The sequence below is a fragment of the Tamandua tetradactyla genome, chromosome 4 (genome assembly GCF_023851605.1).
Source record: "Tamandua tetradactyla isolate mTamTet1 chromosome 4, mTamTet1.pri, whole genome shotgun sequence".
Lineage (NCBI taxonomy): Eukaryota > Metazoa > Chordata > Mammalia > Pilosa > Myrmecophagidae > Tamandua > Tamandua tetradactyla.
In genome coordinates, this window is record NC_135330.1 from 13,846,918 (window position 1) to 13,900,277 (window position 53,360).

General features: G+C 39.3%; 1 protein-coding gene across 1 annotated transcript; it reads right to left on the reverse strand.

Annotated features, from left to right (window-relative positions):
* Positions 1–21,964: 21,964 nt before the first annotated feature.
* CD48 (CD48 molecule) lies at positions 21,965–50,079 on the reverse strand. Its single transcript, XM_077156635.1, has 4 exons — positions 49,843–50,079; positions 30,668–30,970; positions 26,114–26,380; positions 21,965–24,291 (listed from the first exon to the last, which is right to left on the reverse strand). Exons 1-4 carry the CDS (start codon positions 49,925–49,927, stop codon positions 24,206–24,208), a joined length of 741 nt encoding a protein of 246 aa, XP_077012750.1. The 5' UTR covers positions 49,928–50,079; the 3' UTR covers positions 21,965–24,205.
* Between the last annotated feature and the right edge of the window lie 3,281 nt (positions 50,080–53,360).

Here is a 53,360-nt window from a genome sequence, read left to right on the forward strand (position 1 = left end):
ATAAAAGTAATAATAGTAAAAACAAAACAAAACAAAAACCTATAGCTCGGATGCAGCTTCATTCAGTGTTTTAACATGATTACTTTACAATTAGGTATTATTGTGCTGTCCATTTTTGAGTTTTTGTATCTAGTCCTGTTGCACAGTCTGTATCCCTTCAGCTCCAATTACCCATTATCTTACCCTGTTTCTAACTCCTGCTGAACTCTGTTACCAATGACATATTCCAAGTTTATTCTCGAATGTCGATTCACATCATTGGGACCATACAGTATTTGTCTTTTAGTTTTTGGCTAGACTCACTCAGCATAATGTTCTCTAGGTCCATCCATGTTATTACATGCTTCAAAAGTTTATCCTGTCTTAAAGCTGCATAATATTCCATCGTATGTATATACCACAGTTTGTTTAGCCACTCATCTGTTGATGGACATTTTGGCTGTTTCCATCTCTTTGCAATTGTAAATAACGCTGCTATAAAACATTGGTTGTGCAAATGTCCATTTGAGTTTTTGCCCTTAATTCCTTTGAGTAGATTCCCAGCAATGGTATTGCTGGGTCGTATGGCAATTCTATATTCAGCTTTTTGAGGAACCGCCAAACTGCCTTCCACAGTGGTTGCACCCTTTGACATTCCCACCAACAGTGGATAAGTGTGCCTCTTTCTCCGCATCCTCTCCAGCACTTGTCATTTTCTGTTTTGTTGATAATGGCCATTCTGGTGGGTGTGAGATGATATCTCATTGTGGTTTTGATTTGCATTTCTCTAATGCCCAGGGACATTGAGCATCTCTTCATGTGCCTTTTGGCCATTTGTATTTCCTCTTCTGAGAGGTGTCTGTTCAAGTCTTTTTCCCATTTTGTAATTGGGTTGGCTGTCTTTTTGTTGTTGAATTGAACAATCTCTTTATAAATTCTGGATACTAGACCTTTATCTGATATATCATTTCCAAATATTGTCTCCCATTGTGTAGGCTGTCTTTCTACTTTCTTGATGAAGTTCTTTGATGCACAAAATTGTTTAATTTTGAGGAGCTCCCATTTATTTATTTCCTTCTTCAGTGCTCTTGTTTTAGGTTTAAGGTCCTCAAAATTAAACACTTTTGTGCATCAAAGAACTTCATCAAGAAAGTAGAAAGACAGCCTTCACAATGGGAGACAATATTTGGAAATGATATATCAGATAAAGGTCTAGTATCCAGAATTTATAAAGAGATTGTTCATCTCAACAACAAAAAGACAGCCAACCCAATTACAAAATGGGAAAAAGACTTGAACAGACACCTCTCAGAAGAGGAAATACGGATGGCCAAGAGGCACATGAAGAGATGCTCAATGTCCCTGGTCATTAGAGAAATGCAAATCAAAACCACAATGAGATATCATCTCACACCCACCAGAATGGCCATTATCAACAAAACAGAAAATGACAAGTGCTGGAGAGGATGCGGAGAAAGAGGCACACTTATCCACTGTTGGTGGGAATGTCAAAGGGTGCAACCACTGTGGAAGGCAGTTTGGCGGTTCCTCAAAAAGCTGAATATAGAATTGCCATACGACCCAGCAATACCATTGCTAGGTATCTACTCAAAGGACTTAAGGGCAAAGACACAAACGGACATTTGCACACCAATGTTTATAGCAGCATTATTTACAATTGCAAAGAGATGGAAACAGCCAAAATCTCCATCAACAGAAGAGTGGCTAAACAAACTGTGGTATATACATACGATGGAATATTATGCAGCTTTAAGACAAGATAAACTTATGAACCATGTAATAACATGGATGGACCTAGAGAATATTATGCTGAGTGAATCCAGCCGAAAACTAAAGGACAAATACTGTATGGTCCCACTGATGTGAACGGACATTCGAGAATAAACTTGAAATATGTCATTGGTAACAGAGTTCAGCAGGAGTTAGAAACAGGGTAAGACAATGGGTAATTGAAGCTGAAGGGATACAGACTGTGCAACAGGACTAGATACAAAAACTCAAAAATGGACAGCACAATAATACCTAATTGTAAATTAATCATGTTAAAACACTGAATGAAGCTGCATCTGAGCTATAGGTTTTTGTTTTGTTTTGTTTTGTTTTGATTTGATTTTACTATTATTACTTTTATTTTTTTCTCTATATTAACATTCTATATCTTTTTCGGTTATGTTGCTAGTTCTTCTAAACCAATGCAAATGTACTAAGAAATGATGATCATGCATCTATGTGATGATGTTAAGAATTAATGATTGCATGTGTAGAATGGTATGATCTCTAAATGTTGGGTTAATTTCTTTTTTTCCGTTAATTAAAAAAAAAAAAAAAAGAGAAGGGATAATTGGAGATGAAGGGATACAGACTGTACAACGGGACTGGATATAAAAACTCAGAAATGGACAGCACAATACTACCCAATTGTAATGCAATTATGTTAAAACACTGAATGAAGCTGCATGTGAGGTATAGGTTTTTTGTTTTTGTTTTTTTTGTTTTTTTTTCTTTCTATTATTGTTTTAATTCTTATTCTGTTGTCTTTTTATTTCTTTTTCTAAATCGATGCAAATGTACTAAGAAATGATGAATATGCAACTATGTGATGTTATTAAGAATTACTGATTGTACATGTAGATTGGAATGATTTCTAATTGTTTTGTTAATTCTTTTTTTAATTAATAAAAAAAAAGATAATTCACTTGCCATAAAATTCATCCTTTTACAGTGTACAATTGTGTAGTTTTTTAGTGTGTACTCAAGATTGTACAACCTCTACCATAATCTCATTCCAGAATATTTTCTCACACACCCCTAAAAGAAATCCCATACTCATTAGCAACCACTCCCCATTTCTCCTTCCCCTGAGACCTTGGAAACCACTATTATACTTTCTGTCTCTATGGATTTGCCTATTCTGAATGTTTCATGTAAATGGAATCATTCAAGATTTGGCTTTTTTGTGTCTGGCTTATTTTGCTTAACATAATATTTTTAAGATTCATCCATGTTGTGTCCTTCACTCTGTTTTATGGCTGAATAATAATTTGCTTGTATGCGTATACCAGTTGATGGACATTTGGGTTTTTCCACATTTTGGTTATTATGAATAATGCTGCTATGAACGTTTGTTTATAAGTTTTATGTAAACATAAGTTTTCAATGCTCTTGGTAGATACCTCATAGTGGAATTTGCTGCATCATATGGTAATTGTATATTTAACTTTTTAAGGAACTGTAAAACTGTTTTCCATAGTATCTTCACCATTATTTTTACATTCCTGCCAGCAATGTATGAAGAGTCCATCATCTCCACAGCCTCACCTATGCTTTTTGATCATGGTCATCCTAGTGGGTGTGAAGTGTTATCTCATGATTTTGTTTTACATTTTCCTAATGACCAGTGATGTTGAACATCTTTTCTTGTAATTGCTTGCTATTTGTATATCTTCCATGGAGAACTGTTTATTCAGATCCTTAGTTGATTTTTAATTAGGTTATTTGCCATTTTATTGTTGAGTTATGAGTTCTTTACATATTCTGGATTTTAGATCCTTACCAGATATATGATTTGCAAATAATGTATCTCATTCTGTAGGTTGCCTTTTTATTTTCTTGTTAGTGATAAACATAGATAATGTTTTAATTTTGATCAAGTCACATTTATCTGCTTTTGGGGGATTACTTGTGCTTTATGTGTCATCTAAGAAATCATTTTTATCCAAAATTATAGGAATTTACACCTATGTTTTCTTCTAAGAATTTTATGATTTTTAGCTCTTGCATTTAAGTTTTTGATCCATTTTTAGTTAATTTTTGTATACGGTGTGTGTTAGGGGTCCAACTTCATTCTTTGTATGCAGATATCCAGTTGTTAAAGCACCATTCGCTAAAAGACCATTCCTTCACCCATTAAATTGTTTTGGCATCCATCATTCTTCATTGTTAGAAATATGATTGATTTCTGTGTGCTGATCTTGTATCTTACAATCGTGATGAACTTGTTTATCAGCTCTAATTTTTTGGTAAGTTCCTTAGGGTTTCCTATACGCAAGATCATATAATCTCCAAATATATAGAGTTTTACTTCTTTGTTTTCAATCTGGAGTTCATGTATTTCTTTTTCTTGCTTAGTTGCCTGGACTAGAACCTCCAGCACAATGTTGAATAGAAGAGATGAGAGGACATCTTTGTCTTGCTCCTGATTTGGGGCAGAAAGCTTTCAGTCTTTCCCCATTAGGTATGATGTTATTTGTGGGTTTCTTGTAAATGGCCATTTTGAGATTGAGGAAGTTCCCTTCTATTCTTAGTTTGTTGACTGTTTTTTTTTTTTTGGTTGTTTTTTTTTTTTTTCATAATTGGGTGTTGGATTTTGGGAAATTTTTTACTGTGTCCACTAAGATGATGAGGTGATTTTTGTCCTTTGTCTTATTAACATTGTGCCTTACATTGATTTATTTTCATTGGTTGATCCACCGTTTTATTTGGAGTTAAATTCCACTCGGCCATGATGTAATACTCATTTTTATGTCACTAGGTTGACTTGCTAGGATTTTTTAAAGTTATTCATCTATATTCAATTTTCTTTTGTTGTGATGGCTTTGTCTGATTTTGATATCAGAATAAAACTGGTAGAATATGTTGGGAAGTGTTCCTTCCCCTTCTGCTTTTTGGAAGCGTTTGTGAAGAATTGGTGTTAATTCTTATTTAAATGATTGATAGAGTTTGCTAATCATTGGTAGAAGCCATCTGATCCTGGGCACCTCTTTGCATATTTTTGACTATTGATTCAATACATTTAATTGTTATAGATCCAGTCAGATTTTCTATTTCTTCTTGAGTCAGTTTTGATAATTTGTGTTTTTCTAGAAATTTGTTCATTTCATCAGGTTCTCTAATTTGTTGGCATATACTTTTTCATCTTATAATTTTTTTTTAATTTCTGTAGGGTCAGAAGTCCACTTTTTCATTTTTTATTTTAATCATTTGAGTCTTCTCTCTCTTTTTTGCATGGTCATTCTGGATAAAGTTTTATCTAATTTATCGATTGTTTCAAAGAACCAATTTTTGGATTTGTTATTTTTCTCTATTGTTTTCCTAGTCTCTATTTTATTTATTTCTGCTCTTATATTTATTATTTCCTTTCTTCTTTTTACATTGGGTTTAGTTTGCTTTTTTTTTCTGTCTTCTTGAATAAAAGGTTGGGTTATTGATTTGAGGTCATTCTTTTTTAAATCTAAGCATTTAATTTTCTTCTAAGCACTGCTTTGATGCATTCGATAAGTTTTTTTGTTTGTTTCTGTTTTGTTTTCTTGGGCAGACACCGGGAATCGAACCCAGTTCTCTGGTATGGCAGGTGAGAACTCTGCCTGCTGAGCCACTGTGGCCCACCCTCCCATAAGTTTTGATATGTTGTGTTTTCATTTTCATAATTTTGAAGACTTTTCTGATTTCCCTTGCAATTTTTTTCTTTGAACCATTGGTTGTTTAGGAATGTGTTACTTAATTTCCACATATGTGTGCATTTCTCAAATATCTTTCTGCTATCAATTTCTAATTTCACTCCATTGTGAACAGAACAATCATACAATGCTTGTATGATTTCAATTCCTTTACATTTATTGAGACTTGTCTTATGACCTAGTATATGATCTATCCTGGATAATGTTCCATGTGCATGTAAGAAGAATGCAAATTCTGCATTTGTTAGGTGGAATGTTCTATAGATTCTCTTAGGTCTAATTGGTTTATAGTGTTGTTCAGGTATTCTGTTTCCTTGAAATTTTCTGTTTAATTGCTCTAGACATTATTGAAAGTCAGGTATGAAGTCCCTAGTCATTATTGTTGACTTATCTATTTCCCCTAAGTTTTAAAAAATTTAATAATTAAAATTATCATTAGAACAGTTGCAGGTTTACAGGAAGTACAGTTCCCATTATACATCCTATGCAAACAGTTTTCCCTATTATTAAAATTTTGCATTAGTGTGATACCTTTGTTATAATTGATAAAACAATATTACTATGCTATTAACTGTAGTATATAATTTGCATTAGAGTTCAGTCTCCATGTTGTGGAGTTCAATGGGTTTTTTTTAAAGTTTTATTCTGATAACATATGTACTACTTAAACTGTCCCATTTTAACTATTTTCAAACATGCAATTCAGTGGTGTTAGCTACAGTCACAATGTTGTGTTTTATCAACCCCATCCATAACCAAAACTTTTCCATCACCCAACATAGAAACTCTGTTCAATTTTGTAAATGTTTGCTTTATGTATTTTGGGGCTGTGATGTTGAGTACATACATGTTCACAATTACTCTATCTTTTTAATGGGTTCACCCTTTTAGGATTACAAAATGTCCCTCTTTAATAAAATTTTTTGTGTCTTGAATCTTGAAATCTATTTGCCTGACATTAGTATAGTCACTCAAGCTCTCTTTTTTGTTGCTCTTTGAATGGCATACCTTTTTACATTCTTTTTTTTTTATTTTTTTTAATTGATCAAAAAAAAGAAAATAAATTAACACATTTAGAAATCATTCCATTCTACACATGCACTCAGTAATTCTTAGTATCATCATGTAGATGTATGATCATCATTTCTTAGTACATTTGCATCGATTTAGGAAAAGAACTAGCAAAACAGCAGAAAAAGATATAGAATGTTAATATAGAGAAGAGAATTAAAATAATAATACTAATAAAAAATATATATATAAAAAAAGGAAAAAGAAAAAAAACAAAAACAAAAGATACAAACAAACAAACAAAAAACTATATTTCAGGTGCAGCTTCATTCAGTGTTCCAACATAGTTACATTACACTTAGGTATTATTGTGCTGTCCATTTTTGAGTTTTTGTATCTATTCCTGTTGCACAGTCTGTATCCCTTCAGCTCCAGTTACCCATTATCTTACCCTGTTTCTAACTCCTGCTGGTCTCTGTTACCAATGATATATTCCAAGCTGATTCTCAAATGTCGGTTCACATCAGTGGGACCATACAGTATTTGTCCTTTAGTTTTTGGCTAGACTCACTCAGCATAATGTTCTCTAGGTCCATCCATGTTATTACATGCTTCATAAGTTTAGTCTGTCTTAAAGCTGCATAATATTCCATCGTAGGTATACGCCACAGTTTGTTTAGCCACTCGTCTGTTGATGGACATTTTGGCTGTTTCCATCCATTTGCAATTGTAGATAATGCTGCTATAAACACTGGTGTGCAAATGTCCGTCTGTGTCTTTGCCCTTAAGTCCTTTGAGTAGATACCTAGCAGTGGTATTGCTGGGTCGTAATCCATTCTGCCATTCTATGTCTTTTGATTGGGAAATTCAGTCCATTAACTTTTAGTGTTATTACTGTTTGAATAATATTTTCCTCTACCATTTTGGCTTTTGTATTATATATATCATATCTGATTTTCCTTCTTTCTATACTTTAGTCCATACCTCTCTCTTCTGTCTTTTCGTATCTGACTCTAGTGCTCCCTTTAGTATTTCTTGCAGAGCTGGTCTCTTGGTCACAAATTCTCTCAGTGACTTTTTGTCTATAAATGTTTTAATTTCTCCTTCATTTTTGAAGAACAATTTTGCTGGATATAGAAGTCTTGGTTGGCAGTTTTTCTCTTTTAGTAATTTAAATATATCATCCCACTGTCTTCTAGCTTCCATGGTTTCTGCTGAGAAATCTACACATAGTCTTATTGGGTTTCCTTTGTATGTGACAGATTGTTTTTCTCTTGCTGCTTTCAAGATCCTCTCTTTCTCTTTGACCTCTGACATTCTAACTAGTAAGTGTCTTGGAGAACACCTATTTGGGTCTATTCTCTTTGGGGTGCGCTGCACTTCTTGGATCTGCAAATTTAGGTCTTTCATAAGAGTTGGGAAATTTTCAGTGATAATTTCTTCCATTAGTTTTTCTCCTCCTTTTCCCTTCTCTTCTCCTTCTGGGACACCCACAACACGTATATTTGTGCGCTTCATATTGTCATTCAGTTCCTTGATCCCCTGCTCAAGTTTTTCCATTCTTTTCTCTATAGTTTCTGTTTCTTTTTGGAATTCAGATGTTCCATCCTCCAGTTCACTAATTGTAGCTTCTGTCTCTTTAGATCTACCATTGTAGGTATCCATTGTTTTTTCCATTTTTTCTTCTTTGTCCTTCACTCCCATAAGTTCTGTGATTTGTTTTTTCAGATTTTCTATTTCTTCTTTTTGTTCAGCCCATGTCTTCTTCATGTCCTCCCTCAATTTATTGATTTGGTTTTTGAAGAGTTTTTCCATTTCTGTTCATATATTCAGCATTAGTTGTCTCAGTTCCTGTATCTCATTTGAACTATTGGTTTGTTCCTTTGACTGGGCCATATCTTCAATTTTCCAAGCGTCATCCATTATTTTCTGCTGGTGTCTGGGCATTTGATCAGATTTCCCTGGGTGTGGGATCCGGCTGGTTGAAAGGTTTTTCTGTGAAATCTCTGGGCTCTGTTTTTCTTTTCCTGCCCAGTAGGTGGCGCTTGTGGCACTCGTCTGTCTGCGGAGCCCACCAGTAAAAGATGCTGTGGCTCCTTTAACTTGCCAATCCGAATCCCGCAGTCGGCCCGGGAAACCGCGCGTGGGGGGGGTCGCCGGCCGCCGCGGCTTGGGGAAGTGCCGGTCCAAATTGCCCAGCTGGCCCGAGACGCCAAGCGTGGCGGGAGGGCCCTGCTATCCAACGTTCCCAGTCAGACCGGGGAGCCACATGTGTGGAGGGGACCCCAGTCGCCAGCTGCCCCGGCCGGGAAAAAACGCGCCCCTTGGGTATCTCACCGCAGCGAATTCTCCCTGCCCGTTCAGCCGTTCCAGAATGGGGTATGCTGTCTTTTTGGTCTCTGTCATGGCTCTGGGAGCTGTTTCGTATTGTTTCTGTTTCTTTAGTTGCTTTTCTGGAGGAGCAACTAAGACCCGCACGTCTTACTAAGCCGCCATCTTCTCCGGCCTTTTTACATTCTTTACCTTCAACCTGTTAGTGTCTTTGACTCTAAATAAGGCTGTGTGTGCATGTGTGTGTGTGTGTGTGTGTGTGTGTGTGTGTGTGTGTATTCAAATACAGCTGGAATATTTTGAAATCCATCCTGCTAATCTGTGCCTTTTAATTAGAGCACTTAACCCTATTAATACAATTACTTATAAGATAGGATTTACACATGCCATTTTGCTATTTGTTATCCCTATATTTTGTTATTTATATTTATATACCTACTTTTCTGTTAAATAGATACTTTATAGTGTGTCATTTTAATTCCTTTGTAGTTCTTTGGAATCATTTTCTTAGTGGTTTCTCTGGAGGTTATAATTAACATATTAATCATAAAAATTTACTTCTGATTAATAACAACTTAATTTCACTAATATGCAAATGCTTTGCTCCTACATAGCTTCATATTGTTATTGTCATACAAATTTACTTTTTGAACTGGATGGGCTCTAATCAGATCCAATAAGAACAGTCTTGCAAGTTGAGTCTTCTAGGGAACCACAGACAAGTAAAATAATGACAACTCTCTGGGAATGAGGCTTTGTAGAAGCTCCAAGTCACTCTTGGCCTCTCCCATGGCTGCCACGCTGATGATTTTCACCATGTTATAGGCTATTGTTTTAAAAGTTGTTTTAAAAGTAGAGAGGGTGAGATTGGAATAGGGCAAATTCAAGTGCCACAAAACTCACTGTTCTTCAAGAGATTGAGTCATTTTTCTTGAATAAGCACCCTTAGGATTGCTGAAAACCTTTGATAAATTTCTAGAATTCTGGAAAAGTTGATTCTGATCATTTTTGCTTGTTTTCCCATTGACTTTTATGGAGGAGTGAGTTTTCAGAAGTCCCTACTCTGCCATTTTTGTTAACATCTGTTATAGATTTTTGGTGAAATTCTCTTTATCAGGTTGAGAGTTCTCGTGTAGTAGGTAGATAAGAAAATTGTTGGCCATAAGTTTTTTATAACTTCCTTTATTTATTGAAGCAAATGCATGCTTTCCCCATTTAATTAATTAATGTGGTTATTCCATAAATAATCTTGTTAAAGTTAACCTATCATTGCACTCCTGAGATGTTCTATTTATGTTGATGAATTCAGTTTGGTAATATTTTATTTAGGATAAATAAAATTCACAAGTGAAATTGATCTATAATACATAGTAGAACTAAAAGAATAATAGCCATCATCTGGAGAACTGAACTCAGAAAAGACTGTATCTATGGCACTGCTTTTATATGCAATAGATAATTTATATTTTTGAGTTGATTCCTATTAGGGAGGTTAATCCACTTAAGGCTACATATGACAAATCATTTAAGGTTAGGATTAGGTAAATTTCAGAGACCTGAAACAGAGTGGCTCAAACAAGATACATGTTTATTATTCCCTCAACTAAAAGAAGACAAGGCAAAAAGTTTAGAGTTGGCATGGTAATTCCTCGGATATTTCCATCCTGGATATGTCTAGAATTTAGTGATTTAGCCACTCTTAGATCATGACCCTTGTCCTCATGGTCCAAAATGGTTATTGAAGCTCTGCCCAACCATTTTTGTGCCAGACAGCAAGATAGAGGAAGTCTCACTTCCCAGAAATCCCATACAATTTTTGCTTCTATAGCATTGGCTAAAACTTAGCTATATGGTCACACAAAGTTGTAAAAGAGTTAGGAAATGCAGCCTTTATATGAATTGCAATGTGTCCAACAAAATATAAGGGTTCATCCATTTGAGAAACAAAAGGAAATATTAATATTTATTTACTAAACAACTAGGAGTCTTTGTCATTCTGGGAATGGTTTGATCATGTCAGAAGGAGCATCCCTGTAATCAGAGGTCTGGGAAGAAGATGTGGATAAATGAGTGTGTTGCATGCACATGTGCTTACCAGTCAAAAGGAATGAGGAGGACATCTATCAACTTATGTGTTCATCCTCTTTTCTCTGAGAACAGTGTCATAAAAGAATTCCTTCACACCCATGAAAAGTTAACCGTAAACTCACTTTATAAAGCCAACATCACTGCAATACCAAAGCCAGACAAAGATACTGCAAGATAAGAAAATTACAGATGAATCTTTTTAATGAATATAGATGCAAAGATCCTCTACAAAATACTTGCAAACCTAATCCAGCAGCACAGTAAACGAATTATATACCATGACCAAGTGGGATTTATTCCAGATATGCAAGGATGGTTCCACATAAGGAAATCAATTGATATAATACACCATATCAATAAGTCAAAGTGGAAAAACCTCATGATCATCTCAATTGAAGCAGAAAAGGCATTTGAAAAAATTCAACAGCCTTCCTTGATAAGAATACTTTAAAGGATAGGAATAGAAGGGAACTTCTTCAACATGATAAAGGGAATATATAGAAAACCCACAGGTAACATCATCCTCAATGGAGAAAGACTAAAAGCTTTCCCTCTAGGGTCAGGAACAAGACAAGGATTCCCACTGTCACCATGGTTATGCCACATTGTGCTGGAAGTTCTAGCCAGAGCAATTAGACAAGAAAAAGAAATAAAGGGTATCCAAATTGGAAAGGAAGAAGTAAAATTATCACTGTTTGCAGATGATATGATGCTACATGTTGAAAATCCTGAAAAATTCTACAGCAAAGCTGCTAGAGCTGATAAAGGGTACAGTAAAGTGGCAGGGTACAAGATCAATACCCTAAAATCAGTAGTGTTTCTATACACTAATAAAGAGCAATCTGAGGAGGAAATCAAGAAAAAAAATCCATTTACAATAACAACCAAAAAAGTCAAATATTTAAGAATAAATTTAACTAAGGATACAAAAGACCTATGCGTAGAAAACTACAAGAAATTGTAAAAGAAATCATGAAAAACCTAAATAAATGGAAGGGCATATCGTGCTCATGGATTAGAAGACTAAATATAATTAAGATGTCAACTCTATGCAAATTTATTTATAGATTCAATACAATACCAATTAAAATCCCAACAACTTGCTTTGCAGAAATAAAAAAAAACTAATAACCAAATTTATTTGGAGGGGCAGCATGCCCCAAATAGCTAAAAATATCTTGAGAAAGAAAAGTGAAGTGGAAGGTCTCATGCTACCTGACTTTGAAGCATATTCTAAAGCGATAGTGGTCAAAAGAGCATGGTACTTACATATAGATATACTGACCAATGGAATCAAATAGAATTTTCAGAAATAGACCCTCTCATCTATGGACAATTGATCTTGACAAGGCAGTCAAGCCAACCTACCAGGGACAGAGCAGCCTCTTCAATAAACAGTGCTTTGAGAACTGGATATCCATATGAAAAATAATGAAAGACAGTCCATATCTCACACCCTATAAAGGATGAACTCAAAATGGATGAAGGGACTATACATTAAAGCTAAGACCATAAAACTTTTAGAGGAAAATATCTTATAAATCTTGTGATAAGAGGTAGTTTTCTAGACCTTACACCCAAAACATGAGATTGAAAAAAGAAATAGATAAATGGGATCTTCTCAAAATTAAACACTTTTATGCAACCAAGCACTTTGTCAGGAAAATAAAAAGGTAGCCTATGCAATGGGAGACAATATTTGGAAACCACCTATCAGATAAAGTTTTAATATCTAGAATATATAAAGAGATTCTACAACTCAACAACAAAAAAGATGAACAACTCAATTTAAAAAGACACTTCTCAGAAGGGGAAATACAAATGACTAAAAGGCACATGAAAAGATGCTCAATTTCACTGGTTATTAGGGAAATGGAAACCAAAACCACAATGAGATATCAATTCACACCCACTAGAATGGTCATTATCAAAAAAAAAAATGGAAAATGACAAGTGCTGGTGAGGATATGGAGAAAAAGGCATGCTTATCCACTATTGGTGAGAATGTAAAATGATCCAATCACTCTGGAAGGCAGTTTAGTGGTTCCTCAGAAAGCTAAGTATAGAATTGCCATATAATCCAGCAATCTCATTACTAGATGTGCTAGTTTGAATTTGATGTGAACCTCTGAAAAGCCAAGTTCTTTTATCCTCATTAAACTAAAGTGAAGGACACAATGGACATTTGCAATATTATTTACGATTGCTAAAAGATGGAAACAGCCCAAATGTCCATCAACAGATGAGTGGCTAAACAAGCTGTGGTATATGCATACAACGGAATATTACACAACTGTAAAACAGAATAAAGTCATGAAGCATGTAATAATGTGGATGAACCTTGAGGACATTATGCTGACTAAAATTAGCCAGAAACAAAAGGACAAATACTGTGTGGTCTCAATAATATGAACTAACATTAACGAGTGAACTTTGAGAATTAAAGTTGAGAACACAGAGTATCAGGAGATAGATAGAGGGTAGAGATTGGGCGTTTGATGCTAACGGAATATAAAATGTTCAATAAGGTTGATTTCTATAGATCCAGAAATGAATAGCACAATACTACTTCATGGTAGCACAGTATTATAAGTTCACTGAACGAAGATGAATTTGAGTATGGCTGAAAGAGGAAGGTTAAGGGCATGTATGACACCAGAAAGATGGAAGATAAAGGCTTGACTGTATAACTTTGCAAAATCTAGAGTGATCGATGATGTGATTAAGTGTACAAATAGAAAAACATTTTTGCATGAGGAAGAACAAATGAATGTCAACATTGCAAGGTTGTTGAAAATGGGATGGTATAGTGGGTAAAAATAGAATCAGTGCAAGCTAGGGTCTGTAGTCAACAGTAACATTGTAATGTTTCCACTGAATGTAGCAAAGGCATTATGCCAAAACTAAATATCAACAAACTGGGGATATGGGGAAGGGGTACCGATTCTTAGTGGAAGAAAAGGAAATGTCTTCATATAGATTATGGTGGCAAAGGCATGGCTATTTACTTAGATTGGATTGTATGATGTGCACATAAAGCTGCTTAAAAATGAACAAGAGAGAAAATAAAAAGAAATTCGAGAGGTTATCCTGGAGGTTATTCTTACGCATTAAGTAGATATCACCTTGTTGTTTGAGATGTAGTGGAGAGGCTGGAGGGAATTGCCTGAAAATGTAGTGCTGTGTTCCAGTAGCCATGTTTCTTGATGATGACTGAACAATGATATAGCTTTCACAATGAGACTCTGTGAATGTGAAAACCTTATGTCTGATACTCCTTTTAGCTACTATATCAACAGAAGAGTAGAACATACAGAATAAAAATAAATAATAGGGGGAACAAATGTTAAAATAAATTCAGTTTGAAATAGTGGTAAATGAAAGCGAGGGGTAAGGGGTATGGTACATATAGTTTTTTTTTCTCTATTATCATTTTATTTCTTTTTCTGTTGTCCTTTTATTTCTTTTTCTAAATCGATGCAAATGTACTAAGAAATGATGAATATGCAACTATGTGATGATATTAAGAATTACTGATTATATATGTAGAATGGAATGATATCTAAATGTTTTGTTTGTTAATTTTTTAATTAATAAAAATGTTTTTAAAAAAATAAAATAAAATAAAATACAAATGAACAGAGAGAAACAAGTATTAGAGAAAATGTGGAGAAAGAGATGTACCTATTCATTGTTGGTAGGGAAACTGAGTGCTGCAGCCCCTCAGCTTCAGTGCGGTATTTCCCCAGGAGGCTAGGGGTGGGGTTGCCATATGATCCTGCAATCCTACTGCTAGGAGGAACTTAGAGTCGGGACATGAATGGACATTTGCACACTGGTGTTTATGGCAGCAGTGTTCACTGATTTGCAATGGGTGGAGGTGGTCTAAGAGTACATGGACTGAGGAATGGAAGGGGAAACTGTGATGTTTACCTACAATGGACTACTGAGCAACTGCAAGGAGGAATGAAGTTATGAGGCATGCAACTAGGTGATTGAACCTTAAGAACTGTATGTTGATTGAGATATCAGGAATGAAAAGACAAATATTATCATGCCTCAATCATATGGACTAACGATAGTAAACAAACTCAGAGAACTGAAGTCAAGAACACGGGTTATCAGGTTGGAGCCTATTGTAATCTGTCTTTGATTGTAAACTTACAGCAGTAACATACATTCAGGAGTTGTAACTGTTATTTCTTAATGCTGAGACACCGAACACTTTGTATATAACCTGGTCTTTCCCTGAAATTTCAGATATTATGTAATACTTGAGACTCTAAAGCCTCTCAGTATTGTGTTACATTAGTTTTCCCCATCCAGAAAAAAAATCATAAAATAAAGCTAAATTCATTTCTAGAATTTTTCAATGAGCTGTTTCAAATTTCACAATTTGAGAACTGCCCTCATCACCCTGCAGAAAGTTTACATACAGCCACTTTTCTCAATATATGTAATGTCCTCGGAAGTTTCCATAAATCAGTGAGAGCAATGTTTCCGAACACTGGTCTGCCCATGCACCTCCCTGCTTAAATGGCTTTAAAATTCTTAAAACCCACAACATAAGTACATGGAACCTTGGGTAGGACATGAGATTTTGTTGGTTTGTCCAGAGCGATGCCCTGATGAATCCCAGAGTGATTTGATCAGTGAGTGGAAAAGTATTCGCAAAGTCCCCTTCGGCAAATGGTGAGAATGGGGGAAAATTCAACCTCCCCAAGTTGAATTCTTGATATTCTCACAAGCAGTGTGGACAACAAAATCTATAGGCTGAGCCCCCAGTCTTGGGGTTTGTTCATATGAAACTTAACACCACAAAGGATAGGTCAAGTCTACTTAAAATTAGGCCTAAGAGTCACCCCCAAGAGAGCCTCTTTTGTTGCTCAGATGTGGCCTGTCTCTCCAGCCAACACAACAAGCAAACTCACCACCGTCCCCCTGTCTACATGGGACATGAGTCCCAGGGGTGTGGACCTTCCTGGCAACATGGGACAGAAATCCTAGAATGAGCTGAGACTCAGCATCAAGGGGTTAAGAAAAAAACCAGAATGAACTGAGATTCAGCATCAAGGGATTGAGAAAACCTTCTAGACCAAAAGGGGGAGGAGTGAAATGAGACAACGTGTCAGTGGCTGAGAGATTCCAAACAGAGTCAAGAGGTTATCCTGGAGGTTATTCTTACTCATTAAGTAGATATCACCTTGTTATCCAATATGTAATGGAGAGGCTGGAGGGAACTGCCTGAAAATGTAGAGCTGTGTTCCAGTAGCCATGTTTCTTGATGATGATTGTATAATGATATAGTTTTCACAATATGACTGTGTGATTGTGAAAAGCTTGTGTCTGATGCTCCTTTTATCTACCTTGTCAACAGACGAGTAGAACATATGGAATAAAAATAAATAATAGGGGGAACAAATGTTAAAATAAATTTAGTTTGAAAAACTAGTGATCAATGAAAAGAAGGGGTAAGGGGTATGGTATGTATAATTTTTTTTCTCTGTTTATATTTTTCTGTTGTCTTTTTATTTTTTCTGAATTGATGCAAATATTCTAAGAAATTATCATGATGATGAATATGCAACTATGTGATGATATTGTGAATTACTGATTATATGTGTAGAACGGAATGAGCATAAGTTAAAAATGTTTGTGTTTCTTTCTTGTAATATATTTTTAAAAATTAATAAAAAAAAGTAAAAAAAAAATTCTTAAAACCCTGCATGATGTGGCCCCTGTCACCTCGCCAGCTCATCTCATTCATGCTTTCCCCAGGCTCTCCCAGACATACTGGTCTTCTCTCAGTCTGAAACTCAGGAGTGTCAGGCCTTCTTTTCCTGAATGAAGGCTTCATTTTTTGTCTTTGGTACTGGTGCATGGCAGGATGAGGTGGGACGTGGGGAATAGGACATGGCTCAGTAGGCACTGGTCCGTGGAGCTGTCTGACACTATGAATAAACAGCTGCGATTCTGCCTGGGAATTTATAAGGCTCTGGGGCGTATTCCCTTCCAGCCTCATTTCCCCAGAACCCTCTCAAGAGATGGGAAGGGGGGAAGGGGCGGGGGGAGCTATACATGGTCTGGGAATTGAACACTACTGGCCCTTTTTAATGCACTTGCCTTCCCAGTTTTTCTCAGACCAAACATACCCCACAAGACCCTGGGCACATATAAAATTCTTTATTGAATTATCCAGTAGATCTCAAAAGCACAGAGAACTTTAGAAGGAGCAGAAGTTATAGAAATGTGCTTATTTAGCAGAGTGTCACAAGTCTGGAAAACCGTTCCAGTTGATTCGTCTTGATGGAGAACCAAAAAGAATTGCCCATTAACCTTGTACCTAGAACCCAAGATTTAGCTTTTCTGTTTATTCATCAAGTTATTCTAAAATCTTTCAGTAAAATTTTCCTCCATCTTTTTTGTTTTGGTATCTTGCGTAACACAGCTGATGTACTGCAGGAAGTACAGTTTCTTTTCCTTTTGATTCTTTCTCAACCATCCCAAATACAAATGCCTCAAAATCAGCCAGATGCTAATTGACATTCTCCTTTGCTAAATCGAACTTGAGATTGCAGCATGCAAAGGTCAGTTCTAATCTAAAAAAACAAGATGGGTTCTTCTCATCCCTTCCAGTGAAATTTTGCAAATGATTTTCTTACTAGTTTTCCGAAGAGTAAAGCAGCCTTCAATCATATTTGGAAAGAAGCTTTCTCTCATTACATGACTCTGACTTTATGAAATTATAAGCCCCAGAATTATAATGCTACGAGACATTTTATTCCTTAAGAACTTTGCTTTTCAAGAGCCACCACCCAAGATGGGAAAATCCCTTATTTACCATTTAGAAATATGGCAGCAGATTTATTTAAATATCTTTTTGCTCAAACATCTCCAGAAACCAGGTGTTATTTCCTCTAGAGCACCCCTGCAACTTTCTCCTCCCTCTTCACTGAGGGATCCTTCACACACACTGACCTAACCTGATGCCTGCTCATTTTTCAGTCTCTGATTCCAAAGGGAAGCTCTTTCTGGCACTCAGAAGTAGATCAGATCTGGGCATAGCCCAAATATCCCTAAAGAGTGGGAGAAAGATCAAAGGTGATGGTGGAATTGTACACAGAAGGTCGAGTTTAACAAATGACTATGAGTGCTGACTCATTATACTGATATTTCTTTTAGCTTCCTGTACCTTAGAGCAGCTAGAAATAAAAACTTAAAATTGTGGATTTGTGACCCATACCAAACTCTGAAATCTGTTCTATGACTGATTGTTGAGATGTACTTTGAAATGTATTGCTTTAATTTATATATATATTATTTAAAGAGAAGGAAGAATATAACAGAGAAGATAGGATTTAACAAATGAGTATGACTGCTGAATCCTTATATTGATATTTCTGTTGGTCTCCAGTGTCTAGCAGCTAGAAGAAAAAACTAACAATTGCAGAACTGTAACCCATACCAAACTTTAAAATCTGTTCTATAACTACTTGTAAAAACGCATTTGGAAATTGAAAATAAGTAAATAAATAAATCAGATCTTTCTGATTTACATTCTCTCAGTCCTCACTAGTTCTTTTATCTAGCAGTTGTCATATTTGACACAGGTAGCAGCTGCTTTAAGTTGAATTCAATTGAAATTAAATTACTAATTTTCTGCTGCTCTCTGCCAGATTAGAATGTGTTCTGGTGTGAAGACAAGAACCAGGTCCCTCTTTCTCAGTGGTATATCTAGAACAGTGTTTGACTCCTAGCAGCTGCTTGATAAATACCTGTAATTAGGTTTTTGAGCTGTCTGAACTTAAACTTGGCTGGTTGGGAACAAACACCAAGGAACTTTTCTTCCCTCATTCATGTCAGGATTATGTCAAATATGTCTTCCATCACCTAAGGATGTTTTGGGCAAATCCCTCAGTTTTGTTTTTATCATTTCCAGTAATTTAGCAGTACAGTTCAGTATAAAACTCCCTTCTTTCTCTTCCTGTCACTTCAGCTCAGGCTTATCTCATTGTCCAAAAATGTATAAAGGGGAAGGAAGTACTGTCTGATCTTTTCCCCCTTCTATTTTACCTCATTTTGTTCCAGCTTTTCCAGTGATTTGGGGCAGGGAGGAGAAGGCCAAATTATTTCTTGCTGACCTGGCCACTGCTGGTTTTCTCTGTTTCTCCAACTAATATAGATCCACTATAGATGCCTTCTGTGTGGCAGATATTAAATGTCAATGCCTTTGTGGAGCAGAAGAGTGGGTGTTTTATGACTCTGTGTGAGGTTGGCAGAGGTGGAGGGGCTCACCACTAAAAGTCTGCTGATGTGAGAGATTATTCTGGGTCAGTGTCCTTGAGCCCTCATCCTACGCAACTTCCACTGAAGATGCACTACGCAACCTCTTGCTGCTGGGATCTGACACCTGGTGGCCTGGGTGGCAAGACCACTCAAGCCTAGCTGCCTTCTGCAATGTTCACAATAGAAACAGTGGTGTGCAGGCTGCTCCCCATCTCTCTCCAATCCCATGTGTCTACCTTAGGGAAGATCAATGGATCCACCTCCCAACTAAGAAATGAGACATTGGTCTCTCTTCTTTTACATACCTTGAATTTCTCAGGTAGTGCTCTTGGAGACCCTTTCATTTGGCATCATAGGAGGGGGAGCTCACCCACAGGGAAGAGAGGCCAACAGGTCTCTCCCTACTCCAAAATTTTGATCCTGACGATTCGGTCTCTGTCCGCCCTCTCTAGTTTTCTATTGATATAGATTGGGGGTGAGGAAGGCTAGGTGACTGCTGCCAGTTCAGTTGTCCCTTACTAAGCCGTTGAGGCAGTGTTGTCTGCCCACTTATTTGCAACTCTTTTTAGAATGTGAGGCCTCTTTGTCCCAGTACAAATTGGAGACATTAGGAAAATTCCCATCAGAATCATATTACAAACAGCTGTTGACAGATTGAACCAATGTGTTTGTTGTGTTATCTGCTCTTCAGGGAGTCTCTGCCCAAGCTGGGCTCCTGAACAAAGAGGTCACTGGGCTAGAAGGCACATGTTAAGGGGATTATAGTTCCTATTTCACCAAGGAAGGAAAGAAACAAACCCAGGTACTTCCTGTTTCATGGACATATGGGACATCAAGGCAGAACTGAGCATCACAAGGGTTGGGCAAAAAGCAGGAATGATGAAAGAAACATCTCAGTGGGATGAGGTGGAATGGAGGAACAGAAAAATAAGATGTGGGAGATGATGGGGATTGAAATTGAGGGTGACTGAATTTTGGAGGGGAAAGGATGGTGGAGGAGAGAGAAGGAAAGACTATGAGGCTGGGATCAGGGGGAGGGGATGGGTGAAGGGACTGGGCTGACCCAGCTGGAGCACAGGAAAAGGAAGAGCAGCTGGTGAAAGAGAATAAGGGTTTGTGGTTACCACTTGCCGGGTGATGCAGGTGGCTTTGGACTAAACCTCCCTTCTGCCCCACCATACAGTCTTCTGATGAGGTTAGTAATGGAGGTAGGAGTGGGGCAGAGAATACAGCTCTCCAGGTGTAGGGGCTGCCACCTTAGCAAATGCCCTGAGTATAAGTCTGAGGACACTGAAGGAGGCTGATCCTATTTTTCCCAGGCAAGAAGGGAGGATGAGGGATGGAATGCTTTCTAAATTTGCTTTTATCTCAGCAAGAGTTGTGTAGAATTAACTTGGCCAAAGATGCCATTTAAAGTTCATCCCACGAAAGAATTTTGGAAAGACTTCTTCTTCCAATACCCCAGACCCATCCCTTAAAGGAGAGCATTCATTAAAGAGCTCAACACATGGCCTGGCACGTAGGCGGACTCAGCCGATGTCAGGTTTCATTAAGCAACTCACAGTTCACGACCTCAGACCCTAGTCTAAGTAGGCACTTGGTAAGTATGGGTGGCAAATTAATGAATTAATTTTTCTGAGGGTCCAGGTTTACTTTATGCATGCCTTTACCAAGTTCCACTGCCAGGGCCCAATGGAAGTCATTTATCTGTGCAAAGCCAGGTGTAAAGATGACATTCTTTCCGTTCTGAGAAGCGCCTAACTTTGGAAACCTTCCATTTATCGTCTTGCGCCGGCTATTGGGACAGGTTGGTCCCTGGAGGTATAAGTGGTATAGCCTGGGGATCCTGGCTATTGAAATTTTGACTTGAGAAAAGAAGCAGTGTAGCAGCCAGATGCAGAGCAGGGGAGGAAGTAGAGGAGAGAATCAGGCCCACAGAAAGGAATAAAACCATGAAAGTGAAGGTCAGAACAGCGAGGAAGCTAAGAAACCATCTTGTGCTTTGCTGGTCAAGTGGTCCAGGTATGGCAGTATTAGCATTACCTGGGAGCCTCTCAGAATTGCAGAATCTCAGACTCCACCCCAGACCTTCTCACATTCAGTCTCCATCTTAACAAGATAAAGTTAAAATTTGAGAATCTCTTATCTAACCCAAGGCTTTAAGTTTTACTTAAACTCACTGCAGTGGAGACAGCTGGGAGCAGTGCAGCTGAGGAATAGCATGAAACAGCTTGTCCGAAGACTTCAGGTCCCTTGAAGCTGCTCATTTGAAAACTTTGGGCAATGCTGGAACATCATCTTTGCACAAAGAAAAAGGGCTTGTGTTTGCTGATATTCATTACCACTATTTCAACGTACACAAACAGATGAGAGGTTGAAGAGCACACAAGAATCAGGCCTTGAGTCAGGAACTGGAACTTTTCAGAGAGGGAGCTGCTTTGGCACAGAGTATCCTTGTGGTATGTCTGACCTCATGGGCTCTTGATCTGTGCAGTTGCACAGGGCCCCATGTTCAGAAGGGCCCTGAGCTTGGTTTCATGCTCTACCATCATCATCTGGAAATTCTTAATAATTTTAACTTCCAACTTGTGTTTTGTAAGTGAAGTCCGCAGGGACAATGGAGCATGCACATGAGGAGAGGAGACTCTAGCAATAAGCGCATCCATCACCATTCCCTGGTGCCCCATTCATGGGGAGCATTCACGATGCCTCACCCACCATGTGTGAAACTTCAGCAAGATTCAAAGAAAGTACCAGGTAAGCATGTTAGGGAAATCACCAGCTTCCATAGAGTGTTGGTAAAGATGTGTTTGCATCAAGAAGTGAAATGAAAACAGTTAAGTTAGCTTTGTGCAGTGTTTCCACTGTTCTGGAAAGAACAAGATACATGCGCATGTAGAAGCTACGAAATATAAATCAAGTAATTTCAAAGATCCCACACATGGATTAAATGTTTTTATACTTGCATTTAAAACTGACATTGCACAATATTAAGATTAATGGTAAAATTCATGACGGATAATTTAAATTTTCGATTAATTAAATAACAAATAACAATACAAGGACAAGTCAAGAGAGAGACTGCAGAAGAAAGGAAAAAAACTTTTCTGTTTCAGAGCCTTTAATGACACCTTTTTTCCCCGCTTTTTTGGAAAAGAGACGCCACATTTTCATTTTGCCTGGGCCCTACAAATCGTGCATCCTTCAAAGATGGGACAAGCAAGGAACCATTGGTGCCTGTGACCCAGGCTATCTAAGGTGGGGTTTGCTTCAGGTTTCCAAGTACAACCAATAAAAAGGAGAGATGTGTCTCGTCCTTAGCAGTAAGGGCCATGCTTATTTGTCTGGTATGTTTCCTTCCTACTGCTTTCCCCAGAAATGCCTTTTCACTCCCCTTGGAAGTGTATGTATGCAAGTGTATATGCTTGTGTGCATGTGCATGTGTGTGTACACACGTGGGTATGTGTGTGTATGCTTTTTAGCTTTCTGGGACTCATTGTTGAGTTAAGAGAACCTGGCTTAAGGCGGATGAAGCAGCTTCTGAAGGTCACAGATTCTGACAGTTTGGGGCCCTAATATCCCCAGAAAACTTCCTCTTCTACCAAGAAAAAAAAGTGAGGAAGAGGAAAAGGGTGCTGCTTACAGAGAGGAGGTGTTGGACTGGAGGATGGAGGCTATGATTGGAGTGGGAATGTGTGCTGGGCTGAGGGGAGGACGGGGGCCTTAGGGAGCCCGTACTATTCTGGGGTAATAGACAAAATCCCAAATTTCTTGTCATGCATGTCCAATGGAGACCAGGCAACTGCCCTCCAAGCTCCCTGCATCGGGTGCCTACACTTCTCAGAGTCCTTGACTTCCTGCCATATCAACATTTCGCTGACCAGAACCTTGCTAGATAGAAGGAGAGCTGGAAAAAGAGAGTTTTCCTATTGTCCCAAGAAGAAAATGAAAGGTTCTGGTGAACACATAGCATTGTCTCTCCCTCAGAAGAAATGAAAGGGAGTAGGGATGTGGGGAAAGTTTGTGTGGTTTAAAGAGACAATGCAGTTCCCTAAAGGGAGAATGCATTCTTTAAGGAGCCTCTTGGCTCCAGGTCCATGGGGAGATTTAGAAGAGGGGAACATAAAGCACAGTTGCCAAGTGATATGTCTGTGGAATACCTGAGGGTTCTGTGTCTGTAATGAAGGACCCTGTTAACAACATTTTGTCAATTTGGTTGTTTCCTTAGATCCCATGATTCAAGTAGGATTTGAAGAGTTGCCCACATACAAACCATGGTGAAAAAGGACAGTGGAAGCTTCTGTTCCCCTTGAAAGGTTTGGGGGATTTTCTTATCTACCAAAGTTTCTTCCTCAGTTCTGGGGGAGGGAGCCTGGCCCTATATTCCAAGAAAATCTAATGAGTGTCTTCCTCAAAAAGGGTGGAATAAGACAAACCACTCGGAAGGAGGTCAGATTTTGAGCTGAGTACAGGGAAACGGGAGCTTGGGAGAGCTGAAACCCCAGGAAGCTTAGAATGGAGATTGGAAGAAGGGTCAGAGGTAAGACAAATTAACTCCCCAGCTGTGCTGGCAGTCAGGGCCTCTGAACCCAGGATCTTCCCTGTTGTATCTTGATGTTCCAGCTCGTCCAGGCTGACAGAACAAACGTTGTCTGATAGGTTAGGACGACTCCAGTAATTTACGTTGACATCATAACAGATGTTTCATTTAAACAAGCAAGAAAACATTTGCATATTAAGTTCACATTTTTTTGGTAGGAAGAGCAAATATGTATCTTTGTATCCTTGTCTCTATCTATCGATCATCTATCTCTATCTCTCTATCTATACACGTTAAAGAAACAATTAGGGAAAATAAAATGAGGTATCAGCAATGCTTCAAAAAGCTAAGTTGAAAATCCTCAGATTTTCAACACCACACTTTCCCCTATCCCATGTAGCCAGAGCTCCTGTCTGGGTTAACAGTCCTACGCATGGTTGCTGATGAAGGCAATATCCTCTGGTTTTCAAGCTTTATTCTTGAGTTATAAGAGTTAATCCCAGATAAATAAGCATCCAAGAACAAAGGGTATCATGACCTCCAGCCAAGTTGCAGTCCAAATTACTCCAAAGGATTGAGCTGAAAGAGCAAGAAAAATACGAATGTTTAAGGTGCTTTGGTTTACGTGTTGGGAAGGAGTTGGGCGTGTTGTTGGGCTTAGACTTGGTAGCTGAGCAGGGGAATGAGCTGCCTTCCTGGATCCAGTCCCAGTGGGCCTGAGACATTCTCTCCCTCACAAGGACTCAATCTTCCCAGACCTAATATATTAGGAGCACCCAAATCTCTTAAATATCACTGGCTTAGCTGGGTATTTGAAGGTTATCTTGACATATCTATGGGCCCAGGAAAAAGGGAAGGAAGGAAGGGAGAGAGGAAGGAAAGAGTAAAAGAGGGAGAGAGGGAGGGAGAAAGGGGAGGAGGGAAGAAATAGAAGCAGGGATGAAAGAAGGGAGAAAGAAAATGGAAAATGAAACAAAGTGATAAAATGGGGAGGGGAGATTTGGGGTGTTTTTCTAGGATGTTTTGGGGGGTTAAAAAGTGACAAAATGGGTCTAGCCCTTCCAAAAATGCATGTATTATTATTTTCATCATTTCTGCAGATGAGCAATCAGCCCCATTTTAAAAGAGACAAGGATTGCACCTCTTCTTTCATCTGGGTCTCAGATATGATGTTCATATGTGGTATTAGAACACCCAAGTCAAATTATAGTCTTATGGTCAGACATCAAAACTAACTGTTCCATTGGGTCTATGGTAGCAGGAAATCAGGGAATATCCAAAGAGGGCAGGAAGGACATGACCAATTACCTAGGAAGAATAAAGTAGAGCATAAATTTTCATAGCCCAAGTGTGAGAGCAAAGGTAAAGATGTCAGCACAGGCAGGGGGGTGGACGAGGTCCAGGAGGACCATGTGAAAGCAACATCTCTGGGGGTCATGATCCCTGATGACTGGGCATGACTGAGATTGACAGACAAATAGCTGTCAATCAAATGATTTCAATCATACCTGTGCCACAGGTATGAGTTACTTCGGAAGAATTCATGCACCTGGGTCTGGGAAGCAAGAACCTGGAATGCTGGAGATAGTGAGCCAAATTTATTAAGGGGTCCCCCAAACCCCTAGTGTCTCCTGAGTTTAAGAGAACTGAACCCAATTTAACTATTATTCATTGGAAACTTGTCAAATGACAGGACCCGTCCTAGGGAAGTAACATAAATTGCCTCATTTAATTCTCCTTAAAAGGATTATCTAAGAAATAAGAACAATGATGTTGTCTTTTATTTAAGAAGGATAAAAATTGGAGAAATTGTCTAGCTAGTGACAACCCTGGATTAATCCCAAGTGTGACTTCTCTAAACCCTATGATCTTAACTACCCTAACAGAGCACCCATGAGGCCTGATCTAGAGCCAGAAGTGATGCTCAAGTGAGGGATGCCTCAAAGGAGACACAAAAGAATCCAAAAAGTGAAACCCAGAGCCTCCACCCTAGTTCAAGGCTCTCACAGGAATGCCTCTATGCACCTGTTTATCCACATCTGGACTGTTCTCCCAAATTCAGACATGACAGACCACTCGTCCTTTTCCTTCCTGCTCACCCTACAATTACCCTGGCCTTAGACTTTAGGACCATGGCCTCTTAGGGAGGGCCATCAGAGTCGGATGCCAACTGCTCTTTGTCTAATGAGGACACAGAAATCCCCAAGAGAGCTTGCTGAGAGGGGGTGGCCAAGCTGGGAGTAAAACCCAACTTTCCCAAGTCTCCCAGATGCCTTTGAGATTCGCCACCAGATTCTGGGCCAGATGGCCAAGAAGGATCCTGGCACCCTTTTCCATTCACGGGACAATGAATTCCTGCTGTCCACCTCATTTCCCCAGCTCCTTCAGGGATATTTCTTACCCGGAGTACAGGGCGAACTCAAATAGATTGTGTTGTTCTGGCTGCTGGCAGGATTACTGAACTGGCAGGTGACAAACGTGGCGTGGTTGTCTGGTTTAAGGGTGATTTCAAGCACACTTTTCTGGCGCTCCTTTGGAAGGGGTCCTAACTCTGTAAACCACATGGACTTCACAGACTCATCATGGATTTCACATGACAGTCTCACATAGCAGCTGTTATTCTTTTCACGTTTCTCTTCAATTTTTATGACAGGTTTGGGTACAGGGTCTGAAAAAGGAAAGTATGTTAAAAGATGAGATAATGAGTTTATACATATATGAGGCATTTATTTATGATGAAAGGATTTGGCCAAAAAAGCACAAAAGGAGTTGGGGAGGGCTGTGGCGCCTGACTACAGAGAGTCATGGAGAAGAGACCCCAACAGAGGGACCCAGTTAGCACTTCTAACTTCGGGAGGCTCTAGACAGGTAAAGCTATGCTGAATCCAGGAGGGGGAGCCAGAGTCCTGGGTTTCCCAAATGCTCAAGGTCCCTTCTCTAACAGTGACCCACCACCGGCAGCTTGACCCTTCTATCCTTCAAGATTAATTTGACTTAGTATTTCAGGCTTAGATTCAGGGAAAGTCCTGGAGTAGGAGTTACCAGCCCGCACATGGCAAAGTATTCTGTGCAACGACCAGGGGAGGTGCCATCGTCCTGGACTCTGGCAGCGCTACAGAGAAGACCCTCACGTAGTTCCCAGTACATGTCAGCCATGATGAACAGCACTGAGTCTGTTAAAGTTGACTTCCCAAAGTCTAGCACAGTGCCTGCCACAAAGGAGATACTCTATTAGTACTGATGAGAGGAAGAATGAATGAATGAACAAATGACGAATAAAGCATTTATGTGATGAAAAGAGCAAAACACTAGCTTTAGAGGGAGACCAGTCTTGGCTCTGGTATAGTGACATTAGGCAAAGTAGTCAAACCCCTGAACTTCTTTCTCCTCATCTGTAAAACAATCCTACCTCACCGCGTTAGTGAGATAAAATGGCACCAACCATTGGGAAGGGCTTTTATAAATATTGAAGTGTTTTATATGTGTTGGAGATCATGTTATTATCACTATGGTTGTCCCAATGTTGGATTGGAAGAGAAATAATACATCCAGTATCGATCCTTCTTTCACTAGAGCTGGGTTTATCTGAAATCCTCTGGAATCTTTCCATTCTGGTCAAGGGCAAAATGCCTATGGAATCAGTGTGGCTCAGAGCTCATGGAGTCCAATGTGGCAAAGAATTTACCAGATCAGGCCTTGTTTCTGAGTTGTAGGCATGTGGAGGGGTTATAAAGTCTCTATCAGTCTCACCTCCTGAACTCAATCCATCTCTGTGAAACTGTCTCAAATCACTGGACTGCCCCCACATGCTTTACATGAGAAATATTTAGACCAGTTTTCACCATTTCCTGTGTTGTAACCTCATGGGTTACACTCCTTCCTCATTTCCCACAATGACAGCACAGCTCGGTTCCCCACAATGACAGTACCATTACTAGCCACTTTGTGGGTTAAATTCATGGAGCCAGCTGGGGTGGTCTGGCTCTAAGATGGTCAGAAAAGCCTGGGCTGGGTCAAAGAACAATTCCTCCCCAGGCCAGCCTCTGGATCTTAACTTCAAGCAGAGTGTACTGAAAGATTTTTGGGGGATTTTTAAAATATATATATATATTTTTAAATATTCAGAAATTTGCAAGCTGGTTGTGAAACCATTAGCAGCTTAGAATTGGCCATGGTGGGAGTATTCACACCATTGAAATTGGCAAATATGACAAATCAGGGTTTTTGTTTGTTTGTTTTCTTTTCTCCAGCTGGTTTACCAGAATCTCACTATAAGAGAATTTGAATCTTTCCTTCTCCCAGAACTCTCCTGAATTTTCAGGCCATATAGAATAGAAGAATTGCAAGAGGGCAGGCTCTGGCTAGTGGGACCTGACTATATACAATATCATACATTTGCACTGTACTTCAGCATTTTAAAAATATTTTCACTTTCATTATCTACTTTGCTTCTCATAACACCCTAAAAGGTAGATATAAATATTTCTCCTCATTATATGATGTGGAACCCAATGCTTTGAGGTGCCTAACCCTTCTTCTCTAATACATTTCCCTCTCCAATCTCAGGGAGATTTCCCTAGGAATCATGTTTCTGCCATATATAACCTAATCCTTTTGGCCATAAATGTTTGAACCAAGTACACAAACCTAAACCAAGCTGAGCCAATCATTTTTTCTCTCTTGAACATTTAACCAAGAGATACAAAAGTCTAGCCTTTGAGAGATCATTTGTGCAAATGACAAGAACCCACAGGTACAGTCCATAGATTCCAGAGTTCCCAGCCATACCAAGATTCCCTTAGGTACCCATTTCCTTCCCTTTAGCCCTTCCTGACTCTTCTCACCTCTTTCATTTGCTGTAAATGGCCTTAGTTGTTTAAAATAAATTATCCCTTTTTGCTAAAGGTACATTGAATTGCTTTCTGTTCATTTCATGAAAGGAGCCTTACCTCATGTAGGCAAAGAGATATTAAGACCTTTGTCCTCAGTCACAGATCTACTAAGTAGTTAGCTCACATTTGAATCCAGGTCTGACTCCAAGTATAATGCCCTTATCCTTCTCCCATACATACTGGGTAAGCTGGAGCTATGAGTGGGAGCAATGAAAGACTACATTTTTCTCCTACACATTCTGAAAGGTTAAAAAAAAAAAAACAAAAACGCGTCTATGATGGTTATTCATGTGTCAACCAGCTAGGATATGGTGTCCAGTTGTTTGGTCAAGCAAGAACTGGCCTGATTTTACTGTGAGGGTACTTCATGGATTGCTTTTCATCGATAGTCAGTTGATTGGATCTATGGCTGACTGTAGCTATATCCAACAAAGGAGTTATAAATCAGTTAGAGATTATGAAGCCAAAACTGAGGATTTCAGAAGTCGGCAAGAAAAATTCTTGACTTTACTTCAGCCATTCATCTTCTCGTTGTTAGTCCAGCCTCACCTCCATTGGAATTTACAATTTTTTATTTGCTCTACAGGATTTGAACTGGCCAATCCCCACAGTTGCATCAGCCAATTCTTATGTAAATATGTTAATATTTACACACATATATATACATATACATGCATATATGCATACATAGGTAATTATATATATAATTATATGTGTAATTATATATATAATTATATCTCCTGTAATATAATATATATATGTTATATATATATAGTTATATCTCCTGTCAGTTCCATTTCTCTGGACAACAACAATTTTTGGTACCAAAAGTGGTTCTTGAGAAACAGAATCTTAAGGATGAAATTTCTGAGTTGTTTCTGGGGTTTTTAGAATTGGTTCTTTAATCTGATTAGATATAAAGGCACTAATAATTATTTTCCCATTGACCAAGAGGGCACTGATAGTCCATGGCATGAACTGACAATAGAGATATACAAATATCACCATTGGCTACCCCTACTCAAATGCTTATAGTGACACATAGCAGATTTTCATAATGTTGAAAAGTATAATGATTTGGGCTGGTTGTTCCTAATTACAGCTGAATAAAATTGCTACAAAAAAAGAGAGAAAGAAAGAAACGATGAGCTCCAGGTTTCAAATTCCCAGCTCAAATATTGCATGAATGACATGATAGTTTCTATGTGTGCCCTGAAAGAAGCTCCTATTTCTTTTAGCTGTGGACGAGATTTCTGAAAACCAAATGCAGAATCTCATCGTACAAGTAGCTGAATTTTAACACAAATTGAATTCTCAGCTTTGTAGGGTGTCTGCTGTTTAAGTGAGGGCACCGATTGGAAAGGAATGGGGTCCTCAAAATTGGAATGGGAGCATATGGACTGATCATGATGACGGTAGGAGTATTGAACCCCTAAATTCTTCTGAGTCTTCTTTGCGAGATAAACCTGTAACAGTCTGACCTGAGGAATCAGCAATCCCACATCAGATTGGAGAGATTAACCCTGTTTTGCCTGATAAATCCATAATTGCCTCCCTCAAGGAAAGGGCCTTCACATCTCTATCTGAGATTAAGCTTAATAAACCAGATGCAACTATAACAGAATCCCTTGAAGTAGTTGACTTGCAAGACACTACTTCTCATGGCTCCTGCCTCCTTCCACCCATCCTTTATCTCTTCTATCTTTTTCTTCAAGTCTGATGAAGTCTTTGTCCAGAGATATAATTAAAATGAGCTCAGGACTGATTTGGGTTGATAGACAGACAGAATGAAGATAGAGAGGAAATGATCTCTATTGTTTGCCTTCTCTCCAAACCTTAGTCTCACTAATGTCAGAAGACATTTTAGCTGTCCCAGGGCTATCAATTTTGGGGTCTGCCTACTGAAGTCGATTCCCAAGTAGAATAGGCTCTAGGAGAAATGAATCGAACATGCCCCAAGATTTTTACCCTCCTCCTCCCAGAGAGTGCCCCCGGGACTCCCAGGAAGCCTCCCAGGGGCCACTGGCTGGGGAAGGGTTGTGTCCTTTGGCGCCCTTACTCACCAAACACTTTCAATGGAAACTTCCACTCCTGCTCATTCCCAGTCTTATACAACACTTGCAGGATGTATGTACTGCTGTCTTCTTTCTGGACTTGGAAGATGTGCAGTGTGGTAGCTGGATCACCAAGCTTGACTCTGCCCTTAAATTTAGAATTAAAGTATGTAGTTTTGCCCAAGTCCCATTCTGCAATTTTCTGAGCAGACGTGTAATACCAACTGAGTTGCTCGTAGTCAGACAGTTGCTCAGAGATGGTTAGGCTGACGTTGCTGCCAGAGATGGTGATCACCCCAGGTGCTGAAGGAACTGTCAATGAGAGTCAGAGTGAGACCTTAGAGAATGTAGTGTAGTCCGGGGACCTGAGCTTTGAGGACATCTGCTTGGGGGCGGCAAATAGAGTCTTCATCAAAAGTCCTAGCCTCTATGGGGACAATTAAATTAATTGGCTGAGCCCTTGACCTTGGAGTTCACCTCTCTGAAACATTCCTGCAAAGCATAGGCTAAGCTTACTTAAAATTAGGCCTACAAGTCATCTTCAGAGAACCACTTTTGTTGTTCAGATGTAGCCTCTCTCTCTAAGCCAACAGGGTAAGTGAACCCACTGCCCTCCCCCCTACATGGGACATGACTCCCAGGGATGTAAATCTCCCTGGCAACATGGGACACAAATCCTAGGGTGAGCTGGGACTTGGCATCAAGGGATTAGAAATCCTTGTCGACCAAAAGGGGGAAGAGAGAAATGAGCCAAAATAGTGTCAGTAGCTGAGAGATTTGAAACAGAGTTAAGAGGTTATCCTGGAGGTTATTATGCATTGTATAGATGTCCCCTTTTTAGTTTAAGGTGTATTAGAGAGGCTGGAGGGAAGTGCCTGAAACTGTAGAGCTGTATCCAGTAGCCACATTTCTCAAAGATGACTGTATAATGAAAGAGCTTTTACAATGTGAGTGTGTGATTGTGAAAACCTTGTGTCTGTTGCTCCCTTTATCTAGGGTATGGACAAATGAGTAAACAATATGGATAAAAAATAAGCAAATAGTAGGGGGAACAAAGGTTAAAATAAATTGGTTAGATGGAAACACTAGTGGTCAATGAGAGGGAAGGGTAAAGGGTATGGTATGTATGAGTTTTTTCTTTCTTCTTTTTATTTCTTTTCTGGAGTGATGCAAACATTCTAAAAAGTAATTGTGGTGATGAATGCACAACTGTGTGATGATATTGTGAGCCACTGATTGTACACCATGTATGTAATGTTTGTATGTTAAGAATGTTTCTGTTTGCATGCCATTTTATTAGTAAAAATATTTTTTTAATTAAGAAAAAAAAGAAGTCCTAGCCCCTAGTTGATCATGAAGTCAGTGAAAGTTGGAGCTTAACAAGTAGGCAAGAGGCATTCTGGGAAAATGGCAGAATCGGGTAGATTGAGCTCAGCCCTGCTCCAAGGAAAAGTTAGAGAAGGGACCGGAGGGTGACTGAGATGGTGATTCAAGAGCACAATTGACCTGGGAGAGTCTTCTGCACCACACAGAATGGCCCTGGTTGCAAAAGCTGAGAAACTGAGAAGCAAAGAACTGGAGCCTAATGCAGAAGCCCAGAGCCCACAGGAGTACATGGATGGGGAGACAGGGACTAGGAAGTAAACCAAGCCGCATTCCTTGACCGCGCTACACTCACCAGTGCAGCCTGGCAATCCGCAACTCACCCATACCCCACACGCCTGAACCCCGCCATCCGTCCCCACTCCTCACTCCAAGTGCCCCCACCCCACCAACCCCCAGTGTGCATCCACACCCCACACCCCACCCCAAGTGCAGTCCAACCTACCTTTCCTGCACACCTCCGGAGAACTACCTCCCCTTCCCTGCTCCCTACAGGCTGTTGCCAGCACATAAAACCTGCAAGTGCTTACCTCCATACCCAGGCTACACCTGCACCCGCCCATAGTGACGCACAGCTTCACCTTGCCCCCCCCACCCCGAGCTCTGCACATCAGCTCATGTCATTCCTAGACCCCCTAGACCCACACATGTGCTCGACCCTTAGTCACGCCCTTCAGCCCTGGGAACATTGGGTTATGGCATTCCTAGACACGCCCATGTGCACAGCCCACAGTCATGTCCACCAGCTCTGAGAAAGCACTGACCTGTGCAACTGGGTCACATCTGTTCCCAGCCCCCAGTTATGCAGGCATAACTCCAACCTGCTGCCATAGCTCTGTGCATCTGCACAAAGGGCTCCATGCCCTAGACTAGCACAAACCGGGTTTATGCCTTCCAGACCGTGCACCTGCACAGCTACATCCTCCCTGGCTGCTGGGTGCCCACATTCACAATCACCAGCATTAACATCCCCAACCTGCGCCTATACCTGCGCTGCAAAGCATCACTGTGTTGTTGTGCCCCACCCCCCACCCTGCATCCTGCTCCACATCCATCCTGCAAATACAAGGCTTTAGACTACTGAAGGAAATCAACTTCCAAAGAAAGCAATCAGGATATTTATATGCAACGAAAACAACAGAAGATCACTAAACACATCACAATGCAGACAGATATAGCCCAGCCTAGTGGCCAAATTAAAACACCAGAGGAGACACAGACACTGGAATAACTAATCAAAGATGTTCATATAACACTACTAAATAAAATAAGTGGGATGGCTAATGACATAAATGTCAAAAAAGATGGAAAAATTTGAATTGGATCTCAGGGAAATGATGGACCAAAAAAAGTACACAAGTAGAAGAATCATTGGTGTCCCAGGAGAAGAGAGCAGTAAAGGGCTAGGGAGAGTAGTTGAGGATATAACAGGGGAAACTTCCCAACCCTCATATAGGACATAAATATACAAGTCGAAGAAGCCTGATGAACTACAAATAGAATAAATTCAAATAGGCCTTCCCCAAGGTACGTACTAATCAATCTGTCAAATGTTGAAGAGAAGCAGAAAATCCTGAAAGTGGCAAGAAAAAAACAATTTACTGCATACAAGGGAAGCCACATAAGACTGAGTTCAGGCTACTCAACTGGCACCATGGAGGTGAGAAGGCAGTGGTGTGATACATTTGAGACCCTGAAAGAGAAAAATTTCCAGCCAAGAATTCTGTACCCAGCCAAATTGTCCTTCAAAACTGAGGGAGAGATTAAAATTTTCAAAGACAAGCAAATCCTGAAAGAATTTGTCAACAAGAGACTGACTGACCCTATAAGAAATACCAAGGGGAGTTCTGTCAGTTGAAAAAAAAAAAGGCAGGAGAGGGAGGTTTGGAAGAGAGTACAGAATTGAAGAGTATCAGTAAGGGTAACTTAAAAGATAAAAAGAAAATGTAAGAAAAGAATGTATAGATCTGACAAATAAAATCCAAAAGATAAGATGGTAGGTCCAAGAAATGCCACTTCAGTAATAACTTTGAACATTAATGGACCAAACTTATCAATTAAAAGATACAGATCAGCAAGATGTATTAAGAAATATAATTCAATTATATGCTGCCTACAAGAGACTCATCTTTTTTGACACAAGGATGCAAATAGATTGAAAGTGAAAGGATGGAAAAAGATGTTCCATGCAAGTTGTAACTGAAAGAAAGCAGAAGTAGCTATGCTAATACCAGGTAAAATAGACTTTAAATGTAAAGATATCAAAGGAGACAAAGAAGGACTCTGCGTATTAACTAAAGGGTCAATTCATCAAGAAAATATAATAATCAAAAATGTGTATGCTCCCTATCAAGAAGCTCCAAAGTACATGAGACAGACATTGGCAAAACTGAAGGGAGCAATAGATGTTTCAATAATAATAGTAGGAACAGCACAATAATACCTAGTTGTAATGTAATTGTGTTAAAACACTGAATGAAGCTGCATCTGAGCTATAGTTTTTTGTTTGTTTGTTTGTTTGTTTGTGTCTTTTGTTTTTTTTTCTTTTTCCTTTTCTTTTTTTTATTATTATTATTATTTTTATTTTTTCTCTATATTAACATTCTATATCTTTTTCTGTTGTTTTGCTAGTTCTTTTCCTAAATTGATGCAAATGTACTAAGAAACGATAATCATGCATCTATGTGATGATGTTAAGAATTACTGATTGCATATGTAGAATGGAATGATTTCTAAATGTTGTGTTAATTTCTTTTTTTCCTTTAATTAATAAAAATAAAAATAATTAAAAAATAAAAATAATAGTAGGAGACTTCAATACACCACTCTCCTCTATAGATAGAACAACCGAACAGAAGATCAACAAGGAATAGAGAAATTAACTTGATAAATGAATTAGACCTAACAGACATATGTAGATTAGTACACCCCAAACGCTAGGTTAAACATTCTTCTCTAGTGCTCATGGAACATTCTCCTGTATAGATCATATGCTGGGGCACAAAACAGGTCTTTATAAGTTTAAAAACATTGAAATTATTCAAAGCACTTTCTCTGATCACAGTGGAATGAAGCCAGATCTCAATAACCAACAAAGAACAAGAACATTCACAAATATATGGAGATTAAATAATACACTCTTTTAAAAAAATATTTATTTATTTATTTATTTATTAAACATCACATATAAACACAGTCTTACCATATGCTCATTCCATTCTTGATATATAATCAATAACTCACAATGTCATCACATAGTTGTATATTCATCATCATGATCATTTCTTAGAACATTTGCATTAATTCAGAAAAAGAAATAAAAAGAAAACAGAAAGAAATTTATACATACCGTACCCCTCTCCTCTCCCTTTCATTGATCGCTAGCATTTCAATCTACTAAATTTATTTTAACATTTGTTCCCCCTATTATTTATTTATTTTTAATCCATGTGTTTTATTTGTCTGTCGATAAGGTAGATAAAAGGAGCATCAGACACAAAGTTTTCACAATCACATAGTTACACTGCGAAAGCTATGGCATTATACAACCATCTTCAAGAAACATGGCTACTGGAACACAGCTCTACATTTTCAGGCAGTTCCATTACATCTTAACTACAAAAGGTGATATCTATTTAATGCATAAGAATAACCACCAGGATAACTTCTTGACTCTGTTTGGAATCTCTCAGCCATTGACACTATTTTGTCTCATTTCTTTCTTCCTCCTTTTGGTCAAGAAGTTTTTCTCAATCCCTTGATGCTGAGACCCAGCTCATTCTAGGATTTCTGCCCATGTTGCCAGGAAGGTCCACACCCCTGGGAGTCACGTCCCACGTAGACAGGGGGAGGACAGTAAGTTTGCTTGTCGTGTTGGTTGATAGAGAGAGGCCATATCTGAGCAACAAAAGAGGTTCTCTTGGGGGTGACTTTTAGGCCTAATTTTAAGTAGGCTTAGTGTTCTAGTTTGCTAGCTGCCAGAATGCAACACACCAGAGATGGACTGGCTTTTTATAAAAGAGGATTTATTTCATTAGTTCTTCAGAGGAAAGGCAGCTAACGTTCAACTGAGGTTCTTTCTTACACAGGAAGGCACAGGGTGATCTCTACTGGCCTTCTCTCCAGGCCTCTGGTTCCAGCAACTTTCCCTGGGGTGATTCCTTTCTGCATCTCCAAAGGCCTGGGCTGAGCTGCAAGTACTGAGATGAGGTGTGCTAAGCTGCTTGGGCTGTGTGCTACATTAAGCTCCCTCATTTAAGCACCAGCCAATTAAATCAAACATCATTCATTGCAGCAGCACACCTCCTAGCCGACTACAGATGTAATCAGCAACAGATGAGGTTCACATACCATTGGCTCATGTCCACAGCAATAGATCTAGGCACCTTCACCTAGCCAAGTTGACACCTGAATCTAACTACCACACTGAGCCTATCCTTTGTGGGGTTAAGTTTCATATGAACAAACCCCAAGATTAATAATACACTGTTAAACAACCAGTGGATTAAAGAAGAAATTGCTAGAGAAATCAATAGCTACGCACAGGTGAACGAAAATGAGAATACCACTTATCAGAACTGATAGGATGTGGCACAGGCTATGCTGAGAGGGAAATTTATTGCCCTAAATGCCTATATTAAAAAAAAAGAAAGAACAAAAATTGAGGATTTAACTGCTCACCTGGAGGAAAACTGCTTGCCTGTAGGAACTTGAGAAGTAACTAAGCCAAACTAACCCAAAAGCAAATAGAAGAAGAGAAATAACAAAGATTAAAGGAGCAATAAATGAATGGGAGAACAAAAGAACGACAGAAAGAATCAATAAAACCAAAAGTTGGTTCTTAGAGAAAATCAATAAAATTGATGGGCCATTAGAAAGACCTACAAAGAAAAAAAGAGAGGACGCAAATAAACAAAATTAGAAATGAGAAGGGGTGCATTACCACAGAATCTGAAGAAATAAAAGAAAACATAAGAGGATACTATGAACAACCATATGTCAACAAACTAGACAACTTAGATGAAATGGACAAATTCCTGGAAACACACAAACAAGCTACACTGACTCAGAAAGAAATAGAAGATCTCAGCAAACCAATCACAAGTAGAGAGTCAATCAGTCATCAAAAATCTTCTTACAAAGAAAAGCCCAGGGCTTTACAGGGGAATTTTATTAAACATTACAAAAAGAACTAACACCAATCCTGCTCAAACTTTTCCAAAAAATCGAGGAAAAAGGAATTCTACCTAACTCGTTTTATGAAGCGAATATCATTTTAATACCAAAACTGGTTAAAGATGCTATAAGAAAGGAAAACTACAGGCCAATCTCCCTAATGAACATAGATGCAAAAATTCTCAACAAGTAGGCAAGGGGATGTAGGATATTGCATATAATCCATCCAGTTATGCCCAAGATAATAAAAAAATAAGGACAGTGAAGCTGATCCTGGCTCTCTCCCTTACTCTCATACCAGTAGATTTTCAAATAAAATGATGAAAAGTCCTGTCTCCTCTGAGCTTGTGTTTCCTCTCTGTTGAATTTAGTTCGATAAGCACTGTGTTAGTTCCTGGAGACAAATACAAAAACAGCAAATGACTCTATTATAAAATATCTAACACACAAATGTGGCAGGATAGACACAGATAAAAATAATTATAATATAATAGCTTAATTACTGTAATAAAGATAAGCACAGAGTGCTATGGCATCAGACCCTTATCCAGAGTGTAGGGTATGGAGGAAATACTAAGATCTCTTTGGAGGAGATAATCACTCAAGCGAGTCAAAGAATAATTAAGAACTTGTATTTCTTGAAAATTACATGTTCGATACTATTTTAGTCACTTGGGATAATCAATGAACTAAACAGGAAAGACCCCTGCCTTCATAGAGCTTGCCTTAGAATGGGATAAAATAACAGTAGGCAATAAATGCATTTTATAGCACGAAAGGAGGTGACAATTGCTATGACCAAAGAGGAAACACAGAATAAGGTAAGGGACTCAGGGGCACTGAGGAGTGGGTTTGGAGTAAGTCTTCCTTTACAGACAAGGAGGGACTAAGTAGATATCTGGGATCAGGGGTGACAGTGGCCTAGGCAAAGGGAAGACTTAGGATGAAGGTCCTAAGGTGGGAATGTACGTGTCATTTCTGAGCAACACTTACCAGAGTGGGTGGTGTAGGGTGAGCAAGGAGAAGGGGTGGTAAGAGGCACAGTCAAGAAAGGTAGTTGGATGGGAAGAGTGGAAAAGGTAAGTCAACTTTACTGGTAATATTTTATTCTGCTAGAAAAAATTTTCTCTTTAGAAATGGCCTATATATCATATGTGCAGTTACGATTAATTTAGAAACAAGTGTTTTAGAAGGTAAGAAGATGTATAAACCATTTTTTTGGCAACCGTTGGATCAGAGGCAGATTTACAATGAAACTGATAAAGCTGAAGCTTCAGGTTCCCTTCTCTGGCCCTGAGGGAAACTGGTAATGTGTTTGTGCATTCATATTTTTAACCACAACTGATTAGATACAGTCTTTCTACTCCAGCATTCCCTACCTCACTCTTCTGCTTCTGTTGAATGCATCGAAGCTGTGGACATTCTGGAGATTTGGCTAAGGGGAAGTAGAATTGGGAAGTATTTAATTTGAGCTTTGCAGTGGGCTTAAAAATGTTTCCCCCGAATCCCCGTCCACCTGGAACCAATGCACACTTATTTGCAAATAGCATCTTTGAAGATGCAATTAGTTAGGTTAAAAGGAGGTCAAACTGGATCAGGGTCAACCCTAAACACAATGACTAGTATTCTTTTATCCAGACACACAGACACAGAAAAGAAGGCTACATGCTGACAGATACAGAGATTAGAATGATGCATCTACACATCAAGAAACACCAAGGATTGCTGGCAGCACCAGAAGCTAGGAAGAAGCAAGGAAGTTTCCTTTCTTAGAGCCTTCAGAAGGAGCATGCCCCTGCCAGCACCTTGATTAGGGATTTCTAACCTCCAGAATTGTGAGAGAATACATTTCTGCAGTGTTAAGCCTCCAGTTTGTGGGACTTTGTTATGGCAGCCATGGGAAACTAATACAGGCTCAGGAGATATATTTAGGTGGCTCTCAGACTCTGTCCTATGGAGTTATTGCTAGCCACTTCAGTGAATCAAATGGCATCCAGCAATCTTGCTGCCTCTGCTTTGGCTCAGCTGACATCAAGGGCAGGGTCTGCTGGCGTGCCGCAGTAAGGATGTGACATAAAGCCCTTCACAAGCAGTCGGTGGCAAGTAGGCAAAAAACAAGGTTTGCTATTATTATTATTTTTATTTTTTTCTCTATATTAACATTCTATATCTTTTTCTGTTGTTTTGCTAGTTCTTCTTCTAAATCGATGCAAATGTACTAAGAAATGATGATCATGCATCTATGTGATGATATTAAGAATTACTGATTGCATATGTAGAATGGAATGATTTCTAAATGTTGGGTTAATTTCTTTTTTTTCTTTAATTAATAAAAAAATAAATAAATAAAAATAACTGAAAGTAGAAAAAAAAATACATCTCTCTCACCAAATAGATAATGTATAGTTTTTGTATTTCTCAATCAGACAAAAATAACAACAATTATTTTTAAAAATAGGAGAAATAAAGAAAATTATCAGAGATTTAAGTAAATACTTGAATTCAAGGATAATTTATGCCAAAGTTATTTAAAATAGCAATGAAATGGGAAAGAAACATCGAATAAGTATTAGACAAATTTTAGCACATTAGTATATTGAGAAACAAATAGATATAATTTGTGCAGAAGAATATTTAGTTACATGAGAAAATATTTACAACACATCAAGTGTGAAGTTATAGCAAAGTTATCTCCATAGGACTATCCCAGATTTGTGAAAGCAATGTGCATAAAAGGATACGTGCATTAAAAAATGGATAGGGACCCAGCATCAAGGGATTGAGAAAACCTTCTCGACCAAAAGGGGGAAGAGTGAAATGAGACAAAGTGTCAATGGCTGAGAGATTCCAAACAGAGTCGAGAGGTTATCATGGAGGTTATTCTTATGCATTAAGTAGATATCACCTTGTTATCCAAGATGTAATGGAGAGGCTGGAGGGAACTGCCTGAAAATGTAGAGCTGTGTTCCAGTAGCCATGTTTCTTGAAGATGATTGTATAATGATATAGCTTTCACAATGTGACTGTGTGATTGTGGAAACCTTGTGTCTGGTACTCCTTTTATCTACTATATCAACAGACGAGTACAACATATGGAATAAAAATAAATAATAGGGGAAACAAATGTTAAAATAGATTTAGTTTGAAGTGCTAGTGATCAATGAAAGGGATCAGTAAGGGGTATGGCCTGTAAAATTTTTTTTTTCTGTTTGTTACATTTTTCTGTTGTCTTTTTATTTCTTTTTCTGAATTGATGCTACTGTTCTGGGAAATGATCATGATGATGAATATGCAACTATGTGATGATATTGTGAATTGCTGAGTATATGTGTTGGGAACGTTTGTGTTTCTTGTAATTTTTTTAATTAATAAAAAAAGAAAACAAATAAAAAAAAAAAAAAGAAACAAGGTTTGACATACACAGAAGCCAAAGCTGTTCTGGGGCAAAGTATCATAGAAGCATACAGATAATGAATTAATAAAAATAGTATGTTATCTTTCCAGCTCTCATGATGTCTGTAGTATTTGTTAACTTTTGAAAACTTGCAATTTGTTGTGATGTCTTTTCCCATTTTCACTCAATTCACTTTTGTTTCTATTTGTAGGTGCAGCTTTGTTCTTTGTCCTTGCAAGGATAGCCCAAATTGTATAAGCTACTGGTTCTTAAAAAAAGCTGGATTGGTTAAGGTAAGGAGAAAGAAAAGATGAAAGGTGCAAGATGAAGGGAGGATCACTGACATATTTTGGTGGAGGAAAGAGAATATATGTATGTATATATAGTCTAGAGGTAGAGAGATGAGAGAATTTGACTTATATCACTCTGGTCTCATATGCTGTCACATAAAAACAAAGTCTCATTCTTTAACATCACCTAGATATCTTGCCATTTACTTTCCACACATCTCTCCTTTCCAAAAGCATTATCTTTAATGATTAAAAGATAAAAATGCCCATGTCCCCAAGGCTTTCAGTTCCTGTTCATTCATTCAGCCATCTATCCATTCAACAAATGTTTATTAAGCACTTACTATGTGCTGGGTGCATAAGCCGACAGACTTAGCTCTTAATTTCCGCAGTGCTTCTGATTGGTCCATTCTGCATTTTAGAAGCCTTCTGGCATGATCCATTCTGACCTAGCAGCAGTTATTGAACACCCACTAAGTGCTCGTTACTGTGCTAGGCTCTCCTATCAGCAACAAGCAATGCAGACACAGTCTCTGACTCTTGGAGCCTAGAGCCCATTGGGACATCACTCCAGGATTTAAAAGTCTTTAGATATATATTTCAGATTTGTCCTCATTCTATGACTTCCTTCCATGTGTGTTAATAGAAGTGGATGTTAAAAGATGGCTTAGGTCAGTATTTTTCAACCGCCGTGCCACTGACACTTTGGGCTGGAAATTTGCTGTGGGGGGCTGCCCTGCACACTGAGGATGTTCAGAAGCACCCCCAGCCTCTGCCTGCTAGATGCCAATAGCATCCCTCCAGGTGTGTCCGTCATCAATGTCCTCAGGTCCTGCCACACGTTCCCAGGGGGCAAAATGCTCCTAGCTGAGAAACACTGACCGAGGTGGTCCTTGGCAGGCTGTCCAGTGAGTCTAAGATATCTGCTCAGGAAGATAATAAAACCCTCAATTAATTGCTTCTTTATCTCTCAGTACAAAGCCAGAGCCAATCACCAGGGCAACTACCCTTTTAGAGTTGTAACATGTTGGTGAGTAAGGAGGGAGTGAGAAAAGACAAAACATCCTATTCATGCCTGTATCTCAGCACTCATGCTATACTGAAATAATCTGTTTAAGGACTTTTACCTGCCTCTATCATTAAACTATAAGCATCTCAAAGGCAAAAATAATGAATACGATGAATCTTATTCATTTTCCATTACAGCATGATGGCTGAAAGCATGGGCTCTGGAATCAGGCTGCCTCTGGTCAAATCCGGGCTCTGCCACTTAAGCTGTATAAACTTGAGCATGTTACCTAACCTCTCTGCCTTTATTTTTTCATCTATAAAATGACATGTTGATAGAGTTACTATGATAATTACATCAATGAATATGAAGTATTTAGTAAAGTACCTAGAATATTAGTAAGCATTCAACAAATGCCCTGCATATTGTTATTTTATTATTATTACTAAAATTGTTTTCTGGATCAGCAACACCTAGTACCATGCCTACAATTCTTGAATGCTTATCAATTGCTTGTTGAGCTTACTTTCTTGTACCAAAACAATGGTGAAATAGGGGCTAGATTCATGGTATATTTTGTGGAAATGAATGCCTTCTTGTAAATCTGAGAGAGTAAAAAATAAGGAAAAAGGGGCCTAAACCCCAACAAATTGTAGCCGCTCTTTAATAGACATTAATGTGTAATCTGATGATTTGAAAGTGAAAGACATTGGTGAGCACAGGAGATAACACAAAACCAGGTTACTCGTCTATGACATATGTTGGTGAAGTAAGAGAGGCTGCAGCTCCACTGTCCTTAAGACCAGAGGACTTCATGATGCTTCCTTGGGGAAGGAGGAACGAGATGAGTCCACGAGAAATGAAGAATGCAGAGCATAGAGACTCAAATCATGATCCAGACCAGTTATTATTTGCATCCTTTCTCCTTGTGGGAATGGAGTCTACTTTACAGGAACAAGGAAATTGTGTTTGGCAAGGATATCCCTCATCTGCTCAAAACTGAAGTTTCAGGGAAATGGAGAAACTGTAGCAGAAACATAATCACCATGATTGTGAGCTTCTCCAGTGAATGAAGAAATATTTGCAAAGTCCCCCTGGGGGAATGGCAGGAAAGGGGGAAAATTCAACTTCCCCATTTGGAGAATTTCTGATATTCTTGCAAGCAGTGGGAACAACCAAATCAGTAGACCAAGCCCTCAATCTTAGGATTTGTTCATATGAAACTTATCCCCACAAAGGATAGGCTAAGCCTACTTAAAATTAGGCCTAAGAGTTACCCCTAGAGAACCTCTTTTGTTGCTCAGTTGTGGCCTATCTCTCTCTCAGTCAACATGACAAGCAAACTCACTACCTTCTCCCCTCTATGTGGGACATGACTCCCAGGGGTGTAAACCTCCCCAGCAATGTGGGACAGAAATCCTGGAATGAGCTGGGACTCAGCATCAAGGGATTGAGAAAACCTTCTCAACCAAAAGGGGGAAGAAAGACATGAGACCAAATAAAGTGTCAGTGGCAGAGGTTATCCTGGATGTTATTCTTATGCATTATATAGACAACCTCTTTTTAGTTTAAGGTGTATTCGAGAGGCTAGAGGGAAGTGCCTGAAACGGTAGAGCTGTGTTCCAGTAGCCATGTTTCTTGAAGATGATTGTGTAGTGATATAGCTTTTGCAATGTGACTGTGTGATTGTAAAATATATATATATATGTATGAGCTTCTCAAGGCAAGGACCATGCCTGAATTTTGAATTTCCACAATACTTGGCTCATACTTAGTGCTTAATACATGTCCACTGAATGGCTAAATGAATGGATGGATGTGTCACAAGAATAAAATGCATGCATAAGTATTCCAGTCTTCTACTAGTCAAAAGACATGTGTTTATATTTCTACTTCCACTCAGTTTTTCCCTCTTGCCTCTTCCGTAAGATTGGTTTGGCCTGAAGAGGCAGGAGGGAAGGAGGAGAGAAACAAACAACAAGGGCCATTCAGGGCGGACTTAGGAAACAGAGGTCTGACAACACAAAGGCTCAACAGTGAGAATCTCTGGGCAACAGATGGGAAGGATGATTTGAAAAGTCTGAAGAAGGTAGAAAAGGGGATTCTAAGAAGTGTTGCTATCGTTTATAAACCAAAAGCCCTTTAATGCCTTGTGAGAGACTCTAAGTAGAGATTTGAATTACTTATAAGTAATTGTGTTTCTTTAATATGACATTGTGCCCAACCTGTTTTATGACAGGGTCCTGAACAAATGGATTAAAGATGTCTTTAAGTATGACATGGAAAGAGCAGCAGTGACAGGGTACTCAGAAATTCTCAAAGGAAAAACTATGGAAGAGTGACAAAAAGAGCACTCAGTCTTTCAGCTTTCTGTAAGTTAGTGCAAAGCAACAAAAGGAAACTTTGACGTGTAAACCCAGCATTCTCAGGAGCCTCGTTTAAAGATGCTGATATTCATGCTAGAAAATAGCAAGGAAGAGAGATTGTTGTTATGAAATATCTAGTAGGAGGGGGTCCTGGAAAAGCAACATGAACCTAAAGAGAGAAGAAATAGAAAGAATGCTTGGCTGACCATAAAAGAAGTGGAAAAAAGATATTCTAGCTTTCTGAGAGGATTCTATAATCTTTTCACAAGTTGGAGAAAGATGGATTAATTTTACAAACCAAAAATAGATTACAAAATTGATATTGGAGATATAATACAATTGGCATGGAAGGTGTTGGTTTGATTGGTTAACAGGACTGTTTTATTTTCATAAAGTAAAGTTTATTTTTTCTTATATTTGATATATTTATGTATTTTTCCTTTTTTTTTTTTGCTTGGGCAGGCACCGGAAATCGAACCTGGGTTCCAGCATGGCAGGTCAGAACGCTGCCTGCTGAGCCACAGTAGCCCACGCTTTCCTAACAATTCCAACTTAGAAGGTAAGGGAAGCATCCTTGAGGAATGATATTTTTGTTCAATTCTAAGAGGAAGAAGTTGCTGGTAAGGTACCTGGATGCTCATGAAAAGTAACTGAGGTTGCCTGTCGTTTACAATAGAAAAATAAGTAGATCCTGCCTGTGCCCACCCATGTTTCTTGTATGTAGAAAAGTAGAATTAAAAGAAAAAAAAGATTAAAGGAGTCATGATCTTATACTAAAGAGAAAGAGGTTTGAGAAAGAAAGTTCTGGCTACTCTAAAAACAAGTCACATGGTTTCTAGTAAAACTCTTAAAGAAGAAAATAAAGAACATTTTCAAAATATTGATATGGAGCTACCTGGAGCTCTTTGTTGGGATCAAATATTCACAAACCTGTACATATCTTTTGGGAAATAATTTGGAAATAGATACCAAAAGCCTATATTTGTATCCCATGGGTATTAAGATGAACAGAGAATCATTTCCCAAGATGGGGACTAGAGTGAGTTCGGTAGGTCAGATGGCAATGGGTCAAGGACTAAGTGGAAGGCATGGAAAGGTAGACAGCTAAAGCAAATTGTTCTTTTAAGAAATGTACGTGTGAACGGGAAGGAGAGTGATCGAACAGTAAGTAAAGGAACATGAACGGTAAAGAGAGCATTGCTTTGTTTTCAGTTTTATTTAAGGAGGGGAAAGACTTAAGCTATTGGAGGAGGCAGTGAAGCAGAAGAAATTGAAGGGGGAAAGATGGGTGGAGACCAATTTGACTGGGAGAGGTTAAAAAGAGAAGTAAAGGCACAGGTCCTGGCTGGGAAGGGGGTACCTCGTCCTTTGAGGCAGAAGGGGGGGGAGAAAAGAGGGTTGGTTATATAGAGGGGTTTCTAGTTTGGCATCTTAAGCAGGAAGTTGAGGGACTTCGTACTTAATGCTCTCTAGTCCCTAATCCTTCAGTGAAGAAGGAGGCAAGATCTTGGTTAAGACAACAGAAGGCTGAGGTAAAAACATTAAGGATAAGGGTGAATTTCCTGTGGGAAATGACAGAAAGAATTTATCAGGGCCAATAAGATGACGATGAGACCCTCAGCTTGACTGAAACAATGTCTCATCCTTCCCTCCTGTCACCCCAAAATACGTATATTCATACCTACATCAATCCATTCATCTAATAAAATGTTTAGTAAGCACTTACTATGTGCTAAGTTCTGTGGTGGGAACTGTGCCTATGACAGTGAAGAAGATAAATATAGCTCCTTCCATTGAGTGTGGTCCAAGCTAAGACCCAAAAGTATAGATAGGAATTAACCAGGGAAAGATGAGGGAGGAAAGCATGTTTCAAGCAGAGAAAAAACGCAAAGTAGCATCAAATGCCGAAAGACAAAAAAGAAAGTGAAAGCAAGACTCATTCAAGGAGTTGAAAAAATAGCTTACAAAAGAGCAGAATGTGGCCACATGATGAAATGTGAACTTAATACTCATAGCTACTGTTCTCAAATTTCTCATTTGTCACAGTGACTTTTGAAGAGTTTTTAAGAGAAAAGTAAATAAACAGATAACCATTTTTAAAAATTCATTCCAATGACAGTGTGGAGAATAGACAGACGGGGAAGGATGGGGCGAAAGACAGGACAGGAGACTACTGTGGTCATTGGATAAGAGAGAGTGGTAGCTTGATCTGGGAATGTGGTCTTGGAAGTAGATGGCATTGGACATATTTGAGGGGTGTTTTTAAAGGACTTATTTCTTAGACATCAGAGTCAAGCAGAAAGGAGGAGTCGAAGATGACTCCTAGGATTCTGGCTTATGTGAGTGGACAAATGGAGATGCCATTTATTGAGACAGTGAACATGGAGGACCAGATCAACAGATTTAAGGGGAAGGCAGATTATAGTCATTTTTCAAAATGCCTGCAAATTTCTTGACACTCCTTCCATCAAGAGGTAGAGTGTACGTTCCTGCCTCTTGAACCTGGTCGGCCTCGATGAATAAAATGCAGCAGAAGTGACACTGTGTGACTTCTACAGCTGGGTTAGAAAAGGGCAGGCCCCGCTGCCTGCCTCCCTTGGAACACTCTCACTCTGGGAGGTTTCAGCTGCCATGTAAGAAGCCCTGAGAGCAGCATGTGGAGGGACGGAGTGGGGAAACCATATATCGATATTTATTTGGAGAGGGAGACACATGGAGAGAGGCTGACTGGAGGCACCCCAAGTGTGAGTGAAGAAGCCTTCAAAATGACCACGGGCCAGCCAGCTCCTGGCTACCAGACTGTGAACACAGGAGAGACTCGAGCAGAAAGTATTAAGTCCAGTCCACACCCAGATTTGTTGGCAAGATAAATATTATTTTAAGCCACAGTGTTGTGGTGATTTGTGAGAGGGCTGGAACAAAGATGATGAGTTAGGATTTGGACATGTGTTGGGGGGTGCCTAGAGGAGAGGTCTAAGTGTCAGGAACGCAGGTCTGGGGCTAAGGAGAGCTGTTTGGGCTTTGCAGCTTGCTTATGCCCTTCCCAGGCTCTTGTTAGTCTCAGGTTGTGGGTATCATTATCTGCAAAGAGATTCATATTATTTATTTAATTTGACTTTAATGGCATCCCTTGAAGAAGCAGGGAACATATTAGTATGTCCCTTATGGAGTTGAGGAAGACAAGGCTCAGAGAGCTTATATGATTTACAGAAAATCCCACAGCATGAGACCCAGAGAGAATGTAGGTCTTCTGATTCCCAGACCAATGCTGTTTCCACTGCACCCTACTAAGGGCTGTGAGAAGAGGGGGAAGATGCCCTGTGGTGGAGGATACCCTGAATCCTTGCCCTGAAACCAGAACAATCAAGTCTAATAAGGAAGGAAGGAGATCTAAGAGTGTTTCTCAAACTTTTCTAAGTCCCTTACTGTGGAAGAGAAAACAATGGGATTTCCAGGAAGATCTGGATGTATAGCCCAGAAGGAAGTTCTTTGAAGTCATTCATTCATTTATTTCACAATTACTTATTGAGCATCTACTATGTTGCAGGCACCATGCTAGGTTTCAGCAATGCAATGCTAGACACAGTCCCTATCCAACAAGGAAACAAATGAGCAATTCATCAACCTTAATCTCAGGAAAAGGCCTAAGGTTTCCAGGAAGAATTCACATGCAAATAGAATCCTAAAGGAGAAGCCCAGGGAGAGGAGGATGAAAGGAATTCCAGGCAAAAGGAAAGATATAGAGAGAGACCTAGAGATAAGAGAGAAGATGCATCCTTCAGTGCAAACAGCAAAGTTCAGTTTAGCCAGAATTTGGTTAGTAGGGACAAAATCATAAATTGGGGATAAGATGCCCATCTGCAAGTATAATCTATTCATGAAGGGATTTAGTCTCATTGACCTCCACAGAGTTTCCCTCTGCTTGGTCTCAGGAAAGCATGATTGCATTAACACATTTGGGGAATTAGGTGTGTGTGTTAGAATTCTCTTACGAGAATTTCTTAATCTGTTGCTGAGAGATGGTATTCTCTTCTGAAAAAGGGAGATAATGGTAGCCACCTCCTTAATTTCTTATGAAAATAAAGTGAGATAACATACAAAATGTCTCACACAATATCTGACACACAGTTAATGTTTTGTTTTTTGTTTTGTTTTGTTTTGTTTTTGCATGGGCAGGCTCAGGGAATTGAACCTGGGTCTCCGGCATGCAAGATGAAAATTCTGCCACTGGGCCACCATTGCACTGCCCAATAATTTTTATGTTATTAATTTAAGTTATAGAAATGGATGATGCATCCCCATACCTGCTAATCAAATCAAAATCACTGTTAGGAATTCAAAGAATAACATAATTAGGTGACTGTTTTATGGCATGTGTCAACTAAAGAAAAAATAAATGACCAAGATGAAGCCTTAGAAAAGGGAATGTCAGACTAACTGTCAGGATGTTTTTGACACGTCCAGAGAAAATTCTAAAATAGCCCAGGTGTCTTGGTGGCTCCACCTTTCTCAATGGTTAGATTTGCACTTCACTTCCACCTCCACCCCCAAGGTCATACCACTGTCCTTTCACTTGAGTCTTCCCTATGCAGCTCTCAGGACCCTGAAAACATATCTCTAGTTCTACACAGTTATGAAGCAGTCCCAAAGTATTGCTGCCTGTGAGGCCCTGCAGGAATGGCCAGTGGGATTTGCTCCAATTTCCACTGTCTCATCTCCCCCAAGTTACATGTTATCATAATTTTATGATGCTGTGTGACTTCTGCAAGTTGATTCATTTTTACTCTGTGTAATTTCCCACAGTGGTGTGTGTTAAAGCCCTTTAAATGAAAAAGGCCTGAGTATTTGGGGGAATAATGAGAGATGCAAAACTTTAACCCCTGCTTCTTAGCTGGCCTGGGAAGACAGATACTGGATAAGGAAAGACGGTCGGGTAGCTGTGACAGTAAAAAGAAAATTAGCCCTGTCCCTGGGCATACAAGAGAGGCCAGAACAGTCCTTGGCCAAGGAGTGAACTTAAACTCAACAACAAAATGTTTATGGGGTTTCTTTGTACTGAGGTGCTTCAGGTCTCTGTTCAGAACCTCGTTTGGAGACCCCGTGCCTGGACAGAGCAAACCTTTCCAAGTTTTCTTTCCTGCAGTTTTGACCTATCTTCGGGATATCCTTTACCTAGGCTCAGAACACAACTCCTTGCGTTAAAGAAGTCTCAAAGCACGTCTAAGGGAGCATGGTGTGTCTCAGCACAAATAGTGGCAGCCATTAGAGGAACAGAGCTTCCTGTTTGTTCAAAATGCAAACTAAAACTTTCTGACAACTTCACAGACCATCAGTCATGAGAGTAGATGTGAGGGACTTCTGTTCCCTTCTTCCCAGTGCTATTTTTGTCATACTTCCTTGGGAAAAGAAACAAAGCCCAATTTACCAAGGCCAAGGAAGGCTCCCCTACCTCCCCACAGCCCTGCCATGTGGAAAGGAGTACTTGCTGCCTGGAGACCAAGCCCACCTCCAGGGTTGAGCCACATCCCATGCCCCCCTTTCTATCTGATTGTGACTTTGGGAAGTACCTTGAATGCTGGTCACCAGGAAAAGCCAAGATAGCAGCAGCACCAGTTCCAGACTCAGACACCACTCCCAGCTCCTGGCGCACATTCTACTCCCCAGAGCTTCCCAGGAATGCTGGCAACAGTGAAAGCCAGGCTGGAAAGGGACCGGGGGCTTCAGTGCTCTTGAACTCACAGAAAGTCCCCACAGAAAGAGGGAACACAACCATGACGTGTTTTCTCCACTCAGCGCAAATAAGGGAGGGGCCCCCCAAAAACAGGAAGCCCCATAGAGCAAGGTTTCTCATCTCAGCCTCAGAGATCTGAAACACAGAAACCAGATAACCATTTCGTTTGGATGTGAGTAGGTGTATTTTCCTGAGGAGAGGATCCATAATTTCTATTAGATTCTCAGAGGGGTCAGTGCTCAAAAAAGATATACAATATCTGCTTTTGGTTTCCCAGGCAGGAATCAGATGAATTAGGGACCAAGAAATAGCTACACCTACAGAGGAATTGCTCGCCTAAGCCACCCCCAAGTCTCTGTGAGAAGCTGCTGGATGGGTCTCCATCAGAGCATAAAGTTTGGGAAAGTAGGTCCATGCAGCTTGGTGCTGCTTCTCCCGTCCCCCAGATGCTCAGCAAAGCCCTCCCTGCATTTCGCATTTCCTGGATCTTCTTTGGGCTGACTGCGATCCTTTGATTTGGATCTGGAGTACTCTCCCAAGTCCCACTCCCGATAAATCTAAAATGAAATTCAAACGCTCTAGACTCCTCACAGAGTACTGGGTTAGAGTGAGAACTTGAGCTCCAGGACTATCTCTCTCCTTTCTTAGTCACGTCACCTGGGACAAGTTCCTACACCTCTCTTTTCCTTGGATTACGTGAATATAAAAGAGACATAAAAATCCTTCCATGAAATAATGGAATGTTGGCGAGATCAAATTAGACAGCTTAACAGAAAGACTTTGTAGTAAGACCAGATCTGAGCTTAAATCCTGGGTTCACCAATGATTTAGCTCTGAGAGCTCAGGCAAGTTCGTCTTCGTGCTTCAGTTTCTTTGATTGTAGAATGGGCGTAATAGTGTTGTTCTAGTTTGCTGGCTGCCGGAATGCAATATACCAGAAACGGAATGGCTTTTAAAAGGGGGGAATTTAATGAGTTGCTAGTTTACAGTTCTAATGTAAGAATTCGAGAATTTGAGAGTTTTGCCACGCAAAGGAAGACTCCAAGAGACGTTCTCTCATGCAACATGCAAGGGGTTTATTTACCACACATGCGTGGGGCTCACTGAACATGCAGGAACAGAGAGCCCCAAGCCTGAGTTTGGAAAAGCTTTTAAGGGGTAAGATGAGGGGGGTGGGGGTTGAGCATGGGTCACAGGTGCTGTTTTGCAAAAAGCAGATAACGAACAGTTTTACAACAAGCATTTCTTAACAGTTTTACAGCAAGCATTTCTTAACAGTTTTACAACAAGTAATCTTGGCACCAGGATTGTTTATCTTCAGCCTGATGGGGCCCATAACTCTTTTCTTTTCAACTCACACCAAATGTATAGCAGTGAATATAAAATGACACAAATGTTTTTGCTGGATATTTCTGTTGTTCAGAAGCTAAAATATATGTAAATAGCTAAATTAAGCAGGAAAAATTAGCTACTGTTAAGCTTTATAAAAATTCCTTTTTACATTTAAGGCTGAGAAAATGTCCAATTTAAACAAGTCTATAGACATGTCCAGTCAAAAGCATCCATTCAGGGAAAGATACCTTGGTTCTAGAAGGCCCATGAAGTTCAGGGTTTCTCTCTCAAGTGGAAGGGCACATGGCGAACACAGTCAGGGCTTCTGTCTCATCTGGAGGGGCACGTGGTGAACACGGCATCATCTGCTAGCTTTCTCTCCTGGCTTCCGGTTTCATGAAGCTCCCTGGGAGGCGTTTTCCTTCATCTCCAAAGGTTGCTGGCTGGTGGACTCTCTGCTTTGTAGTGTTGTTCTCTCTGAATCTCTCATTCTCCAAAATATTTCCTCTTTTGTAGGACTCCAATAAACCAATCAAGACCCACCCAAATGGGTGGAGACATGTCATCACCTAATCCCGTTTAACAACCACTCTTGACTAGATCACATCATCCAGGGAGATGATCTCATTACAGTTTCACACATACAGTATTGAATAGGGAGTATTCTACTTTTATGAAATGGGATTTATATTAAAACATGGTTTTTCTTAGGGGGCATACTTCCTTTCAAACCAGCACAAGTATATATTTTGAGGTATTAGAGGATTAAATGAATGTGGCAGACACTAACAGTGCCTTACCCATATTCCCTAAGCAACCTAGCATTTCTGAGCACGGCCAACTGCCAGCCCTGTTACTTTACTTCTGACAGGTTTGTCTGGCCTCCAGGGCTTACTTTGCTTACCAGGGTAGGCTGGAAGCATCAGAGAATTAGTTACCTGTAGGCACTGTCCTTAACAATGACTGGGGAGAGTTGACAGATTAATAACCCAGTTCCCTTGGCCCTCAGATAGGATAATTCAGAAATTCGTGTTCTACAGCTATGTTTTACATACAGTAGCTACTAGCTGCATGTGCCTGTTGAGCCCTTGAAATGTGGCAAATCCAAATTAGAACTTTGGAATTAGTATCATCTAAGGGTGTAGCGTGAAAACCAGGAACGAGGCAGCAGGCCTCCAGGAACATTCCGCAAAGTTCGAACAGGCTGAGACTAAGGATCTGCAGTTTCAGGAAGCAGGTTTTATTAGCTCGAGTGCACGAGGGCCCAGCTAAGTCACCTCAAAAGTCTGAGACTCGAACAAAAGGCAACCTTAGCTTTTATAGACTTTTTGACATGTTAAAGACAGGTACACAATTGGCTGATTTAAGTTGAGAATGGCCCAGAGCTGAACCGTTGAGGGGCCCCCACCCCAGGAATGTCTTCTTCTGCCTACGTGCATTTTTACCAGTTCCTGAAGGCTAGGGGAGGGGGTTTCTATACCAGGAAATGAACCTTATCTTATCTCATTTGCCTGCAAGGAGAGGGGGTTTGGGGATTTTCCACAGAGAGCACAGCTAAATCAGAAAGAGGGCAAGGCCTGCCTGCTACAAGGGTAAAGTACAGACAAGTCTTGGTATTTGAAAAATGAGAATGTAAAATGTCTCATTAATGTCTTCACATTGATTACCTATTGGAATGATAATATATTAAATAAAATGTATTAATTAAATCAATTTTACTTGTTTCTTTTTTACTTTTTTAATGCGGTTCATAGAAAATTAAAAATTCCGTATGGAGCTCAACTTTGTGGCTTACAGGTCTACACTGTCTTCCCAAAGGCATTAAGCTCCACAGTAACTTGCTTAATAATACACCCCCATCTGAATTCCCCGCTCCTATAAGGTGTCCAGGGAAATTATCTCCCAAATAAATGACTAGCAAATGAATCCTTGCTTCAGGGTCTTCTTCCGTTAAAACAATGAGAATGCATGAGTTTAAACTAGCAACTGCTGATTTACAGGCATTAATTATAACTGGATTAC

Excerpts from the sequence above, each read along its gene's own strand:
- CD48 (XM_077156635.1), bottom strand. The coding sequence starts at position 49,927 with ATGTGCGCCAGGAGCTGGGAGTGGTGTCTGAGTCTGGAACTGGTGCTG. Across the intron at positions 30,971-49,842 it reads CCTGGTGACCAGCATTCAAG|TTCCTTCAGCACCTGGGGTG; the intron begins GTACTTCCCAAA and ends TCTCATTGACAG. Across the intron at positions 26,381-30,667 it reads GTTTCCATTGAAAGTGTTTG|ACCCTGTACCCAAACCTGTC; the intron begins GTGAGTAAGGGC and ends TTCCTTTTTCAG.